The sequence below is a fragment of the Cavia porcellus genome, unplaced genomic scaffold (assembly GCF_034190915.1).
Source record: "Cavia porcellus strain 051 isolate PalLab524CR breed Dunkin Hartley unplaced genomic scaffold, mCavPor4.1 scaffold_31, whole genome shotgun sequence".
In the NCBI taxonomy this organism is placed as follows: domain Eukaryota; kingdom Metazoa; phylum Chordata; class Mammalia; order Rodentia; family Caviidae; genus Cavia; species Cavia porcellus.
Genome location: NW_026947514.1, coordinates 25,417,433 through 25,487,639, shown reverse-complemented (window position 1 = coordinate 25,487,639; position 70,207 = coordinate 25,417,433). Strand labels below are relative to the sequence as shown.

Sequence of the window (70,207 nt, the reverse complement as noted above, 5' to 3'; positions counted from 1 at the left end):
GTAATGGTGTTACCCCAAGATTCATCTGTTGAAGCAAGAACCAAAGCGTAGTTGTATATAGAAGCAGAGCTTTTGGGAGGCCATTTAGGTTGGATGAGTTCATAAGGATGGGGCCCTAATGTAAAAGAATTGGTGACCTTTTAAGAATAGAAAGAGGAAATAAAAAAAGAATAGAAAGAGCGGGGCTGGGGATTTAGCTCAATGGCTTAAGTGCTTCCCTGGGGCTGGGGATTTAGCTCAGTGGCATAAGTGCCTGCCTGGCAAGCACGAGGTTATGAGTTCGATCCTCGGTACTGCCAAAAAAAAAAAAAAAGAAGAAGTGCGCTTCCCTGGTAAGCGCAAGGTCATGAGTTTGATACCCGGTACCAAAAAAAGAAAAGAAAAGGAAAAAAAAAAAAAAAAAAACTAGAAAGAGGAAGGCCCAGGATGCAGCTCAGTGATATAAGTACTGGCCTGGCAAATGACCCTGTCTTGGGTTCTCTAGCTCATGAGTTTGATCCCTGGAACCAAAAAAAAAAAAAAAAAAAAAAAGAAAGAGCCAGGGATATAGCTCAATGGCACAGTGCCTACCTGGCAAGCACGAGGTCATGAGTTCAATTCCCGGTACCCCCCCCCCCAAAAAAAGAATAGCCGGGTATGGAGGCACATGCCTGTAATGCTAGCACTTGGGAGGCTGAAGCAGGAGAACTGTTGAGAGATAAAGAGTTCAGGACAAAGTGAGCTCAAGGCCAGACTGAACTGCATAGCAAGATCCTGTATCAAAAAGATGGAAAAAAAAAAAATAGAAAGAGGTTATACTTGGTCTCCTTCCCACCCGGAGGAAGGTGGCCACCTACAAGCCAGGAAAGGGAGCCCTCACCTGAGCCCAGCCATGCTGCCATCCTGACCCTGCACTTCCTGTCACCAGGACTGTGAGGAAGTAAATGCCTGTTGTCAAGCTACCTAGACTACATTTTTCTATGGCAGACCAAGGTAAGACACCCCCCATCCTCCCTTCTGTGGGGGAGGGAAATAATTCACAGTCGGCAGTGACCTTTGTTCTAAGCACTTTCCCTGTCTAAGCTCCCTGAATCCTCACAGCGCCCTCGTGACATAAGCAGCATGGTAGCCTTTATCCAGACAGGAAACTGAAGCATGGACAGGCTAAACAACCAAGGTCACATGGTGAAGCTGCAGAACTGGACACGCTGGCAGCCTGAATGAGCAACTCCACACTCTGACACCAAGAAAAGGTGGCCTGAAGACCCAGAGGGGATGCACATGGGCATTTGGCATCTGGCAGTGCGCTGCTGTGGGAAGACCTTGGGCTCTCTAGCTCAGCACGGTCCACAGGAAGTGACCTGTCATCTGCTCGCCAGGGAGATGCTTCTTATCTTTGGCAGCCAGGTGGCCTTGCCCCAGATCATATCATGGAGACTAGTGGACAGTTGATAAGGCTGCTCAGGCCCTTCCTCTGGGCTCTGTGGCTCTGACGACAGTTGGGCACATGCCTCGGTGCTGTTGTAAGGAGGGCACTGTGCCAAATCTGTGACCCAGAGTGGCCCCTGGCTTGGTGCTGTAGGGTGGGAAGATGAAGTGTTAATCCAGGCTCAGGGCCCCACATGGATTCCACTTTGGCCCTGAGAAGGACAGCAGATCTGTTTTGTGCTGAAACAGAGGATAATGCCCAAGCCCAACCAACACTAGTGGCCAAACACCAGTGACCCCATGACCTAACAGGTCCTCAAAAGTCCTTGTCTGATGGAGTCATTTCAAGCCTCATTTCCTTGCTCTTGTGTGGGTTTCTAGCTCCTCAGAGGAAAAAGGTGGGTCTTAGCCTCCTGGGGAAATGGACTGATCTAGCTTGCCAGGGACCTCGGGGAGGCTCAGATGCTAGAACCAAGGGCTTAGCCCATGAGGGCTTCTAAGGTCTTCTTGCAGTGGTGATTACTATCCACCAGGTGGCGCTGTGTGGCCAGCGGGACGAAAGCTGACGGCAGGATTTTCTCCAGCGCCAACCCCCAAGACAGCTCCAAAACAGGAGCTGCAGATCAGTGGCCCTGGCGCGACAGCTTCAGGCCAGAAGAAGGTGCATGTCGTCGTCCACAAGGCTGCTAACAGCAGAAGTGTTCATCAAAGACCTGAAATGAGATGAGGGTGGCCCAACATGGTAGAATAATGTCCCACCTGTCTTCGGAACCCGCACCTTCCCATCCCAGCAAGTCACCCTTTCCCAGCTTCCTGGCCCCTGTATGGGGATTACACCAAACTCTCACCACACAGAAGGTGTCACTGCCACCCAAGGGACTTCTGCATCCCATCATCTCTGGGCAGCAAAGTCCCAGTGCTCACCCTCTGCCAAAGCTGATTCAACTCTAGCCAGGCCTGGCAGGCTCAGACAGGCCATTCTGGCCCTACCTGAAGGTGCATCACCCCTCCACATACTGGCTTCCTGCTCTCCATGCTCAGCCCAGACTAGGTAAACATAAGAAAAGGCCACTTGTAACATTTGTTACAGTGAGGACAACAAAGGGAGGAGCTAGCTATGTAGCAGGTTCTGGGACTGGTCCAGACAGTGGTGTCTAATGGTATCCTACAGAGTCTCATCTAACCAAAAAAAAAAAGCTACATGAGCATCAATCACATACTCTCCTATCCATCAATGCATGAAAACAAAATGCTTATCTAATAGAGGCTGCACTGTGTAGTGTCTCTGGGGGAGACACTGTAATATAACAGTGCCTTCAAAGGGGTTCCAGCCTAGGTCTAGGTAGGGAGATAAGACTCATGAATGAGAAAATACACACACTTGTACCGCAGACAACATGGGCTGAGAAATGCCTTTGATGACTCTACTGGTTTGTGAGACCCTGTGGAATAGTTCCTACCATGAAAAAAGAAACAAAACACAAGACTCTGCCCAGTTTCCACGGCACATCTGTGTGATTCTGTTCAAGGCCTTGCACAGTGCACTGTGCATGCGCATGACCAAGTACACCCACAGCATCTGTAGCCTATGTTAGGAGTTTTGGGGACAAGCTGTTTCTTACAGTGACTGCATCGGAGCAGCGAAAGAACTGAGGACTCCAGGGCCCTGGCTGTGCAGAAGGGGAGAAGTTAAGGACCAGGGGTAGGACCTTAAGCCTCTGTTCACTCTGAGAAAGAAAATTTTCCACGAGGTTTGTCTTGGCTTAGAGCTGAGGTTTCTAGAGGTCAGAGGCAAAAACACTAGTAGAAATGGAGTATCAATGTGTTTTTTTTCTCTGGTGCCAACCCTGAGCGTGACAATCAGTAGGAGGAAATAAGAAAAAGGGGTCACAGGCTGGGCTCTGCAGACAAGCTACCCTGGCTGGAATCCTGGCCCTATTACTAGCTGCTTCCTAATGTCTCTGCCCCTCCATTTTCCCATTTGGGCAATGTTATTTCCTCCCCCAATTATCTGTTGTAATCATGAGACAGATAAATGCAACAATTTTATCAAATCTCAATAAAAATACATCATTTGCCAGGTGTGGTGGCTCACAACTGTAATCCCAGCACTCGGGTGGCTGAGGCAGGAGGATCGTTGCGAGTTCGAGACCAGCCTAGGCTACAAAGTGAGCTCAAGGCCTACCCAAACTGCATAGAGACCCTGTCTCAAAAAAAAGCATCATTTTGGCAGGAATGCAGTACACTCCTGCAATCCCAGCACCTGGGAGGTTGAGGCAGGAGGATTGCCATGAGTTCAAGACCAGCCTGGGCTACATAGTGACACTGTCTGCAAAAGAGGAAAAATAGAAAGCAGTCTTTCATCAGTAGTACATGCCTGTAATCCTAGCACTCTGTGAGGCTGAGGCAGAAGGGTCACAAGTTGAAGCCCATCCTGGGCAGCTCATTGACTCAGCAAGATCAAAATGAAAGATAAGAGAGCTGGGAATATAGCCAAGTAGGCTCAATCTCGAGAAGGGGAGAAGGAGGCATCTTTTTGGTCACCCCCTGCGTGCATCCTCACCAGGGAACTCCAGCAACCTTGACTGGAGCTCTCACCACCTCCTGGTGGAAGTGAGGACTGCAGCAGGTTGCTTGGTGCCTGGCTTTGTCCTGTGGGCTAGAACAAGAGGTGGGTGGGCCTGGAGCTTTGAACAACAGGCTGTGTCCCAAGAAGGACCCAATAGTGTATATTCCCTGCCTTGAGACTATCCACTACCTGCTCGATTCTGTGGCACTATTGAAAAATATGCATCCAGTAGAGATTTCTAGTCATGAGGCCACTACGTGTGGCTGCTGACATGAGTACAAAGACCTCTTTGTGATACTTGTTATTTTTGTCACTTGCTTTGCTCTTAGTTTCTGGGTCCCTTGCCTATATCATTGCATGTAAGAACAGCAGGAATGGTGGGACCAGCCTTGTTTTCATTTAGGACTCAGGCTCTGAGTACAGACAGGTATTTTTCTTACGTCTGATGTGAGCCTTGCTGAGCCTGCTGACTCCGGGCTGGCCACCAATCAGCCCTTGAGGCCAGGTACTACAGGGCCTTCCCTAGCAACAGCCTCGGGATCACAGTGGAGATCCAGCCCCTGGGGTGGGTCCATTTAAAGAAGTCATACTTGAGCCTGAGCCTAGCAGAGCTGGCAAAAGAGGAGCGTGGGCACTGTGCTGGCTCGGAGCCTGGCTGTCCCTCCACCCCTTCAAGAACCCGTGACAAACAACCTTGCCTAGTGCCCAAACGCCTGCCAAACCCAGTCACATTAAAACCCTGGAAGACTCAGCAAGGAGTCCAATTTCAGCGGGTAGGGAAATCAAGGCAACAAGAACCCAATGTGACCAAGGACACAGTGCTGGCAAGCAGGCCTAGAGGCTGGGCGGCCAGGGCTGTAAGCTTGAGGCCTGGGCTCGCCTCCAGCCAAAGCCCGGGGCCCAGCTCAGAAGAGGAACAAACACTCCCCCACAGTGATGCCAGCAGCAGGGCCAAAGAAAAGCCCAGCACCTTCCATTCCTCAGTCTTCATGGCGATCCCCTCTCTCCAGGAGAAACAGAGGCACTGAGGCCTTGGACAGGCTAGATCCAAGCCAAGCAAGTGGCTTCAGGCAGCTCAGTTCCCGGCCCAAGGTCTGAAACACCAGACCAGACATCAAAAACCTGGCAGGCACTGGGAGAAGGAAGATTAGATCATTGCAGCAGAATGAAGGAAACCAAGGAACCAGGGAGCGGAGGAGGGACAGAGCCAAGAATGTTTCAAGGCAACTTGAAAACTCCTTCCGATTAAACCAAGCCCATGCACCAGCAGCCGCCCGCCCGCCCCGCTGCCAGGAAGGCCCCCAGGCCTCAGCCCCTGGGCAGGGGGGTGGGGTAAGGAGGCTCCATCCACACACAGAACGCACACACACCCAGTGTCACCATGCCAGTCAGCGTGTCCTGGCACTCTGTGCACACACATGAATTCGGGCACTCCCACATGTGTGTGCAGGTGTCCAGGCCTGGCGTGCAAGCCCATGGGAGTGCATGTGTGTGTTTGCGTGCAGTCTACAAACATGTTTTCACAAAGCTCCGGGAGAAGCAATCAGTCATCTCAGAGGAATCTTAGCAACAGCCATCCCCAGAAAAGGCTTCTGCCAGCTGGAGCAGGGATGAGTCAGCAGAGGGGCAGTGGGGGAGGTGGCTGGGCCGCTGGAGAGGCCACTCCTCTCCTCTCCTCTCCTCTGCTCTCCTGCCCCCCCCCTCCCCTCCCCTCCTCTCCTCAGACGGTCTCCAGGCCCGCCTGGCTGCCTTGCCTGGGTCACTGCCTTGGCACAGGTGTCCGAGAACACATTCCTGGAACTGGCCAGCTCAGGCAGCCGGAGGGTTTTCCCTCCTCCTTCCTCTCCCTCTCCCGTCTTGTCCCGCCCCACCCCACACCCGTCCTTTTATTTTTTCCTTCTTGCTGCAAAACCAAAACACCATATTCACAAGTTCAGCAGCTTCGGCCAAATGGCAGGAGCCGGTGGCTGAAGAGCTGGACACTGGAGCTGCCCGGGGCCAGGCAGGCCAGGGAATGAGGACAACTCCAGCCAGCCGCAGAGAGCCCTGCTAGGGGAGCAGGCTTGAGTCCCACAGGGCAAAGCGTCATTGCCCTGGACTCCCGGGGACTGCGCTGTCCCTCTCCTCTCCACTCCACTCCGCTCCACCCCCTCGGAGAGCAGAACGTAGGTTGCTGACACATGGTTGGGGGAGGGTGTGACCAAAGGAGCAGAGGGGCACAAAGATTTGTGAGGACTTCTTTGCCTAAAAAGGAAACATAGGTCACCTGCCAAGCACAGCCCAAGCAGGGGGAGAACTGTTTTACCGTGGTAGACAGGTGAAGGGATTGAGCCCAAGGTCAATCCCTTGGGCTGTTAGCTAGAGAGCAGGATGGAATTAAACCAGGTTAGAGCTGAGTCCCCCGGGTGGCATGGGAGGCTTTCACTGAGGGGTCATGCTTGGCTTCTGGCCGGGCAGCACTACACTGTGTACCTGCGCACCAGGATCCCAGCACCTACAAGAAAAACCAAATAAAAGCAACAATGACCATGGGCTGGTGCCGTCCTGGACCCCTCTCCTTGTGCACCTGGGGAGCAAACAAATCTGGGGGAAGAGCCATCTGTGATCTCAGCAGCCTTGGTGACAGACCACAGTGACAGGCGACAGGCCATGGGCAGGGGCAGTAATAGCCCGGTCCTGTATGATTCCCTGGCTCTTTACTGGAGGCAGGAAATGAATAAAAGCTAAATGAGTTTGGAAATGCCAGGAGGCAGTGTTTATCCCCTTCCCCCTCCCCTCCCCCTGGCAAAGACCTTGTATAGTTACAGTTTAATCTTGGAAATGCCAGACAGCTGTTCCCCGGTTGCTAAGAGACTGGCCCACATTATGCAGATGTCAGGGACCTCAAATGTCTGCCGGAAATTACAGATCATGTTGGAGGAGCAGAGGGGCCTTCTCTCGGCTAGGGAAGCGCAGCAGGAGACCCCCTGGGGGGATGACAGAAATGAGGGGCCCACCCTCCCGTGTCTCTTCCTCCAGCATCTCAGGATCCTGGGCTTCTCGGCTTTCTCTGCCAGGCCCTGCCTGCCGGCTCCCTCCTCCCTTCTGCTCCTATCCTTCCTTGGCCTCAGGGACAGAGCCTTCCACCCCCACCTCCAGTTTTCCTTCTGGGACAGCGTTCCTCAGTCCCATGTCCCTCTGTCTGTTTTCCAGTCTTCCCTGCCGCTGGGTGCCACGGTCAGGATGGTGCTGGAGGCGGAGCAGGGGCTCCCACACCCAGAGTCCTCCTCACCTGAGCTGGAAATGGACACACACACACACACACACACACACACACATCTTCCCCGCCCCCCAGGAATCCAAAGGAGGGCCGTCACCATGGCAACTGCCGGCTACCAGAGCTGCTGCATCACTGGTCCTTGGGGAAGGGGAGCTGCCATGGGGTTGGGAGCCGGGAGGACCAGAGAGAAGCCCTTTCCCAAACTGGAACTCTAAGCTGAGCCCTAACTGAGGGCCCTGGGGTGAGAGGGGAGCAGGCTGAAAGAGGTACAGAAGGGCCGCAGGGCATCTTCAAGGAGAGCCACGGTGTCTCGGCACGGTGGGTATCAGGGAGGGGGAGGCTGAGGCCACGGTGCATCCACTGTTTTCCCAAGCGCCCACAAGTTGTCTTGAGGTCAGAGACATTACCTTCCTGCCCTTGCATCCAGGTTGGGGTATCCGCTCTCCCCATGGCCAGCTCTGTGACCTTGGCCTTTCCCTAGCCCATAAAATAAAGCCAGACAGACTTTATGTGTTATGGAAGAGCTTTGAACACAAAAATGGGAAGCTGGTTATTATCGTGGGTCACACTTGTAATGTCCGAATTCTGGGAGGCCGAGGCTAGAGGCTTGAAAGTTAGAGCCCTGCATGGGCAGCTCAGTGTGAATGCATCTTAAAATGAAAAATAAAAAAAAGAAAGAAGCGGGGGCAGGAAAGAAGGGGGAAGGAGGGAAGAGCAGAGGAAGGGGGGAGAGGAAAGGATGGAAAAGGGAAGGGAGGGGAGGGAGGGGAGGGAGGGAAGGATGAGGATAGAGCAGAGGTCCTGGGTTCAATCTGCAATACTACCAACAGGCTGAGGCATGGTGTGACCCACACAGGAAAGTCTCTGGAGAGAGGGTGTCAGAAGCAGGCCTTGTTACACCTCCATCTGGCCTTTCAGAAGACCCTGCTGGTGCAGCTGGGAGGGACACCATTGAGCCCTTTCTTCTCAGGACCCAGGATCCTCCTCTATAGATGGACACTATACTGACCTTGTACCCTGGCCTTCGTGGTTTGGCTCCTTTGCAGCCACTGTCGCTAGACAGGGAAATGAAGGCACAGGGAGTGCTAAAACCTGCCCCAGCCACCACAGAGCACTGGCCAATGCAGTACTCTCAAGCTCCAGTCCCAGCCTGGGTTCAGATCTTCTCTCCACCAGCACCCTGGGCCTGGAAGTAGAGGTTGGACTCGGCTCCTCCTCTTAGCATTGTGAATTTGGGCAAATAACAGGACTCCTTAGCTCTCAGCAGATGAAATACGTCAGGCATCTTAGGGTTGCTGGGAGGATTAAATGAGATAAAACATAACGTGCCTCGCTTCTGCTAAGCTCTCAAATCTTTTGAACCATTTTGTGAAGGTTCAGCAGGTCCCCAAAGGTGCCAGGCTGCGGCAGTGGGAGGACAGGCAGTCCTCAGGCTACACGAGGACCCAGTCCCTCTGCTCCTCAGCATAAGGATTGGCCTCTGTCTCTCTAGAAGTTTCTAGAAGGGCGGTCCAGGGCAGTGTCCCTGGGAGAACTCCGAGGGCAGGGAGAGACCAAGGAAGCTGGGATGAGGGGGTCATGGGGCTGCAGGTCAGATCTCCACTAGTTAAGGGGTGGTGGATGGTGCCCCCAGTCGCTGAACAAACTGCCAAGCAGAAAAAACTTGGTGGGGCAGACTCCTGGCTTTGCTGGCCCCTTACGCCGTCCTTCAGCCTCCACCGGCAGCAGGGAGGAAGGAAGCCCAGGAGCTGGGTCTCTGCCTTTGTTCCTCTCTTCCCCTCAGCCTCTCCCCATCTTTCATCTCCCTGCCCCCAGCCAAGGGCTCTCTCCAGCTCCCCCCTTCTCTCACCCTCCTCCTCTCTCTCAGCTCCCCTTCAAACTAGTGGCCCCCCTTCTCTGGAAGCTGATTTCTTGCTTTCTCATCCTTTCTTCTCATAGCTCACAATCACACTTGGCCGGCTTCCCTCCCTGTCCCTCCCCTGCTCCGTGTCCTCCCCCATCAGGCTCTCTCTCCCACCCCTTCTCCATTTCCTCCCTCCTCCTCCTTCCCTCCTGTTTCTCCTTTTTCTCTCCAGCCTCTCCTCCATCTCCTGATTCTCCTTCAGTCTCTCTTCTCTTCTCCTAAACGAGACATTTCGAATCCCTGAGCGCACAAAACCAGGTGGAAAGCATCCATCAAGCCCTCACCAGCCCTGGGCTGGGAGGTTGGGGTCTGGAGACCAAGGTCAACACTAAGCAGAAAACCAGAGCCCAGCCAGCACCTGCTACACAGTCCAGTCCCCCAGGAATCTCAGCACCAGGTCACCTGCTTCCTGCTCCCAGTAAACCAGGGCAAATCTGAGTCTTGGACCTTCCCTGCTTAGAGCTGCTCACCTCCCTCCTCTCTGCCGTGGTGCTGGGAAGCAGAGGGAGAAGAAAGAAAGTAGCAAGCAATCAGAATCAGCAAGAACCTGCTTTAAATGGGAAGGGAAACGGCTGGAAAGGGGCTGTTCCCTATATGAGATGCACATTGTGGCAGGAAAGAAAAATCAAAAACATGGCTTTGCAACCAGACAGGCTGAGTTTGAAAAATTGAGCCCTCAATGTATCAGGCAATGACCTTGAGCAAGATGCTCTCTGGCCCTCAGTGACCAGCTCTGTACAATGGACTGCTGTGAACATAGGTAAGAAAATGCATGGGTCATACAGCTCAGCAGCACAGTGCCTGCCTGGCAAGCTTGAGGTCCTGAGTTCAGTTCCTGGTATAGAAAGAAAAGAAAGTGCAGAAGAAGCTCCTGACTCTGACTCCGCCTTGGGAGAAAGGGAGGCTTCCTGGAGAAGATGGGCTTGTTCTGAGCCTTGACAGAAGGATAATAATAGTAATCATACTTCTATTTTTGTTGACACCAGGCGCTATGCTCAGCAGTTTGAATGCATTCTCACTGAGTCCCTCAGCAGCGCGAAGAAGCAGTTTTTCCTTATTCCTGTTTAATGGAAAAGCAGCTGAGGCCCAGAAAGGCTAAGCCCTAAATCACACAACAAAGCGGAGACGCAAAATCCTTAACTGTTCTACAGTCACTTGGGATGGGAGTGGGGCACGCCCGAGAGCAAGAACTGTTGGGTCCCAGTTGTAGAACTACAGAGGAAGGGAAGATGGTGGGGGCTGGGGGCTCCTCCTTCCCACACCCCACCTCCCAGTCCGGATAATCCCGGAGGATTCCTGCAGCCCCTTGTTCTGCCTCTGGTTTTTGCCACTCTGTGTTATGTAATGGACAGTGGCTCCTTTGGTGGCTAGAACAGGGCCTGTGAGGTTACTGTCTCGGTTCCAGAGCAGCGAGAATGCGGGACTTGGCAAGCAGGTTTCTGGTGGCACAGGGAGGTGCTGAGGCCCCCACGTAGTTTCTGATCAAAAGAGGTGAGCCAGGACGACTTCTACCAAACAGGTGGAGGAACCCCACCCTGAACCCCAGCCCAGCACCCCCCCACACACACACAGCCAGCTCAGTTTACACCAAGCACTGCTTCCCAATGGAACTCTGCAGTTTCCATGGCAACATGCCCACGTGGTTGCTGCCTTAGAGACTGGGGGTGGGGTGCAGAGAGGGCAGCCAGGGAAAGGCTGAGGTGTTCTTGGGGGTGAGGGCAGAGTGAAGCCCACCCAGCCTTTCCTGTCATGCCCTGCTACCCTTCTCTCTAGCCTCCAGGGCTCCCACAGAGGGCCCCACGAATCCCCAAGGGAAAACGGAGATGGCTGGCACTCCAGGACAAACAGGCAGCTAGATCTCCACCCCTAGATGTGCCCTTGACCTATGCCAATCTGTGCCACTGTCTCGAGGCCCTGCACAGGGTCTCCCCAGGCCTCTACTGTTCCAGGGAGATCCCAAGGAGGAGACATGCATTAAACTGTGACCCCTCTTCCTTCCTTGGAAAGAGAGTGGGGGCAGGGAGTTGAGAGTCTCCTTGGCTGCTTTCCAGCTCTGTGACCTCCTGCAAGGCTCCTGACCTTCATCATCACAGGTTTGCAGCAGGGTCAGGCACATCTCACGTCATGGCTGTGGGGAGAAGCAAATGCGGTAACACGAGGGAACATGCTTTGTAGAAGAAAGAAACAGGTGCAGGAGATGGGAGCAGAGATGCCTGGGTGCCCACGGAGGACGCCCAGCTCCCCCTCTTCCTCCCATCTGGCTCAGGCCCTGGCGTACCGTGCTGCCCAGAACCCTACAACTCACATACCCATGTGTCAAAAAGATAAATAATAAAGGAATGTTTGAATTCTTACTTTCTAGTCCTAACTGGTCTTGATGGATCTTCCCCAACTTGACCCTGCCCTAGAGCCTCTCCTGGCCCCATCTCTAAAGCTGGTGCCTCAGAGATGCCCCCTGCTGTCCCTGCTCTGCTGAGGTTTTAGTCATGCTTTACCTTGGTTATTGACCACACACTGCCCTGCAAAGCCCTTGTCCCTTCACCTCTCTGGAGTGAGCCACTGGCCCCTCCCCAGCTCTGTCCCCACCAGCAAGAGGGGTAACCTCCGCCCCCCCAACACTGACTCGGCAATTCTTTGCAGTGACAGAAGCTCCTGGCCCCGCAGCCTCCTCCCAGCCCAGCCCCTTCCTCTTTTGTCACCTTGCTCGGCAGTGCCCCTGAATCCCAGAGAGGGTGGCTTTCATTATTTTTTCTTTATTTTTATCAAAGCATTTTTTTTTTGTCAAAAATTGTGCTTCCCCTGAGACACTGCAGCCTTTGAGCAGTGCCCCCCCAGTTTCCATGGTGACAGCAGCTGGCTCTCAAGTGTGGTTGCTATGGAAACAAAACTGGTTCTCCCCTCCTCCTCCTCTGCTCCTCTCCTCTCACTTTCTCTTCCTTCCTCAGTCACCTCACCGCCCCCTTCTTCCTCACAACACTTAGTCTGGAAGAAAAGACTACCAGAGGCCCCAGGTACCCTGGGAGCAAAGCAGGTCCTGGCTCCTTGCTGGGCAATTTTTGCCACATGGTTAGATGTTTCTGTCAGTCCAGAGGATGCATCTGTGGGGTCTCTTCCTTCCAGGTACTAGGTTGAAGCCTTAGTAACTTAATGATAAGGAGTGTGGGCACAACAAGCTTGAGTTTCGAGGATATCCTGCCTGTGCTAGGTCCTGAGCCTGGCCCCAGCATGAAGCTGAGGACTCCGAGGGTCCCGGTTCCTTTCCCATCCCATCATACACTGTGCCTTTCCTGCCCAAGCCAAGAGGTACAAAAGTGAAGGCTGGATTCTTGGGAGGAAGAAGTCAATGACAACAGAGATGGAGATGCAGGGGTGAAGGTGTGCATGCACCCCGGCAGCTCTAGCTTGCTTGTCTAGAGACCGAGGCACTGACGTGAGAACACGAAAAACGTAGGAGCCCTGCCTGCTTGTCACAGATGGATCCTTAGAGTCTTCCACAGGAGTCAATAGGAGCAGAGAAAAAAATAAAAGACACTGAAACAAAATGTGAATAGTGACTGGTTTTAGGTGGTGATTCTCATTATAGTCTTTTGGCTTCTCTTCAGTGAACGTGTACTACACACATGGGAAGAATAAGCAGTGCAGCCATTTGTTTGATCTTAGAGGAGGGCTGGGGATTTAGCTCAGTGGCATAAGCACCTGCCTTGCAAGCAGGCAGTCGTGAGTTCGATCCCTGGTACAGATTAAAAAAAAACAAAAAAACATGAATGATCTTAGAGGAAAAAGGGAAGCAAACTTAGCAGAGGCCAGAGGCCAGCAAACCATTGTCTCTTTTCATTAAATGGTGGAACAGAACCACGGGCAGGACTGACAGAGAAGTGAAATGACTCTCCAACTATCACACAGCAATCAGAGTGAAAGCGAGCCAGGGACCTTAAGTCAGAAGGTAAGAACCGTGGCTGACCCAGGTTAGGGCAGGCTAAGAGTGCCGCCTGACTATGAGGGTTGGGGGCTGAGGACTTAGACCAGAAGCCCAGGCAGGCCTCCGTCCTCACACCTCCACGCAATCCCCCAGAGGTGTGCCCTGGCTGGCATCCTTTCCCTATTGCCCATCTCACCCTAATTCCCAGACCTCAGGTGAGTTAGACTGAATTGTGAGAAAATGCAGCCATCCCTGGAGACCAGCTAAAGCTGCGCTCAGGCCTGCAGTGCCCGAGGGGAAAGTTCCAGCTCAGCTCCTTGGAGACAAGGCAGGCAGGCTTTCTCAAGGTCAAAGAAAACGTCATGCAGATCCTTGTCCTCGGCCAAGGGCACGCATCTCATCTCGGTTTCCTTCCCCACCTGCAACCAATACCCAGGTACCTGGGGAATCAGAGCCTCGGGCAGCTGCAAGGATTCAGTGTCCTGGGTTTGGGAGCAAAGGGCCTGGGTGGTGCCCTGATGCTCCCCCACCCCTCCATCTGATAGACAGATAGACAGACAGACAGCAGGGGAGGCAAGGGCTGACCCTGGCTCACCCCCAGCCGGTGAATCTTGCCAACTGTAAGGCAGAGAGAGAAACACAGAGAACAAAGAGGGGAGGCCCAGGAGGCAGCAGAGGGGGAAAAAGGAGAGTTTCACTCCACTCTGGGCCACCAGCAAGAGGGACCTGCCTTGCTCCTCAGCCCAGAGGCCACCTGAATAGACAAGGATGAGCCCAGGGTCGGGGTTGAGGGAAGCCGAAGATGGGAAGGGAAACCTCAGAGATTTGTCGGTGGGGTGTTACATTCAATGCTTGGCAACAAAAATAAACCAAAAACATCCAAGGTCTTGCGCATGTTAGGCAAGCCACCTGTGTCTGAGCCACATCCCCAGCCCAGGTTTGTGTGTTTAAGGTCACAGAACACACAGTAAGGAAACCACCACATCAAGGTTCTGATTTCGCCAGTATTATGGTCCGAGCTGAGGAAGGCCTTGCAGCTAGGCAGTCTTTCTATCATCACCTCACTAAAGCAAGAGAAACTACCTCTAGGAGCTGGGCACGGTGGCACACATTTATAATCCCAGCACTCACTTGGGAGCTCAAGGCCAGCCGGGACTGCATAGCAAGTTTAACGCCAGTTTTGACCACAAAGATCTTATCTCAGTAAATAAGTAAATAAATAAATAAATAAAAAGTAAAACCTTTAGGCAACCACCCAGTTTCTCTCTTGCATTGTAGAGCACAAGTGCGGCTCAGACAGCCTGGCAATGAGTAATGGTTGTGTCCACTATACAGTTATGAGACCTTCATCTACAATGACTCTGATGAAAGGAGACCCCTCCAGCCTCTGTCTGAATGTCTCTGATGACAGAACTCACCACTTTCCAGGTGTCTTTCCACTCCAGTGCTTGGGTCTCAAATCCTTCCTGTTAATGTTTATGCTGCTTTGTGTGTGTGTGCATGTGTATGTACAGTTTTTTATTGAATTAAAAACATGTGCTGCCTTATCTCTAAAAGAAGATCAATGACAAGTAGCATCTGTGTCTACCTGACATCCACCAGCACTTAAATGAGCCCTAACCCCCAAGCAGCTCTTCCTGATTCCAGCAAAACTTTTAAAACTCACTACCTTCCCGTCCCCCACCTTCAAATAAATGGTTTGCTCTTGGCCCTCCTGTAAGCCTCGGCTTGGTGTGACACGCAGCAGGCACCTCTATTCCTGCTGTCTGGGTTGCTCCTTTTTTCTGACCCTTGCTTCTGCGCCCTTCCTTCAGTTTCAAACAGGCTCTGCCACATGAGCTCAGCTGCCATCTCTCAGCCTCCCCTTGGGGGCTCCTCCCTTCTCCTTCTGTCAGGAGCTCCCATGATCACACCTTCAGAGCTGCATTCCCAGGGGGCTGCCATATGGGCCTGACCCCTTCTTTCCGGCCCATCCGTGGGGCTGTGCCTGCCTCTCCCCTCCTGTTCTGAGTGTTCCCTGGCTAAGTTAGAACTGCGACCGCCTCTTCTCTGGCTCTGGTTCTCTGAAGTGGAGAGAGCGCATTTCTTTCCTAGGACTGCCCTAACTAATCATGATACTGTCACAATCCCGGTGGCTCAGAACACACAGGGCCTCTGATGGTCCTGGAGGCCACAAGTCTGAGATGAAGGTGTTGGCAGGGCCTGGGGGGGTCCCTCCTCGCCTCCTCCCAGCACGGGTATCTGTCTGTTTGCCAGCAGCCCTTGGCGTTGTCTGGCGTGCAGCAGCTCCAGCCTCTGCCTCCACCTTCCCACGGCCTCCCTTCTCCTGTGTCTGTCTGCGCCTGTGGCCAAGTTTCCCTCTTATAAGGACACCGGGCTTTGGATTTGGGGCCCACCCTCAGCCAGAATGACCTCAACTTAATTTCATCTGCAAGACCCTGTTTCCAAATAAGGTCACATCCGAAGGCTCCAAGAAGATACGCATTTGAGTGGGGTGCATGGTTTCACCCAGGAAACTCCCCTCCCCTCATCTTTGATTTCTCCTTCTCCTTTACTCTCTCCACCTAAAACATCAAGTTAGCCCTTGATCCTGCCATCTGGCATCGTCCCCAAGGCCTTTCCATCCAGCACAGGCTGAGTCCTGGCTTCGCTGCTTAGACAGAAGAGAATGTCATTTCCCTTTCTGGGCCTCAGTTTTCTGACCTGCAAAGTGGAGATAACTGTGTCTACTTTAGAGTTGTGGTGGTGAAAACAGGAAGTACTCTGTAAAGCAGTCAAAAAATAATGCCTAAGCCAGGCACGGTGGCACACACCTGTGATCACAGCACTCTGGGAGGCTGAGGCAAGATAATCAATAGTTCAAACCCCCCCCCAAAAAAAATAGTTCAAACCCAGCCAATGCAACTTAAGGTTTTAGTGAGACTTTGCTTCAAAAAAAATAAGTAAATAAATAATTTTAAAGAGCTGGTGATATAGCCTAGTGTGAAGGCTCTGGGTTCAATCCTCAGTTCAAAAAAACAAAAAACAAATCCTGGAGCCGGGGATTTAGCTCAGTGGCATAAGCGCCCGACAGGCAAGCACAAGGTCATAAGGTTGATCCCTGGTCCAAAAAAAAAAATCCTGACCTACTAATATGGACATTATCAGCATCACTGCAGGCTTTCATCATCTGGCATGAATGCCTGCAGTGTCCCTAAACCCCACTCTATCTTACAAGCACACACCCACCCGGTCTGCAAACGTCCCACTGCAAAGGCCATGACCTTCAGCAAGGCTGCCCCTACCTGCCTGCCTCTGGCCTGGTCTCGCCATGTGCTGCTGTACGCACTTTCACCATGCCCACACCCGCTGAACCAAAAGCAGCCCTCAGGAGGCTCTCCACTGCCCGAGGCCTTTGCACAACTGCTCTCCTCTCAGGGACTCTCCATCCCGACTCTACCTGGATGTCTGCTGCTTCTCTCTCCAATCAATTCGGCGGGGTCTCACCTTCTTCAGGTAACGACCACAGCCCCAACTCCCTTCTACCAGTCAGGGCTCACACATTGGGGTCCCAGCTCCTCCCAGCAGAGCTACTTTGGCAGAACTGAGTCCCTTCTCAGTATCTCAGGAAATCCCCGGATCACCACAACCAGGGGAAGGAACCAAGCGTGCCTCAGTGAGACTTATCTTCTAGACGCTACAGGCACTCCTTTGGTCCCATCTTCTATTTCTTGTTGGAGCTGACATCTCTCTCTCACCTGGTCACTGAGATCCTCTCTCTCACTGACACCCCCACTCTTCTGAGCCTTTTCCTGCCCTCCTGGTCTCTGGAACTGCCTCTCCCAATCTGGCCCCAGGCTCTGCTTGATTTGCTTCTTCCCCAGCTTTGGCAGCTCACGGGCTGTCTTTCTTCCAGACTGCTGTTTGCTTCTGTGATCAGCTTATGTGCACACACATGCTGTTTTGGGGGTGCATCTATGTGAAATCTTCTCAGTGTACAGCGGAGCGGAGTCGGATACTACAGGAACATCCCCCAGCCTGGAGGCAGCAAAAAGCAGTAAGCTTTTTGACACACACCCTTAAGAGCTTACACTCAACCTGGGTAACACCCCTGGCTGCTGGGGGTCCCACACCTCAGGACACCTTACTGGCAAAAGAAGAGGGAGTGGAGGAAGGGATCTCTCCGGGAATGTTGCCATGGAACAGTCTCCTGTCCAACCCGGAAGCACACTATGGGTGTAGGGAGGAAAGGCCTCAGGGTGCCCTGGGTTTAGGTCCAAGGAACAAAGGCTAAGAGTCTCCTCCTGGCAGAGAGGCCACAGCGTGGGACAGGATTGCCCATAGCCAAGGCCCCAGCTGAAAGAGCCTTCTAGAATTCACATCCCTCACATGGCCCCTGCTTCCCTGTGGGCTGAGGAAGGCAGGTCCCCAGGTCCCCCCATCCCAGCACACAGAGCCCACTCATACCAGAAACCTGAGGGGCTGCTTCAAAGCCCCCTTTCTTTTTTTATTTTTATTTATTTATTTTTTGTCTTTTTCCTTTTTTATCGGTAGCGGGGATCGAACTCACGACTGCCTGCTTGCAAGGCAGGCGCTTATGCCGCTGAGCTAAATCCCCAGCCCCAATGCCCCCTTTCTTGCTACCCTTGAAATCTCATCACTCCTACCTTCTGAAGGTCTCCTGCACCTTCTGCCCCTGACAGCCTCTTTTTTTTTTTTTTTATCGGTACCGGGAATCGAACTCACGACCGCCTGCTTGCAAGGCAGGCACTTATGCAGCTGAGCTAAATCCCCAGTCCCCCCTGACAGCCTCTTAATTGCCCTGAACCCCCTCTCTTCAAATGGCCATGGGACTGCCAAGCCTGGAAGCAGAGGCCAAGTGTGCTGGTCACCCCCAAAATACGATCCACGCTTTGCTCACACTCAGGTCAGTTCCTGCCCCTGTGAAATCCCTCCATGGATTCCTATGGAACTTGGGGACACATGTAGGCAGGTAACTTTGAGCCTTCTTGTCACCCTCTTCCCTCCTGGGGCAAAACAGCTCTGCCTGTGATGCAGAGGAGTGCTTTTTCAACCAGGTCTAACCAAAGCACTCCTTGAAGGACTTACATGCTTTCTTCCAACTCCCCAGTGGTCCGCTACCCCTAGATCCCCCCAATTCCCAGCTCCCTGGATGCTGACTGCCCCCCCCACACACACACACATCAAATCTCTGGTTTCCCTGAGGAAGTCATCCCTCATCTCTCTCGCCCCTGTCATGCCAGCACTTCTGAGTGTCCTGGGAGGGCACTGCTGTTACTGCCTTGGCTCATGGGTGGCCCCGTGGAGGGCAAGGCCCCTAATGCTGACCCACTGCAGCACCACTCAGAGCGGGGCCCAGACTGGGCCTGGCAGAGACAGCGAGTCCCTCGGCCCAGCACCTCAAGGGCAGCTCAGAGCATTCTCCGCGGCTGCAGCCCCAGCCTGCCTCCATTTCGTATTCAAGACTCGTTCCCTGCTCGGGTAAAACAGTAACCATTTTCTAGCTGTCTGTGCTGCTCCCTGCATTACGCGTGGGCTTCTCTCCCTGCTGCCGACAGGAACGGGCCCATCTTATGCCCACTCAGACAGCGATGAGTAGAGGCCCTGGTGAAACAGTGCCCCCCACCAGCCCTCCTTCTCTGCCCTTTTATTAAATCAGGAGGTTACAAAGCAGGTCTGGGACAGCCCCAATGCCTCTTGGGATTGCTGGGACATTTTCATCCTTGGCTGCCTCTTGTCCAAGGGCCTGGCACTGGTCAGGGGTTTTGGAAGGTAAGAGGTGATCTTGGAAGAGTCCAGAGCAGAGTCAGGATTCAACCTTTCTCTTCCAGCAAGGCAGGTCTCACGAGACCACCAGTCCTGGGCATACAGAAAAGGATGTCCTCCAGGTCACATCCCCAGTTCCCTGGCCTGCGTCAGTTGGTGACAGACAACCTTGTATCTTCCTCTGACGCCTTTGGCTTCTCCTTTGGCCATGGCCGGGACATGGCTGGTGGCTGGATGCCAAGTGCACTCCATTTGCTCCTCAGGTGTTATCTTGCCAACTCATTCCAGGTGTGATCCCCACACCCCACAGGGAGGTCCAGCCTTCCCCTACCCCACCCTGAGTGAGGAAGTAAGGTCCACCAGCATGCCGCCTCAGCTTCCCTGTCAGATCCATGGAAGGTTCTAGAAAGGCTCCACCTGTGCTTGGTGGGACAGGGCGGTTATGACCACTGAGCCACTGTGCAGTCATCTAATCATACTCTGAACAGTTCTTTGAGTTGGGGGTGATTTATTGTCCTCTTCATGAAAAGAGAGACACTCAAGAGAAGGTCACTGAGGTCACATGGCCAGCAGAGAAACTTGAGGCTCAGATTATCCAGCTGCAAAGCACCCTCTGGATACAACTCCTGGCAAATAGGATGGGGGATGCCTGCTTCACAAGCACATCTGGGCCCCAGCTCCACTGCCACCTTCCCAAGGGCCAGCTCAGGTTGGCGCTGGGAGCATAGGGATGCCACACCCAGCTGGCTGGGATGCACAGCTCTGCTGTCCCTGAAGGAACCAACTGCTAATCACCGGCTGGTATCCAGGCAACCAGCCTTCCCGGCTTCAGATAAGGAGAAACAGCTGGGGCTGCTGAGGCTGGGAAGCCACAGAGAGAGGATGAAGGAGACAGCCAGTGGCAGTGTGCTATTTTGAGCCTGTTGTTCTCAACAGCCCTAGCCGGTCCTCCACCTTATCCTGACCACTGCCTGGAGAAGGGGTTTCAGGCTCTGCCCAGCTGTGAACCTCGCACTTAGGGGAAGCCAGGAGATAACCCCGAACCCCTTCCTATACAAGGGAGGCAGGAAAGGCTGTCACCGACTACAAGTTCTAGGCCCCTGGGGTCACTTGATAAACAGCAATGGTAGAAGCTGGCCTTGCTAAGGCTCCAGGCCTCTATGAACAGGTCAGGCTGGCCGCCAGGTCAGGCTCCCCTCTTCCCTACACCCTAGGCTGGCAGGGGTCACTGAGCAGGTGGTGGAGCTTCAGCCAACTGTCAAAGTGCACGCTCAGACTGGCTGGGTTCAGTTCTACCCCAGTGCTGCTCTTACAGGCTTGGCTGTGCTTCTGAGCCTGTTTCCTAATCTGTAAAATGGACACAATGTCCACTCTGCAAACTGGAGGTGGGAAAAAGGGAAAAAGAGTCCAGCATGGTGCCTGGCACTGCTGGTGCTGATGCGACTCCCTCTCTTCCTCATGTCTGGACCTGCCTAGCCCAGCCTGGGCATCTCTGCCACACAGGACCATGTCCTGTGTAGGGCTATTTCTGTCTTCTGTTCTAAAGGTCAGGTCCTTCCCCAGATATGCCAGCTACCACCTAAGTGCCATTGGTCCATGCCCAGGGGTGTGGTATCCCAGGTGGTTTCTCCATCCACATTTTTACCCAGGACATGCCCACCCAAGCACAGGGTCACCTCTGGACTCAAAACATAACTGTCTTTCAACTGGCACATTGACACAGGCCAGAGTAGCCTGCCGCCCCATCAGCACCTGGGTGCGCAAGGCTCACTAGGCTGATGGTCCCAGACCTTTCCTTGGTTCTAAGCCAAGTGATGCCAGGCTCTCAGGAGGGCACGCAGGCTTCTCCTGTAAGCAGGCTAAAGGAAAGGACAGGAAGGGACAGTGAGGCTGCTGGCAGGAAGTCATCACAGAGATCCAGAATTGTACTTGCCCCCTCCAGCTCTCTGGGTTCATCCCCTGCGCTGGTCTGGCAGCCCTTGGACAGATGGGGTGATGTTGCAAACTGGTGAGCTGATCACCTTACACCAAAGGGTACCTGGTCCCCCTTCGCCCCCACAGCTGGGGAGGGCGGGGTAAAAAGAAGCCAGTGAGTAACCTTCACCTGTAACCAGATCCCAGAATGCAGCCTTGGCATAGCAGTGACTAGGGCAGGCCTTGGAGGAGTGTGGTGTCCTCCAAATACCCCTAAAAAGAAAACAGAAGATTCATGTCCAAAAGCAGAGGACCGTCTCAGAAGTGATCAACCCTCATGACTGCCCTGGCCTCGAATTCAGAACTCAGAACAACCTTCCTGCCTCGCCCTCTGGAGAGCTGGGCGTATAGGTGTGCACCACTGCGTGGCCTGCCCTGGCTGGTTCTCTTCACCATGGCCTGGCAGCACCCCCAGTAGCTCCCTCAGAAAGGAGGAACTGGCTTGGCCCCATTTTTCAGAGGAAGCAACCGAGGCAGAGAGATGTGCAATCAACCTCCAGAGTAGACACTGGTCCTCTGTCCCCAGGGCAGCTGCTCCTGTTGTTCATTTGCACACAATTGCTCCTTTATGGGACCCATAGTGTGTGCAATCCAGGGGCAAGCTTTGGAGTGCTGATCTGTTCAGCCCAGCCTGCGCTTGGAAGCACAGCCTGGTTGAAATGGGTACCCAAGGCGAAGGGCTGTGGTCTGTGGTGGTGGACAGAGAAATAACCTAGGAAGAGCCAGACGGCCTCCACTGCCCCACATGACATGCAGACAGCGGGAGAAGGCAGCCGCTGGACAGCGTGGCGAGGGAAAGTTCTCCCTGGCACCCTCCAAGCCTCTTCCTGCTCTATGCAGAATCGCCAGAGAGGAACAGGACTATCAAAAACAAGATAAACACAAGTGCAGGGGACTTGGAGGAGCATTCCAGAGCTAAAAATACCAGAGCTTGCTAGCCGGGAGTCTGCAGCCTCCGGCCTTTCCGCATCCCTCCCCCTGGGCACCCCACAGCTCCCTGGCCTCCCGTAGCTCTCAGCTACAGCCCCCCCCATTTCTAAGTCTGGGATGCCAGTCTATTGGCGTCATGCCAGCAGCCTCTCCCAACCCAGCCCACAGCCAGGAAAGGTGGGCAACCACCCGGCTGGCCCTCTGCTCGATGGCACCTGCGAGAAAGTCTGAGCAGCTCCAGGAGGTCCACAGCTCAGCGGCACATCCTCTCCTCTGCCTTCTCCTCTGCTGTTTTTTCAAATGGTCCTATCAGCAAAAGCAAGAGCCTTGAGATCAAGGAGGATGTTGGTCTCCCTACAAATACCCTCGGCACTCACGCACACGCACACACCATTGGGAAGCAATTCTGCTCCCGTAGAATGGCAGGTGAGAACGTGGAGGGGAAAGTCCCAGGAGAACAGTCACTAGCAAGCACCCACTCTGTGCTAAGCTGTGCGAGGCTGGTCCTGTCCGTCTTTCACTTCATCTCACAAAAGGTTGTTTTATCCCCTTTTTCCAGATGTTGAAACTGAGGCTCAGAGATGCAAAGAAGCAGAGACACCAGAGGCAGTCCAGGCAGGAGCAGAGCCCCACAGTTTGGGGCTGAGAGAAGTAGCGGTGTGCCTCACGCTGGCAGCTATGACCAGGAGACTGTGACCTGGCCTCAGGGGACTGTCCCAGGCAGGGCTCTCTCCACCTCCAGCCAGCTGCTGCTGGGAGGGGGCATGGGGTACTAGTCATGCCCATGGCACACTGGGATGTCCCTTTTGGAGTCCAACCAGTGAGCAGAGGAGTTTCAAGGGACCATGACAGCTTCAGTAGCCCAAGAGACAGGAGGACATTGTTTCTAGAAAAGCTGGAGGTCTTGAAACCCTGGGGTGGTTATACCCAGAGCAAGCAGGTCAGAATTGAAACTTGGTGGCTTTCTCAGGCTGAGGGGTTTTTGTCCAAGGGAGGAGCAGATTTGTCCCCCCGAGCTGCAGAAAAACAAGAAGAAAGGGTGTTCAGAAGGACAGGGGCTTGTCTCTGGTCCTCTGGTTCCCTCGTTCAGGATGCCCTAGTACCACACTGACTCCAGCGTGAAGACCCAAGGTGATGCAGCTCATCTCCTGAGCAGCTCTATTATTAAGAGCAATCCTTCCCTTGTGGTGTGGAGCTGGGCCCTCCATCCCCTTGCCTTCCACTGTCTGGCTCTGCCCCCTGGACCACAGAGCTGCCCTTTTTTCTGCAGAAAAGCCTTTCAAAAGTAGGGCACTTTCTCAGGCGAGTGGGTCAGGGCAGGCTCTCAAGCACTAGAATTATGGACAGTCATGGAAAGAACAAGGCGATTCAAACTGGCTGGGTAATCACTGCCACCTAAACTCTGTTTCCCAGCAGTGGGAAATTTTTCTGACTGACCCTCATAGACTCTGGGGGAAGGTGGTCACAGGTCCAATAAACACAGGTCTTTCTTTGACCGGGTAGACACTGCATTGTTTTTGAGGTTTCCTGGATTCCTCAAGCCAAACACCTGGGAGACCCAAGACTTCCTGTTCTCACCATACCCCAGCCTATGACATTGTTGCAGGCAGCTGAGATAGTCAGAAATATTATAGGCAGTGAGGTAGGGCTAGGTCCTCAATGGAGCCAGGGCAGACACCTGGCAGCTACAGGAGAAGCTGATGTCTCCTGCTGCAGGCCAGGCCTCAAGACAAAAGACCACACAATTGCACCTGTATCCTGGGATTGCTACCCTAAATAGTTCCCATCCTCCTAGGAAAGAGTCACAGCTCTGTAAGAATGCCTGCTTTCCGTGTGACTCACTTCCCTTTGTTCCTAACATAATCAATTTACCTGAACTATTGATCTCATTGGCTAACCATAGTTAAGTCCCACCATAAACCCATGGTTTTACTCTATAAAAGTCCCCAGAAAAGAGAAGTCCTTGGCAACCCGCTCCAGACCCCTTCTGTCTCTCTCAGAAGCTTCCTTTCTCTCAATAAATATATTCTGCTCTTACCTCTGTTGTTTCTAAAATTCATTCTTTGATTTTAGAGAACACGAACTTGCAGACATAGTAAGTTGGGAGTTTCATTCTCCTATATACATGGCCTCAATCCCACCCTAATAGGTCTCATTTCTGTTCACTTTTCTCCATCCACCCTAACCTGTCTAAATCCCCCTACCTGTCATCTCCTAATGTATGCTGCTGCCCTCCTAACCCCCAATTCTTCCCCACCTAGAAGCCAGAGTCACATTATATCACTCACCTCTGCAAAACTCCCAACATTTGTCCAATGCACTTTAAATAAAAATGAAACTCCACATTATGAACTCTAAGGTCCTTTAACACCTGGTCCTGCCCACCTTCCTGACCACTGGCCTTCCAAGATCATGCCTGGCTCTTTCCTGCCTCAGGGCCTTTGCACTTGCTGTACCATTTCTATTGAGCATCATTCCATTAGCTCTGCAGTCATCTAGCATTTTTTTTTCTTTTTGAGACAGGGTCTTGCTATGCAGTTCAGGCTGGCCTTGGGCTCACTTTGTAGGTCAGGCTGGTCTCAAACTTGCAATGATCCTCTTATCTCAGCCTACTGAGTACTGGGATTGCAACAGTACACCACCATGCCGGGTTCTAGCTCATTTTTAACTTTTAGGTCTCAGCTAGAGTGTCAACTTCCCTAACTACTGTATTTCAATTTCCTTATATCTCTGTCATAGGACTTTTTATTTCATCAGTATGCTTTCCAATGTATTTATGCTCTCACTCATTCATGTTACTGTCAGTCCACCTCATTAACATGTGAGCCACATGTGATCAGGGACTCTGTTGTCTTCCTTACTGCTGGGGGTGCTGTCTCTCACACACGGCCTGACACCTGTAGGTATGCAGGAAGGGTTGACTGGGTGACAGACACCCTCACCCTTGTCCAGGCTCCAAGGGTATTTAGAATCCAGCCCTTCTTGTAAACAGAAATAAAAATGCCTGGCTGGAGATTTAGCTCAGTGGCTTAAGCACCTGCCTGGCAAGCTTGAAGTCGTGAGTTTGATCCCCTAGTACCCTACATAAATAAATAAATATGTCTGAACCTCATCAGAATAGAAATCCATTAAAAAAGAAAAATTGTTCAGTTCTCCTGATTAATCCACTCACTCATGTTTTATTAATTTCTTCAGCAAAAACTTCCTGATAATCAAAAACTTCAGTGGCAAGCATTGTTCACAAAGTTCCTGTTTTGTAATCTTATACTCAAGTAATCAACATTTACAATTACAAGCCAGGTATGCTGCTATGTACCTATAATCCCAGCACTCTGGGAGGCTGAGGCAGGAGGATTGCAAATTTGAGCCTGGCCTGGACAATTCAGCATCTTAGGGCCACTCTATCTCAAAATTTAAAAAACAAAACAACAACAAATAATCCAGGGCTAGGGATATAACTCAGTGGCTTTCTGCCTAGCATAAAAGACATCCTGGGTTCAATCTTCAGTACTAAAAACAAAAGTCTTGAGAAGCATAACTACCAAATGAAATGTGTATACCTGAAGGGGCATTAACAATCAAAAGAAATCCTTGAGAGGGAAGGCAGGAAGAAGAAGTAAAAAGCATTAAGATGTATTATATACAGGTGCCAATTCCCCAGGACAAACGTGGTCATTAGGTAAGACAGACATGTACTAAAAATTTTGAAAGGAATGGCTGGGGATGTAGCTCAGTGCGAAGGCCCTGGGCTCAATTCCCCAGGACGGCCAAAAAAAAACCAAGAATAAACAAACCCAGAAAATATTACAGATGGCATCTGGATGCCACAAAAGTACAAACAAGCTTTGGAGGTAGAGTTGGAGTGTAAGGGCACTAGAGAAGGGAACCTGGGGGGCCTGGACTCACACAGACCCCACCCACCTATCCCACCTAGCATGGCCTGGGGCAGGTGTGGGGGACAGAAGCAGGTGGGAGGAACCTTATAAAGCCACCTTCACCAGCCAGTATCTTAGTCAGAATGACACGGAGCCACGTCAGCTTACAGCTAAGTTCTCTGTGAGCTCCGGGGCTGCCACACACAGGGAGGTGCTCCACTAACGGGCTCACTGTGTTAAGTAAGCACCTGCCGTGAACGTAGCACGGGCCCTGCAAACCCACACACTCACAGGCAGGCAGGCAGGCCCACTTTGAGGCCCAGGAGGAAAAAGGGCTGCACCCTGACCTGGCTCAGCAAAGGAGCTCGGCATGGAGATAGAACAAAACAGAGCTGCAATCAGTTGGTGAAAAACCAACTTGAATGCTAAGATGCCTGCTGAAAGCAAAAATCACAAGGTAGGTGACAAAATGCAGTGCCAGTGTGGGCACATAGAGGCTGGCAGTCTTTGTCTCAGCGGCAATGGCCTGGAGGGTAGAATCTGTATGCGCTGCACCGTATCTGGGTCAAGCACATCTCTATCCTCTGCTGGTTTTCCATCCTCCTTAGCTCTCCTGATTTCCCTGGTTCAGTCAACAACCTTGATACCCCACCAAGATCCAAGTCTCTGTCAGAGGTGGGGGAGAACTGGGAGAAGAACTACACAAGAACGGAAGGTAGGAGCTGTCACCCCCTCTTCCAATGCAGCACCAAGACCCACCAAATCGGGTGGCTTGTACCTTCTAGCAGTTTTGCCCTGCCCCACCCTCTCATTTTCCGTGGCATCCCGTCCCTCCCTCTGAACATACAAGGTGCTGATCCAGAGGCCCTGTTAGTACTCCCTGAGCCTTCTCCCAGGAGGACACAGTGGCACTGCCTGGTGACACCCTGGGCCAAGACAACCCGTGGGATTCTTCTTCCCTTCAGAGCTAGGTAACCATGTGGTGGCGGCCGAGGACCTGAGACAGAGCCAGCCAGGGCCAGAACCCGGGCAGCCGCTGGGGTCGCCATGGAAACGCTCACAGCCCTCACCGGGCCTGGCCTTTTCACTCTGCCTTTTTGGCAGGCTTCCTCAGCCACCCCGAAACCCATTCAGCGGGCACGCCAGGCCCTCGCCCTGCCCCCTCCCTGCCCTCGGGCTCCCTCGGGCCACCTCTTCCTCACCTCTGCCTCCCCCTCTGCTGCAGCCTTTGCCGAAGCGCAGGGAGGGGAGTGTTGAGCCGAGGAAAGACTAGATTTTCCATTCTAAGCCGATTTCCCCTCGGCGGGCAACAAGCCCTTTCAAGCATTTTCCCCTATTATAAATGCAGGAACTTGCATTAGGATGAATGAGCAGAAACTCCTGTCTTTGTCAGTGCCTTGGCAGAGCGCCAGGCATAGAATGACCTAAAACACTCAGAATTAAATAGAGCTGGAGAAGGGGTGGAGATCCCCCGTCGGGTGAGAAACAGGAAGGGGGGTGGGGTGGCCCTTGGCCTCTAATTATAATAATAGAGATTCGCAGTGTGCCCAGGCCCAGTGCTAAGCCCTTTGCACAGATGCTCATTAAATCCTCGCAAAACTCCTGCAGCCTACTTAACCTGCCCCCCTACACACACACACCTTTTAACCTATCATAACACAGAGAATCAAGAGATGTCAAGGAACCGGCCCCAGATCAGCCAGCAACTAGGTGACGGAGTGGAATTTGAATCTTTCAAAGTCTGGATCCTCAACTACAACTTCAAGGTCACTTCCTGAGGGCTGATTCACAGCTCCCCAGCCAGTCCCCATCACTCGGCCCCCCACCTCCTTCTCTTCCCCTCCCCCTCGAGCTGCTTCCTTTCAATGGCCCCCTCATTCCGATGTCAGTGTAACTTTGTAAATTGGATTTGCGGCCACAAAGTGGATAGAGACGGGAGAGCCCCAGACACAGGAAGAGAGGCCTCCTCCACACCCAGCCTAAAGCGCAGGGGCCTTGCCTGACAAAGCTTCAGGTCACGTGACTGTCTGCAGCCCACACACCCAGGCCCGGGACAGTGCTCACAATGTTTATCAAGTGCTGAACTGCCCAAGCACATCCTCATCCTGATCACTGTCCACCTCTCCTACCCTTTCTGTCCCCCAGCAGCCTGACCGCTAAGGTCTCAGAGGCCTCTGGTCTTCGGCTTTCAGTGGGATCCAGTAAGGAGAGGGTGAGGCAATCAGAGACACAGGAGGTGAATGCAGTCTGGAAACTGGCTCCCCCTCACCTCCCAGCTGGGGCACGGGTGGGCAGCGGCTGCTTCCTTCCTTTGCCAAAGGCTCCTGCCCCTGGCCTGCTGGGCCATGCAGGTCCAGAGTTGCCAGCCTGCAACTCAAGGCGTCCCTTAAGTTCTCCATTCCTGCTGGTTCTCTTAACTGTCTTCAGCTTTAGATACGACACTTTTGCTGGTCGCCGGGCGTGATGGCTCATGCCTGTAATCCCAGCCTTCTGGAGGCTGAGGCAGGAGGATCATTGTGAGTTCGAGACCAGCCTGGGCTACAAAGTGAGCTCAAGGTCAGCCTGAACTGCACAGCGAGACCCTGTCTAAAAAAGACAAAAAAAAAAAAAAAAAAAGAAATGACACTTTCATTGAAGCCCCCCCATATCACCCTGTTAGAATGTGCAATCTTTATTTCCATCTAAGACACAGACACAAGCTTCTTTTGTCCTTTTTTTTTTTTTTTTTGTAGGGTGCAGGGATATGGCAGTGAAGAAAGCAAGTAAAATCTCTTGCCTTCTGGGAGCTAGAATAAGGCAGACAGTAAACAAACAAAAATATACTATGTCAGGAAGTGATAAGTGCTTCGTTTGAATGAACCAGAAAAACAGATCAATGAATGCAATCGTTTAGAGGTCATGATTAGACTTCAGAGATCAACACCCCTCACTTTACAAATGAAGGCAAGGAGGCCCAGAGAGGATACTTTAAGGTCATATGGTGAATTATTGGTAAAAGCTGGGCTGGATTCCAGTTCTCCTTGGCTGTGCCATGGCCATGGCCAGAGGGATGAACTTATAACTCAGCCTGGGAGGGAGGGGCAGGCAAAAGCCTTTGAAGTCCTTTTGTGTTCTCTTTTTTTTTTTTTTTTTTTGTCTTTTTCATTTTTATCGGTACCGGGGATCGAACTCATAACTGCTTGCTTGCAAGGCAGGCACTTATGCCGCTGAGCTAAATCCCCAGCCCCTGTGTTCTCCTTTTCTGCTTTGCATACAGTCTTCAGAAGCAACAGAGGAGCAGCAGTGGGGTTTACCAGAAGGCTCAGGCAGCTGGGCGGAAAATAAGGAGCCACCCCTGAGAATTATCTACCTCCTAAGGCCCCTTGGCTGCTCACTGGCATAGAGAGCTTTAGAGCTGCCCAGGAGACCTGAAGGGGACATGGGTGGCAGGCCTGGACCCAGAGCCCTGAGGCTGCAGAGGGTAGGAGAGAGGGAGGGAAGGCTGGCACTGCTGCCCTGGGTCTGCCAAGGGTATTGTTCTTTTGTTGCTGACGAAGGCCCAGCCCACATGCAAGGCTTGGCTGGGAACCTGCCACTGCCCTGGGTGACCAGGTCATGTGTTTCCCAAGCCCTATCATCTCTTCTGTCCCTCCCAGCTCTCTGTCTTGGCTGGCCCCCTCCACGCCCTGTCAGGTAGAAGGAAACTGAAAAATCATACAGAGTTTGCAATATGCCAAACACAGTTCCTGCCTCATCACAGAGCATGAAAATCTTTGCAACTGTTCCATGAGGTGAGCTGCTTGCCCCACTGCACAGACACACAAACAAGCTCCCAGGAGCCGTGTGGCTTACCCAGACCTAGAGCAGGAATGATTCAAACCCAAGCTTGGCTAACGGGAAAGCCTGGTTCTTTCCTCACATTGCCTGAAGACTACTGCCAGGGGGCTTCCTGGAAACTGCCAGACCACCCTCTTGATTGATTGGCCCAGATGTGGGCCACACCCACCCCTCGCCCTTTCCCAAGGCTCCTCCTGCTGGTTGCTTAGTGACTCGTGCTGCCCTGTGGCCCACAGCATCTCGGGGCCCATGCCCAGTGGCTCAGCCATGTGGCTCTGCACCAGGCTCTTGGCCCAGTGGCCAGGCAGAGGTTGCTATGGCAATGCCCTACCCTTGGACTGCCTCATGAGGCCCACAAGCCACTGGAATGTCTCAGAAGTACCAGTCTGCAGGCCAGCATCCAAACCGCCTCTCCCAGACAGCCACTCTCACTGCGAGCAATAGGAAAACCCTTTCGGATCATGTCCTGATTTTCAGTTTGGAAAACAGATGGTCACCACTGCAAGGCTCACCATACTGCCTCTTTATCCCTTGTCCTTTCTCTCTCTCTCTCTCTCTCTCTCTCTCTCTCTCTCTCTCTCTCTCTGTCTCCCTCTCTCTCTCTCTCTCTCTCTCTCCCATATCATGCTGTGGTTACAAAGCACAGACAACTTAAGCTCAAATTTCACTTGTCCTCAGCCTTCTGAACTTAGACTCAGCACTTGGGCCCCAGCTTCCTCATCCTTAATAAGAATGATAATAATCTTACCTGCATCCTTGGCTTTTTGTGCTGATGAATGATTTTTCATGAATCAGAATCAAAGCCACCTTCTCAGTGAGCTGTCCCCCGTCTTTCTACTTACACTGAGAGCCATCCCTGCTCCAGGAGCCTCCAACTCCTTCCCCTCCTTATTTTTCTCTGTAGCACCTATCACTAGCTGACACACCAAATATTTCTCTTATTTTAGTTATTTATTTAGAAGCTTTTGTTTTTAGTCTTTTTTTTGTATCAGGATTTGAACTCAGGGCCTCCCACTTGCTAGGCAGGCACTGTTACAGCTGTGCTACATCCTCAGCCCTTATTTTGACTACTGACTGTCTTCCCTCCACTAAACTGTAAATTCTACTGACATGGGAATCTGTTTCCATGGCTGCATTCCTGATGTTTCCAGCAGGGCTGGCTGTACCCAAGGGCTTAGGAAATATTTGTTGACTGAAAGTGAATGGGGCCGGCCATTGTCAAAGGCTTGTGATTCCATCTTCCCAGGAGGCTTCGGCCTGGCCCCAGGACAGTGCTAGAGACTGACACCTTGTCTTGCTCCTTTTGCTTTCCTCTGCCCATACCCACATTGTGGGCTTCCAGTGCTGCCACTGGGAAGCCCTGCAGGAGCCGCAGAGGGCCAGGCGGTTTGGGGGGGAGGGTGCTCTGGCTTCTGACCCACCCCATGGGACCACTGCTGGCTGCCAGGCACTCCTCCCCAGTTCTCATTCACACTCTCTCACAGGGAAGCTGAGTCAGAAGAGAAGTCTGGGAACAGTGGCCTCAGGCCACCCTTTCACTGTCCAGTCAGCCTGTTCTACCCAGGGCTGTGGCAGGAAGGGGCCCCTGGCAAAGGGCAGGCCAAGGCTGGCAGCAGCTCACAGTTGTGACTGTAGGTAAGGAGGGTTCCTTGCAGGCAGCAGCAGGCTGCGCGCCCCAGGACTGCCTCCTCCTTGGGGCCTCTTCCTGTCTGTTTTCTCCACTGGAACAGGACCAGCCAGGCCAGGGGCTGCAGCCCATGTGCCCACCTTGCTGTCCACGTGAGCAAATCTCAGCAGAGATGGCAATGAAGATAACCCTTTTATTTCTCCAGCCAAGGACATTCCACAACACCCTCACGATTATTATCTTACAGGCGGGAGAGAGAAAGGACAGGAATTAAGAAACAAAAACAAAGAAAAAAAAAAAAAAAAAAGGTTCCGGGCTCTGAGTCCAGTAAAGCCCGAAAACTGACACAATTACTTTGCTGCTTTGCCAGATTCCGTCAGTGTTCCCAGAGACCGACCTTGGAGAAGCAGAGCCCAAGAAAGAAACTGAGGCACAGGACCTGAAGCGGAAACACAGTGGACATCTCCATCATGGTACCTCCAGCGATCCAAGATGCTTGCTCCTGAGGAAAGATACCCTCTCCCCCGGACTCCCTGGCAGGGCCAAGCATGTCTTAGGGGGAGGCCTGGAGAGGAAGCCTCTGACAGAAGCATTCTTTCTCCAGATAGTAAACACCTTGCTGTATGTGTGGGTTAGCCAAGTGTGTTTTTAGCTGCAGCCCACAGGACCTGCACGCAAGTACCCTCTACACACACAGCCTGGCCCTCTCCTTACACGTGTGGCCCCGAGGCTGTGTTCTCTCACCTCATTCATGCACATGTATTAATGTGGCTTGGCACCCATTACGTCCCAGATGCAATTGTAGGCTCTGGCTACACTGCAGGCCAAACAAAATAACAAAAGGCTTTGCTGTCAAGAGCTTTTATTGAGGGACAGGAGTGGAAAGACAAGAAAGAAGCAAACAAAAAAATTCCGAGAGGGGGCAACTGCTATGGAAGTAAACAGAACATGGCCTGGAGGTGGCACCTTCCCTCTGGGAAGGTCTCTCTGAGGAGGTGACGCTGATGCTGGGGTTTGAGCCAGGCACACAAACACGGTGGGCACCTGCGACAGCACGTATTTTGGTGGGAACAAGCTAGCAGCAGGGCTTGTTGCTGGGACAGTCCCTGTTGGTAAATGTTGTTCCAGTGTCACATTTACAGCCTTTTCTTTCCAAGTCAGCAGTGGCCAAGGGTAGGTGACCACTTTGGGGGGCTGAATTTGTCCTAAGGACAACTTGAAGCCATAGGAGGAGAAGGCATGGCTGTGATTGATGCTTGCTGCTCCATGGGGAATAAACTAGTGGGCAGGAGGCAGATGCACAGGCCAGGCAGGCTCTCAGGTGCCCGCCTAACCAGATGCCAGGGTGGCAGCCTCCAGTTAGGGCCACAAGGATACCCAGCCCCACTCAGACTCAGTGTCTGCGTGAGGAGCAGGCCTTCAGCACCCAGGCCCCCTCCTCACAGTCTCACTGCCCTTCCGCTGGAACCTGCCACCCCAGGAGGGCCACCTGCCGCTCACCCCCCCACACACACCCGACCTACCTAGGCCCCTCCTAGGCCTGGCCAGCTGCAGCCCAGCCCGGAGCCATCCAGCACCCACCCCGCCTCCCTGCAGGAAGCCGGCTGGCCGTGCCTGCCGCGTGACCTTGGGCTGCAAAGTCCGACGTTTGCAAAGTCAAAGCAAGTCACTTCCTCCCGCGGGCCTCCCCGGGGCGGGGGCGGGGGCGGGGCGGCCGCTGGCCGGGAGTTGGCGCTGTCGCGCAGGCGCTCTGCATGCAAAGGGTCGCGCTGGTGCCCGGCGCCGCCCAAGGCTCATTTGTCACCCGCTGCTGACTCAGCACTTCTGGGGAAGGTTTTTCCCTCAGCTTTAGAGGCGGAGGCCCGGAAATGAGGCAGCCGCTCTTCCTTCCCTTTCGTGCAAGGGGTGCGTGTGTGTATGTATGGTGGGGAGTGTCTGTGTGTCTCTGGGGCTGCCTATATGTGGGATAAGTGTCAATCACGGGCGAGTGTTTTCCTATGTGTCCTTTGTGTACAGCTGAGGCTGTATGTCTTTTATTGTGTATTCACCTATGTGCCTGTCCCTTGGGTCTTTGTGTTTGTGGATGCCTGCTGGCCTATGCTTGTGTGGTCTGTGTGTGGCACTGTGTGTGTGTGTGTGTGTGTGTGTGCGCTGCTCCTCCCACACTCCAGACTTCCTCCTCTCTCTCACTCCCAACATGCTCTGCACTGTGACCTGAGATTCCCTGAGGCCACTAGGTACAGCCCTCCCCTGGCCTCCCAGCTCCCACTGTGGGCTCTGCTGCCAGACCTCTGGAACACATGGCCTCTGGCTAAAGGCACAGGTTCTCCATTTCGGCTCTGGCTCTGCACTTGCAGACAGTGCCCTTGAATGAGGTGCTTACCTTCCCTGAGCCTCAGTTTCCTCTCTCAGAAAAGAGGTGATTGGATCTCTAGAAGAGGTTTTCTCAGGAGGGGTCTGGCAGAGCGCACAGGGCCTGTTACTTCCTCTCAAAGCACTGGTCCAGCACCAGGCACACAGCCAGGCCTAATGAACAGTACTTGCTGGAGAACAAAGGCACCGAGCAGCCGAGATGCCTTGGCTGCTGGGGCCCAGAGTGGGTGGGAGATGGTGGCCTGGGTTGGGAGCTGGGCTGGAGCTGTTTGCGTTGACAGTTCCTGCAAGCAGCCAAGAGTGTTGACCTGATTTAGTGCTGCCTTAGGCAGCCAGGGAAGTGAGGAAGTCGCAGGCAGGGAGCTGGGAACTAGCCCTCTCCTACCCCCAGACCCAGTGCTACCTGTACCCTCAGCGCCCTTAGCCCCGGGGAGCAGCACAGCCCACCCCCTCCCATCCACCTCCAAGCTGTGGGCTGTGTCCCTGAAGGGCCGTCAGGTTGATTGGCTCATTCTTCTCCTCCTTGTTTTTCTTTTCCAGTATTGGGAAGCATCCAGAGCTACATCCCAAGCCCTTTTCTTCCAATTCTTTTTTTTTTTTTAATTAGTACCAGGGATCGAATTCATGACTGCGCACTTGCAAGAAGGCGCTTATGACGCTGAGCTAAATCCCCAGCCCCTCCAAGTCCATTTTATATATTAATTTGAGACAAGGTCTTGCTGTGAACCTCCTGCCTCCAGAGTGGTTGGCCCTTTTTTTTTTTTTTTTTTTTTTTTTGGTCTTTTTCTTTTTTATCGGTACCTGGGATCGAACTCGCGACTGCCTGCTTGCAAGGCAGGCTCTTATGCCGCTGAGCTAAGTCCCCAGCCCCCCTAGTTGGCTCTTTTTAACAAACCTGTGACTGAAATTCTTAGCCTTTCCCTTTGGCAGTTTGGGAAACAGGCTTTAGTAAGTACATCCCAAGTTCACATGGGGTGATAACGTGGCCGCGGGAACCTGGACAGTTCGGTCCTCAGTGAGGGGAATGATCTGCATGTCCACACCACTCACTGTCTTCCTAGGTGCGCACAGAGACACATCTCAATCTGATGCACCCTCCTGGTACCCCCACGCAGGCTAATACCCTTCCTGAGGGCAGCAAGCTCTTTCCTGGATCAGGCAGGCCCTGCTCTCCCTGGTATAGGTGATATCTTAAGCAGGATTAGTGTGTCTGCTTCAGGGTCTGCAGAGTGGATTCTCACACCCATCCTTGTGCAGGAAGGATATTAACCAGCTTGGGCTAGGGACACATGCAGCTCTCACTGGCAGGTTGCCCTGGAGCTCCAGTCCCACACTTCAGAGTTACTCCCTGAGCTTAGTAACACGGTGCCACTCTCATCAGGGTCACTGATGGGGACTTCTAGAACCCATGAGGGCATAACCCGGGATCCAGCAAGGAGAAACATGGACAGAGTGCAGGTTTGAAGCCCACGAAACCACAGTTCATACTTTTGATGCTACAAGCTCTGTGGCCTCGGGCAAGTCACTAACCCTCTCTGGGCCTGGATTTCCACATCTGCAAAATGAGGGTAGTTGTCCTGGGGCTCCTTTCAATTCACACACTCTCCCCTATGCTAGTAGGCCTAGATCATGGCTAGCTGTGGCCTGTGGCCACAGATGTGACCATAGACCTAAACCCTAGGACTGACTTGCCACCATCACTACATGGCTGGAAGGAACCAGCATGAGACCTGGTCTTTCGGAGATGGATTTTAGAAGGATCCTAAGTGAACGGTAGAACCAAAGAGCTTCATCTCCACCTTTGTCCCTTTCTGCTCCCAGGAATCCCATGTGCAGCCCAGCAAGACACAGTTTCCACAGTGCAGTGCTGGCCTGGATTCATGGTTGAGGCCTGAGGTCATTTTCAGTTTCAGGGCCTGTGACTGGTAGAGAGAAAGGGGTGTGGCACCTCTGGCCTCCCTGACTCAGGGTTGTCCCAGCATGGGTGGGGCTGCTGCAGGGCAGACATGCCCATTTCTGTCCAGACTCACTTAGGGCAGCAGTGGGTGGCTACAGCCTTACCTTTACATGGGACAAAGGGACCAGCCACTCAGTGACTCACCCGCATACCCAGATGGGTGAATCCCTGGCCCACCCGCCCTCTCCTGCTACCCACAAAGCCCCTTGGCATAGCACTCTGATCACATGGACACTAAGGCATGAAAAGACTTTCACAGACGTTGAGAGTGGGGATGGGTGGTCACTTCACTCACCGACTCCGCAGCCTCCTACGTCTGGCCTTCCAGTTTTTGGTTCCATTTACCCTTCATTGTTCTGGTTTAGTTCTGCCATCTTGGGACAGAACCAGGGCCTTGTGATGCTAGGCAAGTGCTCTACCACTGAGTTGCATCCCTTGCTCCCGTCTTATTAAGTTTCTTGTGTTTTCTTCTTGTAGCCCAAGTACCCATGAGACATGAACGGATTTGAGTATGGTGGCTTCTAGGGGCCATCACCTAAGCTTAGCCTGCCAAAAACAGACTCCAGAAACTCCCAGGAGGTCCTAAAGGGTCCAAGAAAAATAGATGAGGTCTGCTGGGAACAAGTGAGGTGGCTTGAAGCAGGCAGTGGTGACTTTGAGGACACAGCTGTGTTGTCATGAGTCCTAGGGAGGAGAGCACAGAGGGAGGGGCCCACCAGGAATATTGTGGCCCCCAGATCCAGCTGTGTGCAGTCCAGGTCTCTGGAGCAGTGTTGTATTCAACTGTGGATTAAGATCCATGTGTGGGTCAGGAAATCACCTTAGGGGATTGCACCCCAATTTTAAATAGGGGCCGAGGGACTGATACAGGTGCATGCCCTTGGTTCTCTCCCCTGCACGAAGAAAGTGAACTGGAACAGAGTGAAAAAGTATAAGTGTTAGTTACATGGGGTAAAAAGGAACTATGGTTTTGCAGTTTGCTTTCATATGCGAAAACACAGGTGCTGGGCTGAGCAATGGGCTGAGATGTGAAACGCTTTTTGTGGTGTGAGTCATGCTTTTAAAAGCTCGAAAGCCACTGACTGGAAAAATAGAGGACTGAAGACCAAACTGTGCCCTTGGTGTGTATGGGGGTGAGGAGGGGTGCTCTTTGTTTTAACACTGGATTCCAGGGCCCCCAGGAATGTCAGGTTTGTAGGGGAGCGGCTGACCTGTGACATCCACTTTTCCCACTCTTTCACACCTTAAAGTACACTGTCCCCTTTTGCCTCTTTCATTAGCAGTGAGGGATGTTAGCTTTCCCCAGATTCTCCATCTCTGGAACGTTTTCCAGAACCTGCATGGAGTGAATTGCTTAAAATTGTCAGGCTGAAACTTCCGGGTGGCAAATGCCACTCTGTCACCATCCCTGGCCATTGTGAGACCCGTGGAGAGATGGAGGACATGAACAGATGCCAGAAAAGCCAGCTAGGCTTTCCCCTCCCAGGTCCTGTTACATGGAGGAACCTTGAATTAGTGGGACCAGACAGAAAAAACTAGAAAGCTCGACTTCTGCCACCAAGGCCGGAAGCCCCGCTGTGCCAGCCCGTGGTTAGCCCCTGTAGTTGATTTGCAAATCTGTTCAACCCACCTCCGGTGAAAACTCCCAGCCTCACCCCAGGGGGCAATGACTAATTGCAAAACACATTTTCGTTCTTTTCTGCCAGGCTCGATTCCCCGCCCACGACGCTGCCGCCTATCCCAGCAGCCACCCGCAGCGCTCAGGAGCCTGCTAGACGGGGTTGAATGAACTCTTGGCCCAGCCCTCCTCCTCCTCCGCAGACCTCACTCCGGGGTTCTTTCCTCCCCGTCTCAGACTTACTTTCACTTTCTAGTCACTCTCGATGCTCTACCGACTCTCGCCCAGACCCTGGAGCTCAGAGCTGTGGCTTCTGCTCAAGGTAGGGCCGTTGGCGAAGCCCTGGGCTGCACCTCATCATCAGGTCTAGATTCAATGATAGTCACCAAACGGCACTAAGCACCTTCTGTTCTAGGCTCTAGCTACGCCATAGTAGCAAGATAGGCTGGCTTCCTGCACATGCAGGAAGCTAGTAGCAGAGCTAAAATCCTGGGCCACAGAGATTCCACGAGCAATTCAACAGGGTGACGTCATCTTTGTAGTTTAAAGCCCAGTGCTAGAGAAGCACATGCCAGGGCTGCCTGGTGCATGGTGCCTGGCCACCTTGACCAGCCTTGGGGCACCAGGTAGAGTTCCCCAGAGGGAGAGAAGGCTGGAGGGAGGCCTGAAAGATGACTTGGAAACAGCCCTTAGCTGAACAAAGAAAGTGCTATCTAGACCAAGGGAACAGCCTGTGAGTGGTGCCATTTTGGTGAGGCCCACAGTGGGAGTGGGTGGCACAAGGGGTCCCTAAAGGTAAGGTAGGAAGAAACCAAGCCAAAAAGAGCTGGAGCTTTCCACTACAGGCCGGCTCAGTGCTGTCAAAATGGGCAAGTTCATAAGGTCAGGGAAAGTGGTGCTGGTCCTGACTGGATGCTAATCCAGATGCATGTTGCAAACTCTGAAAATCGTGAAGAGCAGCGATGAGGGCACCTCAGACCACACCTGCAGCTTGCAAAGTGACATCACCATGATCAAGAAGAAAATAGTTTATAACTACAGTCACCTCATACCCACAAGGTGCTCACTCTGTGGACATCTCCTTGAACAGAACTGTGGTCTTAAAAAACCCTCTTTCAAGTGTAAGCCACCTGGGAGGCTAAGGTCCTGCCTCTGGTGGTCTGGGCCCGACAGTGGCCCAGAGCAGAGTTCTAGCCCTGTGGCCATCCTCATCCAGGGCAGGGGGACCCAAGGCCAAGTGCAGTGAGCCATGAAGATGACAGAACATAAGCCAGGGGGGCTGGGGATTTAGCTCAGTGGCATAAGTACCTGCCTTGATAGCAGGCGGTCGTGAGTTCGATCCCCGGTACCGATAAAAATGAAAAAGACAAAAAAAAGAACATAAGCCAGGGAGACTTAGACCAGAAGGCAAAGGTATGGATGGATAAGGCGGGGCCAGGGTGGGCCCTGGGGCTTTGGGAAGAGGGGAGAAGGGTGGTGGCAGGCAGGTGAGGACAGGAAAGTTTCCTGAAGATGAGCAAAAGGAAGGCAGAGGCCAGAGCAGTTCCAGTGGCCGTGGAGGAGAGAGAAGCAGTTTGGTGTTGAGGCTGGGAGGGGCTGGCAGGGGCACAGCCTAGGGCTGGGCCAGCTCTCAGGGGCTCTGCACCCCGACACCTGCTGCCTTCCCCAAGGGTACTGCTGAAGTGTATTTAATATTTCTAGGGGACTCTGTCTTGTTTTGTCCCCACCTGCTAACCTGTTCATTTCACTTCCTGTTCTCCCATTGCTCCTAGGGCCACACTGAACAGATCTGGTCCCCCACCCTGCCCTGTGGGAGAGCCGGTCCAGAGGCAACCAGCAGAGCTCCTCCCCTTCCTCCGACCGGCCCTGTCTTGAGACAGGTTTTGCTAAGTTGCCCAGTCTGGCTGGCCTCAAACTTGAGATCTTCCTGCCTCAGCCTCCCGAATAGCTGGGATTACAGTTATGTACGATAGCACCCAGCTCCTTTCTAGTCTGCTTTTTCCATTCTCGTGCCCTTTTCTGCCTCAGTTGTCCCCTGATCACAGTCTAGTTAGTTGGGCCTTAGATATCTGCCCAGGTCTGAACACCTCCCACCTCATGTATTGTGTCAGAGCGCAGGAGGGCTAACCCTCCCTGTTTCTACATGCCATTGGCTGCTAATGCTGCCTCTTCTGGGGCCACACTGCCCTCAGCTATAGAGTCAACTTGAAGATTGGGGAAAAATATGAAACCACTGAGATCTTCTAGTTCAATGTCCTCATTTTACAAAGAAGCAGAGTACAGCCAAGACCATAGAACTATCCACTGACGGATGAACAGTGAGAGCCACAGAACCTTCCAAGCTACAGAGGATTCTTTCTTTCCTTGAGATAACATGATATGAGAATAGAAGTCTAGAACAGTGGCAGCCCTTTTGTTCCATGAGGAAAGAGCTTAAGCTGAAGGAGAAAGCTGCAAACATCGTGTAGAATGCAAGGAAAAAGCACACACATCACAAGACAGAGAAGAGGCGAAGATCAGGTTTCTGGGGATGTTGAGTGGCTGGGTCAGGATAATTCAGATTGGCATTATAGCAAGACTTATGTGGTCACTGGGCCTTCAAATTCCATTTTAAGGTAGGTTTTAGCTGTTGTGTCAAGAAACTGCATGCACACACAAATCTGTGTGTTTAGGTGGTTCCAAAAGTCTAGACTAGTGCACACTCATCTCTGGAAGAGTGTGTGGGTCTTTTCTCCTGGTGGAGGTGGTTCAGGCTGGCCTTGAACTCCTGGAGATGCCTCAGCCTGCTGAGTGCTGGAATTATGGACGTGTGTTACCAAGCTCATCAGCAGGAATCAGTTCATTTCATCCTTAGCCTGGGAGCTGAGGAAGATCACTTCTAGTACCCCAGGTAGGAGTGGAGGGACAGAGGCACTCGGGGTCTCACAACCTGCTCAGCGTCACGCAGCTAGCAAGTGCTGGGCTGCTGTGCACACTGAGGCTGCCCAGTTTCAACCATGCCATTGTCCCCCCTCTCTGGCTCCCTGCCTGAGCTGGGGTGCATTTGGGTAAACCTTTTCAGGTCCCTACCAGAGGTCCCCTCCCCCAAGGCACACACCCTTTTATCTCTGTTTGCTCATTGACAGCCAGAAATTGCTCCTCGGTTTGTGTCCTCTGGGAAAACAGGAAGCTAGAGGATTAGAGACCCAGGAACACCCCACCCCCTAGAATTGCATTTTGTTTAAGCACTGTTTACACTTTCTTTAAACTCAGTTTACACTCCACAGGCATTAGCTATGGGAAAGCTTAAAGGGTCAGGGATACCTGCTGAGAAGGAGGTCCCGAGGTCCAAGGTACAGGGTCAAAGACAAGCATCTGGGGGCACACTGGGGTGAAACCCTTCCCACTGAAGAACCATCCGATTTTAGGAAAGTGACCTGCAGAAGCAGCAGGGCCAGTACAATGACTTAGGCTCACCTATGAATGGGATTCTGTCACTATCACAAGAAATGAGTAGCTCTGACTTACGCTCATGGTGGTGGGCAGACAGGCTTGTTCGGCTTATTTTATTTTTGCATCCGTGAGCATTCATTCCAGGGCCTCATGCAGCCTTAGCAAGTGCTCTTACCACTGAGCTATGCCTGTGTGCTAAGACTCTACTTTTTTTTTTTAGACAGGGTCTTGTATAGTTCAGTCTGGCCTTGAACTCAGTTATGTAGCTCAGGTTAGCTTCAAACTCACAGCGACCCTCCTGCCTAAGCCTCCAAAAGTGCTAGGCGTATGTGTCACCAATTCTGGCAAGCCAAGATTTTTTTTTTTTTTTTTTTTTTTTTTGTGCTGGGGATCAAACTGCACGGTTGCCAGGCAGGCGCTTGTGCCGCTGAGCTCAATCCCCAGCCCAAGCCAAGATTTTTAAAACAAAAGAACAATGTATACAACATATGTACACAGAAAACCAAAATGCTATGCTAATGAGAAGTAGAATTAAAGAAGAAATAGGAAGAGAGAATATTTCATTTTTCATCTCTAAACTTGAATATTGTCTACAATCTTACTACAAGATACATTTTAGGGGCGGGGCACGACAGTATAGCATAAACTTTGAATTGGGGGGGGGGAGTAAGTACCAGAATTTGAACTGAGGACCTTGTGTTCACCAAGCCCATACTTATGCCACTGAGGTATATCCCAAGCCCATCATATGCTTTGTATGTTCAGGCCTCTAGGGTTAATCCTACACACACACACACACACACACACACACACACACACACACAGGCAAACAAGAAAGAAAAAGAGAAAGGAGCATACCTTTTAAAGTAAATTTGAAGGCCAGGATGTAGCTCAGTAACGGTGCCAGCCTGGCAGGTACAATGTCCTGAGTTCAATTCCTGGTACCAAAAAAAAAAAAGACCAGTTGTGGTGATGCATTCCTGTAATCCCAATACGGAGGAGGCTGAGGCAGAAGGGTTACTGCAAATTCAAAACTGGGCTAAACTATACAGTGAGTTCAAAATCAGCATAAACCATATTGTGAGACTCTAAAAAGACAAAAATAGAAAAAAGAAAAACTAACGCAAAACAAAAAACATAAACTTTTAAGAAATTAGTAGTAAGCTAGGTGCAGTGTCACATACCTATAATCCCTTCACTCAGGAGGCTGAGGCAGGAGGATCATTAAGAGTTCGAGACCAGCCTCCGCTACAAAGTGAGCTCAAGGCCAGCCTGAACTGCGTGGTGAGACCCTGTCTCAAAAAGACCAAAAAAATTTAGTAATTACTAAATGAACTTCATAGGACCTGAGTATCGTGCTGCCCACTGTCTCTTGTACTCAGATGTCCCCCACTCTCCATTCTATCCACTCTTGCCTACGCTTTCCTTCCTTTGGTATGTTTGGGCCTCAGTCTCAGGAGTTGGCTGCAAAAGTCCAGAGCCCTCCAAACCACACGCTCTAGTCCCTCCCTAATCCTGCTCCCCGACTCACGGGCTGCTGTCTGTTCCTGGGAGGAGGCTGCGGGCGGAGGAGCCCTTCCTTGCGCCCATCCTAAAACAGAAGCAGCTGCGGCCACTCAGCCACTCGCAGCTCCAAGTGCAGGGCAGCCTCTAGAGCCAGCTGGCCTTCCTGCATGAGCTCAGTCACTGCACTGAGAGCTTTTTCGGAGTCCGGTGAGGCTGTAGGGCTGGTCTTGTGCAATGAGAGCCTGCATCCAGGTGTCACCTATCCCTTTCACAGCTTCTGTGTTTGAGTCCTGCTCTTGTTATCTGCTCCATAAAGCATTCCCTCAGGAAAGCTGCCATGTCTATCAGTGGTTCTCAAGCTGGAGGGCGCATTGGAATTAGCTGGAGACACGCCCCCCATACCAAACACTGCCAGCGGGTTGTGTCCTCGGGCTTTGGGTTTATGTTAAGCAGGGTTTATATGAACTGAGGGCTGGGGTTCTGTGTGCAGCCCTGGGGACACCCACTGGGTAGTCTGGGCTGTGTGCTGAGTGCTCACACAGGCAGAGCGGGGCTCCCCAGTACACAGAGGAATGGGCTGCTGGCATCGCCAGCAAAGCAGGACACCAAAAAAGAAGTTCATCCTGGGGAAACTCAGAATTACCACTGGGCTTGCTTTTGGATGTGGTCTTTCTTGTACTGCATACGGGAGGAAGGGGCCCCACAGCCCTTCTCAGGCTGAGCCCGACGGGTCCTGCACATCCACAAAGAGGGCTATTTGCCCAGCATCTTACTGCGGGGCTTCTGGTTGGACGTTCTGACAGCAGGTAGGAGAATCATTCCCTGGCTCCTCTAGGTGGAAACCCTCAGCGGTCAGGGCTCTGGCACACCTGGGGTTCAGAGGGTCTCTGTGTCCCCTCATCCTCTAGGAACCTCAGGTCACCTGCAGGTGTTCCCCAGCTGTGGGACTCTGGCCTGAGGCTGAGGTGTGCAGACGCAGGCTGTGTAGATGGAGGCTTGCTTGCAGCAGAATGAGTCAGCCAACTTCAAGGTCATTTCCAATCTAGGTTTGATGAGTCAGGCCGCAGTGGGAATCGAAAGGAAGCGCTGTGGAAGCCCTGGGAGGAACTGACGATTTGGTTCTGGTTTGGGCAATCAGGGAAGCCCCGGACCTATTTCCCTCACCTTTTCTTCCTGGGACTCAGCTTTCAGGTGGGTAAGGCTCTGGGAGAGGCCTGGAAAGGGACAGGGTGGGTCCCTGAGTGTCAGCCTAATGGCTGAGCAGCCCCATCCCATCTCCTCTAACGGGGCTTGGGGCTTCCAAGCCCCCAGTCTTCCTCAGAAGCACCCGGCCCACCTCTCCATACATCAGCTCTGGACACAGCACAAGCAAATGGCCGTAGGCCTTTCCCTGAGGCCCGCAGGGCCAAGCTGTCTACCTAGCATTGGCACAGGGAAGCCTGGAGAGCCTTAAACATAACCAGACTCCCTCCAGGAGGCGACCTGCTCCCTCCAGGTCAGCCCATCATGGCCCCTGTGTTGAGTGAATTCTCTCAGGGGTGTGGGCGCTGGTCAGGATGGGTGCTGCTGGCCAGGGCGAGGCAGAGGAGAAGGCTGGCATGAGGAAAGGATAGTAAATGACAGCCGAGGGGCAGGCTGGGGTGGGAAGAGACACTGTAGAGAGCGAATGTTCAATGGTAGCAGCCGAATTCTGCTCTGCCCTGCAGGTTCCCAGGCACTGATCTGGATAACTGTTCCCCACCAGCCGTGGCAGGAAGACACACGAGGTCCCCACAAAGAATGTCCTGTGTTCTATAGTTGAGGCCTCCGTGACAGCAAACACTTGTCACCTGTGTACACTGTTGTCTCCCCAGCACCTGGCACATAGTAGGTGCTCAGTAAATTCCTGTCGCATGAAAGGACTAGATGAGCTTTCAGAGCCAGCCCCTTTCTCACTCGCTGTGGTTATGATTTCTCAGCTTGTGGGGTTCTCATACTGAACAGGGTAAAAGAGGCTGGGTGGTTTGCACTCCCTTTGCCACCTACTCTGCCTCTTTGGGATTTTGGAATCTGAATATCGGAGGTTAGGGTTGCAGCTGGCTGCCCATGGCTGCCCTTCCAAATTCCAAGGCTGGCAGAGGTCAAGGAGCTCCAGGAGCAGGATGGGAAGAGGAGCCTGCGGGGAAGATCGGGGTGCAGGTGCGCTGGGAGCACGTGGAGGCCACCTGCAGGCTGATGGTGTGTGGTCTGTCCAGGAGAAAAGGCACCCACATAGTTGTGAAGCAGCCTCCTTTCTTTCTCCAGAGGCCAGAGTCTGTGATTTTTGCTAGCATCACAGCTGAAAAACTGTTTCCCTGCTTTCCCGGAGGATCCTAATGCAGAATCCTGGGGCAGGGAAGGGGCGGTCTGGGCTATAGTGGCTCAATTGTGTACAGGCATCTCTTGTCATGGACCACAGCTTTTGTAAATTCCTTAAAGAGGTCCCCACCCAAATGCCCCAAAAAACACAAGGAGTCTTGGGTTTCGAGCATCATTAGGAGAGGACAGATAGAACTGGGGGCCTGGGTTCAAATGTGACCTTACCCACTGGTGCCTCCACCATCCTGCAAGAGTCTGAGTCTGAGTAACCCCACTGGTATGGGGTTGAGCTTTCCCCCACAGCCCAGTGGAGCCCTCCTTGTCCCCTCCCAACTACCTCCTCCACCAGGTCCCCTCCTTCCCTGTCCCTTCCCTCCCACCCCCATTCCTTGGGATGCAGCCATACAGGGATGAGTTGTACCCACCCCCAGAATCACTTTCTGGAGGAAGCTTGCCAAGGCAACCTCACAACCAGTGTCACAGCTTTGAGCTTTGTCCTGGGTGGTCCAGCTGCCTGGGCAAGGGAGAGGCCAGTTACAGGCCAAGCGTGGCAGGCTCTGGCTTGGGAATTCAGACCCCACTTGTTAGTCCTTAAGAGCCAGCCTCTGCCCTGATACCTATCACCTCTGCAGGTCACGTGTCTCACAGGAGACTTCAGGGACGCTTCAGGGATGATGTGGGGGCAGAAGTAAAGAGGGGTTTCCCTGGGAGTAGCGCAAGCCAATTTTTCTGTTGGGGTCTGCGCCCCAGTGGGAGATTCTGGGTGATAATGACCTGTCTCGGTCCATTTGGACTGCTCCGGCCAAGCTTCATGAGTGGCATGGCTTATAAGTGACAGAAATTGATCACGGTTTTGGAGCCTGGGAAGCCTAAAATCAGAATCCTGCACATGCAGTAAGGACTCTCCAGTTCAGAGATGGTGCTGATTTGCTGCATCCCCAGACAGTGGGAATGGATAAAGCTCTGTATTTATTTCCTCATTTACTTAATTTTTGTGGCACTGAGGATTGGACCCAAGACTATTGCAGTTTGGAGACAGGGTCTCACTAAATTGCTGAGTGACCCAAGCTGAATCTGTGATCCTCCATCCTCAGTCTCCCAGAGTGCTAGAATTATAAGCTTGTGTCACCATGCCCAGCTGTTTATTTTTTGAGACAGAGCCTCATTGTGTGGTTTAAACCAGCCTTGGACTCCCTGTGTAGCCCAGGCTGGCCCTGAATTTTCCATCTTGCCTGAGCCTACAGAGTGCTGGGATTCTTAGGTTTCCTTTATAAGGGCACAAATCCCATTCACTGAGGCTGCATCTCCATGACCATCACCTGCCAAAGGCCCCAGCTCCTCATAGCATCCCCTTGGAGGTAGAATTTCAACACGTGAATGTGAGGGAACATAAATATTTGGACCACAGTGTGTGCTTCCTATCAGCTGCTTGGTGATGGACTCTGTGTGCTTATGTGTGCGTGGCTGTGTACATGCATGTGCGTGTACACACGAGGGTACAGGTGTAGTTAGGACCATGGGTTGGGGACCCCACTGGGAAAGGGGCAGAGCAGAAGGCAGTAGTCACCTGCAGATACATCGGGGTACAGGAGAGTGTGGGGTATGATTTGTGATGTTCTGGTCTCAGCCTCACAGAGTGCTGGGATTACAGGCGTGGCTTTTTGGAGTAGGATGGGTAATCAGGAATCAAACTCAGGATGTTGCAAACTGCTGAGTTACAGCCCCAGCCCCAGGCATGGCTTTTAAAACAGTCTTTGACAAGCACTCCCACTCCTGGATAATTGAGCCCTCTCCCCAATATAACTGAAGCAAGGCCCTTGGCCCCAAGGGAGAGCAGGTAGCGCACTGCCCCAGCCATTCCATCTCCCCTGGGGCACCAGGTGTGTCTAAGTTCCGGAGGGTTTCTGGAGGTTCCTGCAGGCCCACTCACCTGCAAGGATCGCTGTCCCGGAGCAGTGAGGATCCTCCCAGAGCCAGGTTCTGTGCCCCCACCTTCTCTCCAGTGAGCTGCCACACCTCCTCCCAGGAGCGGATGTAGGCCTGTGGACAGCTGAAGGGCTGTAATGAAAACACCCCTCTGTGCCTAGTCTCAGCCTTTCCCAACCCTTGCTTATCACAGGGCCAGCCTCCAACCACAGCTCTCAGAGAACGGACTCCAGGTACACCCCAGAGATAAGTAAGGCCCAGACTGAGCACCATTTCCAAGTGGGTATGGTCACTGCCTCCTGGCAGTGTGGCCTGCACCACCCCACTTAGCCTGATCTGTCCACAGGAGGGTTCCAGCCCCAGACCCCATGTTCCTAGCACAGAACCACACAGCAGGGCGATGTGAGAAGAGAAAGATTTTTTTTTACCCCTTTTTGTTAGATTTTCTGGCTAGAGAAAAAGAAGGATGAAAGGAGAGAGAAAGGGAGGGACTGAGGGAAGCAAGGAAGGAAAGAAGGAAGGAAGGAAGGAAGGAAGGAAGGAAGGAAGGAAGGAAGGAAGGAAGGAAGGAAGGAAGGAAACGAACATGGGTCATCCTAAAGCAAGAATTTGAAGCAGTATAGAGCAGTGGTTAGGAACTTGCTCTGGGGCAGGAGATTTAGCTCAGCGGCATAAGCACCTGCCTTGCAAGCAGGCAGTCGTGAGTTCTATCCCTGGTACCAATAAAAATGAAAGAGACAAAAAAAAAAAAGGAACTTGTTCTCAAGTTCCCATCCCAGAGCTTGACCCTGTGTCTCTGTGTTGTCATCTATAAAATGCAAAAACAAAAACACTCACCTCCCAGGCTGCTGTGGCCCTTACTTGTGCATGGAATGCAAATGGGAAGAGTACAGGGATTAAACTTGCAACTGCCTGCTTGCAAGGCAGGCGCTTATGCCGCTGAGCTAAATCCTCGGCCCCTGGGAGCAGATGATCTTAGCTCCTCTCACGTCACCACTAAAGGAGCTTTCTTCATCTCACCAAAGGCCAATAATCTCCTGCCGGGCTCAGAGTGGACCTGCACAGACCAGGTGAACAGCCTGTCTGCCGGCACTGGGTGACAGGACCGGGCCGTTGGAATGGGCAGCACTTAGAAGTGCCCTGGGAAGCCCCAAGGCTGAGGGAAGGCAGCCACGAGGCACCCAAAGAGGGCAGAGAAATCCGCACCGCCAGTGCTTCCGGTCCTCCTTTTGGCCGGATGAGAAAAGGGTGTTGTCTTCCGGTGAGCATTTAAGCCCTCTCAGACTCAGTTTCCCTATCTACCAAGCAGAAGTGGGGGACATTAGAGCAGGCAGGAAGGATTGGAGGCAGAAGCCCTAGAAGAAGTGTGACCTTGCTATAGAAGGAACCATTCCAGGGCCCAGGGCCTGGCAGGCAGAGCTAGGGAGGCCAAGCCTGGGGCCAGCAGGACTCAGGCCAGGCCTCTTGCCCTAACCCCTGCCTGGCTTCTGCCTCATCCTGGGACATGGGGCAGGGCAGTGCAGGCTGTGCCCCTCACCCCAGGGTAGCAAAGAATGAGCTGAGCGACTGCCACACCTGAAGGCTGGTTTTGCAGCATTGGCTGTGTTCCGCGCCCTCAAGAAACACCTCTCACAGATGTTGGAATCCAGCACATCTGAATTCAGAGCTACAGTCCATCTCTTACTGATGGAGCCATGTTGAAACTCCACATGGCTTATGGAGCCTCAGTTTCCCTACCTGTAAAGCAAGGACAGTCATCTCTGCTTGTGGGCTGGTTGTGAAGACTGAGTCAATTATTCAGTCATTTATTACACTGTTTTTTTCTTAGTACCGGGAATTGAACTCAGGACCTTCCGCTTGCCAGGCAGGCACCGTGCCACTGAGCTACATCCCTGGCCCCTACTGTACTACCTTTATGAAGCACTTCCTGTGCCAGGCATGGAGGACACAGCTAGTATTTAAGATGGGGAGACAGGGCAGTGTGTTCTCAGGTGTTCAGGCAGACAGGAACCAACAGTAACCCCAAGTGTTTAAAAAAATAAAAAATAAAAAACTAATTGTGTTTACTATAACAAAGGAAGAGTCCTCATGAGGTAGTGGTGTGAACTCAGTCTGTTTGTTTTATTTATTTAATCATTTGTGTAGTGCTGAGTATTGAACCCAATACACATACTAGTCACGGGCTATACCACTGAGCCCCAGCCAGCCCCAGCCCCAAGGAGCTCTGTTTTGTTTTCTTCTTCTTCTTCTTCTTCTTCTTCCTCTTCTTCTTCTTCTTCTTCTTCTTCTTCTTCTTCTTCTTCTTCTTCTTCTTCTTCTTCTTCTTCTTCTTCTCCTCCTCCTCCTTCTCCTTCTCCTCCTCCTCCCCTCCTCCTCCTCCATTCCTCCTCCATTCTTCCTCCTCCTCCTCCATTCGTCCTCCATTCCTCCTCCTCCTCCTCCTCCTCCTCCTCCTCCTCCTCCCTTCCTCCTCCTCCTCCTCCTCCCCTCCTCCTCCTCCTCCTCCTCTTCTTCCATTCCTCCTCCTCCTCCTCCTCCTCCTCCTTCTTCTTTTTCTTTTCTTTTTTTTTTTGGTATTGAGGATTGAACCCATACCTCACAATTGCCAAGCAGGCACTTGTGCCACTGAGTTAAACCTTGGCCCACGAGTTCAGTTTTCAAGGACAACTAGGTGTAATCTGTTTCATGGAATCTAAAATGTTAGGTTGTCCGCACTATTATTTTATATAACACTGAGAAAGAAAAACTCAGTCCATTAACGGTGTTAACTGTGAGATGCAGCTTCTTACTTGTTGAAATGTTATTCTGTGCTTACCAAAAGAGCTCTTTTATACTTTCTTTAGCCCCAGAGGAGTTTCCTTCTTAAAACAAAGAAAGACCTGTAATTATAGAGATGAGAATAGAGTAAAATCCAAGAGAAAAGGCTGGGGATATAGCTTAGGAGTTGGGTGCTTGTCTAGCCTCTCCATAGACAACAACAACAACAACACACACACACACACACACACACACACACACACACACACACACATACACAATTGATGAGAAAAAAATACCACCATTCCTTAGTGCGGAATACTAAAGAAAAAATGCAGAAGTGATCATGGAATTTTATTTATTTGTTTATTTATTTTTGGTACCAGGGATTGAACTCACAACCTTGTGTTTACCAGTGCAAGCACTTGAGCCACTGAGCTAAATCCCCAGGAATTTTAAAAACCATTTGACAGGTGCTGGGGATTTAGCTCAGTGGCATAAGCGCCTGCCTTGCAAGTGGGCGGTCATGAGTTCTACCCCTAATACTGATAAAAAAGAAAAAGACCAAAAAAAAAAAAAAAAAAAAAAAAACCCCAAAACATTTGACAACCACCATAATATGAATTGTCTCACAAAAATTCATAAATAAATGCTGTATCTACCAACTAAGCATCCACAATCTGAAAATCAAAATCTGAAACACTCTATCCAAGACCTGGTCAGTTTCCAGTGTCATGTCAGTGTTCAAAACGTTTCAGAGTGGGGCTGGGGATTTAGCTCAGCGGCATAAGTGCCTTCCTTGCAAGTGTGCGGTTGTGAGTTTGATAAAAACGAAAAAGACAAAAAAAAAAAAAAAAAAGTTTCGGAGTTTAGCCTGGTGTGGTGGGGTACATCTATCATCCCAGAGCTCTGGGAGACTGAAGTAGGGGGGCTGCAAGTCCAAGCCTAGTCTGGGCAGTTTAGTGAGACCTAGTCTCAAAATATAACTTATTTTATTTTATTTTATTTTATTATTATTGTCTTTTTCCTTTTTATCGGTACCAGGGATCGAACTCACGACTGCCTGCTTGCAAGGCAGGCACTTACGCTGCTGAGCTAAATCCCTAGCCCTTCAAAATAAAACTTTAAAAAAATAATAAGAGGGCTGTGGTTATAGCTCCATGAGCAGGGTCTGAGTTCAACATAATACACCATGCTTAAAAAAAAGGGGGAAGTTTTAGATTTTGGAGCACTTCAGATATTTTATTTTCAGTTTAGGGTTACTCAATTGATAAAGTCTACACAAACATTCCAAAATCCTAAGAACCATAAAATAGAAAACACTTCTGGTCCCAAGCATTTAAATAAGGGCTATCAACCTACAGTTGGTCTCAGGAAACACAAGATATTTTCATAGTCTCAAAGTACATACACACAGGTTGCTAGTTACAAAGTACGGAAAACCAAATCTAGCTAGCAGATTTGAAGAATTATTCCAAAACCAATTAGGTGACAAACCAACATGGAGCACCTCCTGATCGGACACGATAGCAGCACCGTGGAGCCAAGCCTCCTCCTGAAATAGCACAACCTGAACCTGCTCGTGAGGGAGCACTGGACAGAGGTCATTACACAGAATCGGTGGTCTGCCTCTGCAAAAATGTCAAGGTCTTGGGAGACAAAGAAAGACTGAGCAGTGCTAGATGAAAGGAGACCAAGGCGACATGGCAACTAACACAATGGGTAATATTGGTTGAATCCTAGATCAGAAAACTCTGATTTCTCCATAAAAGACACTATGGGGGAATTGGAGACATTTTAATAAGGTCTATACATCAGACAGTAGAACTTGAAGCCATTCTAATTCTGATTTTGATGAATATACGGTAGTTACTATATAACAGAATGTCATTTTTTGTTGTTTTTTGTGGCCCTGCGGATGAAACCCAGGGCTTCATGCATGCTAGGCACGTGCATTACTATATCCCAAGCTAAAGAATAGCATTGTTTTTGAGAAATCTACAGAGATTACTTAGGGGTAAAGGGGTATATTTGTCACCTACTCTCAAATAGTTGAAGAAAAAAAAACTTAAAGTATATACTCACCTTGACACATATAGAGATGTTGATTTAAAAGATTGTGGGCCAGGCATATAGCTCAGTGGCACATTGCCTGCCTGTTAAGCACGAGGTCCTGAATTCAATTCCCGGTACCAAAAAATAAAAAATAAACAAAAGATAGATAAAATTGTGGTATGCCATTTTAGCTTTAGCCACCAACTCTCCAGGGAAAATGTCCTGATACCAATGTCTGTGGTGTAAATACTCTCATCCGCAGCTAATTTCAAGTGAACACCATGTATTTTCTGAAGAGGTGGTTAGGAAGAAATGCAGGCAGATAGCTCTAGGATCCAGCACACCAGTACAAATGCAGGCATGGTCAAAAGTTAACATTTAGGAAAACTTGAGTGAAGGGAATGTGGAGATTCTCTGCAGTTTTTTGGGAGAAGGTTGGAACTTTTTATGTAGTTTGGAATTATTTCAAATTCAAAGTTTTGCATAACAGGCATGCACTGTGTTGCATACCAACATCCTGTTCCTCCTCTGAAACATTAACCCAGGCTCAAATTTCAATTTTTTTTTTTTTTTTTTTTTTTTTGTACCAAGAATCGAACTCACATCAGGCAGGCACTTACAGCAGTGAACTAAATCCCCGGCCCCCAAGTTTCAATGTAAGTGTACATCTTACAACCAATGCGCTATAGCAACAGCTATCCAAGAGAGGATGAATATTTCAGGTAGAGGCACCTGTCTTGTGTGTACTTTGGGATGGAAGAAGAGCAGGTCATTTGAGAAACAACAAGAAAGTGTATGGCAGGGACACACAAGTGCAAAGTGAGCTGAAAGGTGGCAGAGAACACGGGAGGCTGAAGCCACCAAAGCTTCTGAAGCCATGATGGGGGCATGAGGCCTTCTTTGTGGCCTTCAGCAAAAAGGAGCCATTAATCCTGCCTTGTCCGGTTGGCTCTTCGGTCACTTTACCCAAGGCCCTTTTGCTTGGTTGGATTGCCAGTGACTGGAGATGACAGAGGCAGCCCCCTGTCAGCTGCCAGGTGACTCCAGATAACCCAGGCCCGGTGCCACCTTCACCCTCTTCCCTACTTGGACCCATTTGCATTTGCCCACTCCTTCCTCCTGCTGTCTTGGGTTCTGGTCACACTTCTCACTTTGGGAGTCCAGAACCTGACGGGGCTAGAGAGGATGGGGCTCTCCAGGAGTACAGCCTGAGTGGCTGTAGGCTTCCTTTCTACCAGATGAATCATAGCTCTGTGTCTGTGGCTGGCGGGTCCTCCTTTGACGTGCCCGGGGTTCTGAAGAACAGGAGTAGACTGGATCTGTATACACAACGCGTCACCCAGGTCCTCCTCTGCGACATCATGAGCCCAATCCCAAGTGACTGTGCTAGCTGTGTGCCGCATGTTTTCTAGCTGTCATCAGGCATTCCCTAGCTCATCTTAGCAGCACTACGTGTGGGCACACGATTATGTCTATTTGCAGGAGAGCAAACTGAGGCTTAAAAGATTTCCTGGAGTAGCCAACTTTGCACAGCTGACCCAAGGATTCATCCAAGACCTTTGTTTGTTTATCTCGGTGTGTTTGTTTGTTTTGAGACAGGGTCTCACTGTGTATCCCAGTTCAGACTCATGGCGATTGTCCTAACCTCAGCCTCCTGGGATTATAGGTGTGGACCACCAAGCCCAGCTTCAACCCTGACCTTTGACCTCCACAGCCTGAGCTGCTTCTCACCATGCGACTCTGCTTCTCTCAGATGACCTCTCGGCCACTGTCTCTTGGATCTCTGGGTGCTCAGAGGGTTGAGGCTCAGGCCACGGTGTGGACAGACATTCTGAGGGCCCTGCTGTGCAGGAAGGGGTTAATTGAGATGCCCTCAGCCAAGCTCTGGTTTGGCAGGAGGCCGGTTGCTGTAGCAACAGCAAGGTTTGGGGACAGGGAAGCCAGCGCAGCAGGATCTTCTGAATCAGTGGATAGATGCACAGCCCATATGTTTATTCTGTGGTGAAAGCCTCCTAGCTTCTGGGGCTGCACACGGCCTTCAGGAGTAGCTATGCTGCTCAGGGGTGTGGGCAGCGTTTCCTGAATGGGCCGAGGCCAGGAGGCCTTCGCTCTGCCTCTTACCCAAGGGCCCCCACAAGCTCCGTTCAGGAACCTTTTCTACCAGGAAGGCCCAGGGCTCTTGTTTTCAGCCGGCAGTAACCCAGACTGGGCAAAAACCAGGAGAGTGGAGATCTGAGGCCAAAACCAATCAATCCATCATCATTGCCTCACCAGAGAGGCATTGCTTACTGACAGCACAGTCACTGGGCCAGATGCTGCGATCTCGGTTACAGCTGGGAGCCAGACAGGCTCTGCACTCATGGTGCTTTACTGCTAGGGAGCTCGGAAGTCCCTACGGTGTTCCTGCCTTGGGCAAATCCCTTTGCCTTTCAGAGTGTTTCTGTAAGATGGGGTCAAAAATGTCCATACCTCCCAAGGATGCTGTACGGATGAGATGACATGTTTGAAGCATTTACCTGACACCCAGTAGGACTAACTATGTAGCTGTGACATCAATGCTGATAGCCCCCAGGACCAGTGGCACTCCTGTTCCACACCTGGGCTACTCCAAGATCAGAAGAGCCCAGGGCCACCAGAAGACAAGACTTAGTGTTAGTCAGTCACTCCAGCCAACTTGTGTTTTACTTACAACATGGTATTTATTTCACTCAAGTCTTATGTTGCAAACTGAATTACACTTGCTAAGGCCCTTTCCCAAAAGCCAGGGAAGGCTATGTCCTTCAAACTCCCTTTCATCTGATCTCTGATCAAGCGGTTCCCTGTAGTAGGAAACAAGCCCACCACACTTGGTGAGAAAGAACTTGACTCTGACCCTGTTTTCATGGAAAGGTCCTGTTGGTCCTCAGGGTTAGCCTTGGGACACCCTTCGAGAGCCCCAACACAGGGCAGGAAGCCAGGTTGGCGGTGAAAGCTGGGTACAGAGAAAAGCTGGGTGCAGACCAAACTCATACAAAGATCATCAGCAAAGAAGGAGAAAATCATCTCAGAATTTTATATTGGATATTTGAGAAAATAAAATACTTCAAAGTGATCACTCATGGAATAATTCAAAGCACTGAAGGACTTCTTCACCCTCCTGGCTTAGTATTGATTTTCTTTTGCATCACTGGTGGGGCTGGAGATACCCAATCTATTTAGAGCTTAATGCCTCTAAAAGTCTTAATCAAGGCCTGGGAGATGGAAGAGGGGTGCACAGTCGGCGGGCGCCCCTCAAGTCTGTTCTACATGACAGCTTTGCTCCTAGAGTGTGTGTGGGGAGGGAGGGAGATGTTTTTCCTTGGCTTCTGTCTAACTCCAAAGGAGGCCAGATTAAGCCTGGTCGGAGGTAGTGTTAATGAGTTATCCAGGATTTTCTTTTCTCTCCAATCTTGAATTTCTTTTTCCTCTGTTGGGTATCAGGGTACATATTTATACCAAGACAGGGTTGCAGAACAGATTGTAGCTGTTGTTTGCTTGTGAGATTCTTTCCAGAAGACCAGGGGCTGGCAGGAAGCTGAGCTGGGTGGAGGGGTTACAAGTTTGGAAAAGGAACCACAGAGACCCTGAAGCTTCCAGCCAGGCTGGCCCCTAAACTGGAAAATCTTTAACAAAGTATCCAGCAAACCAAGAAGAAAAGACAGGCAGGCAGACAGGCCAGTGAACACATGCCCCTGCTGGGAAACCAGACCCCCTGGGCTGCACAGGGGAAGAAGGAGGGTGGGGAAAGAGGGCCAGAGAACCTAGGCAGAATACCCAAAGCCCCCTCCCTCCCCTCCCCTGCCCTCCCCTCCCCACCCCTCTCTCCCCTTCCCTTCTCCTTTTTACTTTTTTTCTAAGTGAATTTCAAGCAGTTTAGGTTCACAGCAAAATGGCACAGAAGGTACAGAGATTTCCCACACCACACCACACCTCCATCCCCACACAACCTCCCATCCCAAAGTGGCACCTGTACTACAATCAGTAGACTTACACGGATACATTGTAAGCACTCAAAGTTCACAGTGTAAGTGAGGATTGAGGATTAGCTCTTAGTATTGTCTGTTCTGCATTTGGACAAATGCATAATGACAAATATCCACCACTATAGTATCCTCAGAATTGTTTCATTTCCCTAAAAATCCTCGGTGTGTCCAGCAACCAGGGATTATGTTATGGTTTTCATAGTTTTACCTTTTTCAGAATATTATATAGTCGAAATTATACATATGGAACCTTTTCATTTGACTTCTTCCACTTCCTACTATGCATTTAAGTTTCCTGCATGTCTTTCCATAACTTGATAGCTCATTTCTTTTTGGCACTGGGTAATATTCCATTGCTGCTGTATATAGCACAGCTTATTTGTCCATTCACTTACTGAGAACGTTTTGATTGCTCCCCAGTTATGTCAATTATGAATAAAGCTGCTATAAACATCTATGTACAAGTTTTTGCAGGGACTTAAGTTTTCAGTTTGGGCAAATACTAAGGAGAGCATTTTAGTTGTGGAAGACCACCAAACTGTCTCTGAGAGAGGCTGTACCATCTGCATTCCCACCAGCAATGAATGAGCATTTCTGTTGCTCCACATCCTCATCAACATTTGGTGTTGTCAGGGCTCTGCTCTCAGCCATTCTCATAGATGTGTGGTTGGATTTCAATACTGTTGTTGTTTGGCAGGATTGGGTTTAATTGTTTAGTGTTAGGGTCTCACACAGGCCGAACAAGTGCTCCAGCTTCCATTGCCATTGTTACTATTTTATGGCATTGAGAACAGGATCCAGAACTTTGCTCGTAGTAGGCAAATTCCCTAGCACTGACCTAGGACTTCCCAGTCCTTCAATGATATTTTGTTTTTGTTGTTGTTGTTGGTATCAAGAATCAAACCCAGAATGCCAAACAGGTGTGCTTGCCAAACAGGTGCTGTGCTCAGTGCTGTTTAATTTGCAATCCCATGGTGACATGATGTTGAACATCTTTTCAGATACTTGCTATCTACAAGAATATATCTCCTTTGGTGGTTTGTCTGTTTGGGTCTTTTGCTCATTATTTAATCTGGTTGGTCATTTTTTTTCCTTTTTTGTTTTATTGTTGTTGTTGTTTGTTTGCTTGCTTGTTTGAGACATGGTCTCACTATATAGTTCAGGCTGGCCTTGAACTCACTCTGTGGCCCACGCTGGCCTCGAACTTGCAGTGATCCTCCTGCCTAAGCTGCCTGAGTGCTGAGATTACAGGGGTATGCCACTATGCCCAGCTTTCATTTTCTTGCTGAATTTTAAGAGTTCTTTGCATATTTGGAATAATGATTTGTTTTTTGTTTTAATCAGATGTGTCTTTTTACAAATCTTTTCGCTCAGTGTGTGGCTTGTCTGTTCAGTCTCTTGAACTCAGCCTTTGAGATGATAATTGTAATCTTTAACCAAGCCAGGATGTGGCAGAGTCCAGCCACTTCCATTTGACTCAAGACTTTAGTATGTTTTTTCAGGACTTTTTTTCATGGTCAGTCTTTACTTGTGATACCCTACAGACTGGCAAAGACCTTGTGTGATGTTTACCATGGTCTACTGGTTCACCCACTCAACCAGGACTCCTTGATATTCTTTTCCCTGCCAAACCCCATTCAAACCTAACTGTTTGGCATCTGCTTCTGACCAGCTGATCCAGCGCTTGGGGAGCCGGGTTGCAGGAACGGCTTGGAGTTGGGCTGAGGAGACCCCACTGAGAAAGTCATCACACTTGGAGTCAAAACAACACATGGCAGCAAAGAGGATCAAGAGAAAGGATGTGGCTTGAAGGCTGTTGGCTATCTGGCTGAGACAGGGTGTGTCCAAGAAGGGAGACAGTGAGGCCACAAAGTCTGAAAGATTGGAGTGGGGCCACATGCTGTAGGTCATAGTCACAAGCTATTACTCTGAATGCAATGGGAAGCTACAGAGGATTTCTAGCCTAGGAGTGACATGATGTGATTTGCATTTCTAAAAGCTCACATTGGTTACTGGAGGGAGAATGGATTAAAAAGAAGCAAGAGGAGAGGCACTAGGACCTATTCAATGCTTTACTGCTTCAATGACTATAAAAGTTTTTTTTGGCATTGGGAATTGAACTCCGGACCTCACATTTGCCAGGCAGGCACTGTGCCACTGAGCTATATCCCCAGCCTAATGCATATAAATATTCACAAAGCTGGAGCTGCAGAGTTGGATGCACATCGGCATTACACATTACACACACACTCACACTCACACCCGTGCTTCTCATACCCTCTGCACACTTAAACACCTCCACACCTTCCTGCACATCTGTGATCCTCAGGCAGCCACAAAGGTCTCAAGCACATTTGCTCCTGCACACTGCACAGCGGAGCTGTTTCCATGCACACGTAAGGACCCACACTCCCTTTCACAGACTCCTCACATGCACGTGAGATGATTTCATGCACGCACACAGAGCTACACACAAACACACAGAGCCATGCTTCTCCAGAGACATTATTTGCCTGTTCCCAAGCAGATCTGAGCAAGAGATCAGCTGGGACAAATAGGGCAGGAGGTAGTTGCAAGCCTACTTAGTCACGGGAGAAAGAAAATTCCACAAAGTCTGTTTTACCATCAATTGCACCTGAAGCTTGGACAGCCCGCTCCCAGGGAGGCTGCACTGAAGCCTTCATTCGGCTGGTTGGTTAGGGCTGGGGCTCTGCAGTCTTCCTCCTTCAGCCTCTGCTGCCTACCTACCACTAGCACCTGCAACTCAGTCCTCCTAGGACGCCAGGCCAGGGGGTGGGGTGCAGAGGGTGTAGGGCAACTGCCTGGAGCCCACGCAGCTCAAGGAGGGCCCCATGGGAAAGGTTCCTTCAGGACCTCACTTGCTGCAGCAGGCAGAGAATGGGCTGGGAATAGGCTCAAAAAACTTCAAGCCCTCAAAAAGGCCTTTGCAAGGCCCTGTAGGATCTCAACTGCTCTGCCCCAATCAGCTCCCCTTGTGACCCCACCCTCCAGCTCTGAGCTCTAATCACAGTGACCCGCAGGGCACTAGCAGCTATCTAAACATTGCTTCAGATCTGTGCATATGCCAATCTCGCCACCTACTTGAGGAAGTCTTCCAAGATGGTCCCACTGTGCCACCCTAATGCAAAGGCTCCCCTGTAGTCACTTCATTGCACTGCTCAGGCTCGCTGGGCTCTGTGTGTCTGCCACCCTTTGGTGCAGCAGGCAGGGCACACCCTGCAGCTGGGCACATAGCAAATGCTCAATAGAAGTGAATGCTGCTGTTCTGGGCAAGTGAATATAGAAAGATAACTTTCGGGCAGGATCCCTTGTTCTCTCTCATTTTCGTTGTCATCCCAGGAACCAGCTGGAGATCACCAAGCTTGCATCACCCTTCACAGTATGCCTGTGACATGATTTTTTTTTCTACCTCTTGTACTTCAACCAGCTGAAGAATGTCAGAACCCCTAGCCGGGATGGTAGGAATGGTGGAGATGGAGGTTGGGGTAACGTGGAATGGAGAAGTTCAGGTTAGTGTGTATACTTCCCTAGCACTGACTCTGGTGAGAGGGCAATGAAGCAGAGTGTGAGTGTGTGTGTGTGTGTGTGTGTGTGTGTGTGTGTGTTGTACATGTGTTGCATGTGTCCATGTTGCATGTGGGAAGCATGAGGCTGGCTTTTTAGGGGTTGAAAGAGCCAGAGAAAGCCCTGGAAGAGCAAGGAGACCTTAAATATCCTTGCCAGGGCTGCAGTAGCTTGCAGATTAAAGGCAAGGGCTGGCCGGACATTTGCATTGCTGAGAGGACTGGGTTGACCCAATGACTCAGGACCCAGACAGTGCTGGTGGCAATGGATGCTAGATAAACAGAAGCCTGGCCCTTGTGACTCCTGCAGAATCTGACTTCCCTTCTCCTGAGGCAAAGAATATGCAAACCGATGGCTATGGTTTCCTAGGCCACATCAGGACAGGTGTCACCACCATGTCAGAAGTGCACCCTCCTCCTCCAGACCAGGAGAGGTGTCAGAATTGTGCTCTAAACCGTGCTCCAAGAGCTGCTCCTGACAAATGGCCCAGGCTGTCACTGGTCTTCATGTGCCAAGTGCTTAATTAATAGATCGATCTCCCCTCACACCAGATCTGGGAGATAACTATTCATCTTTATTTCTCAGCGTTAAGCTTTGGCTAAGGAACCTGACCAGATTCCCACAGCTGAACGTGAGACCCGTGAAAGCTTGGCTCCAAGTCTTTCTCTTGCTATTTTCCCCTGCTGCCTGCTCCCGATGGGCACCTGTCCTGCCATGCTGTGGCATTTCCTGGGGATCTATTGCCTCCCAATTTTCAATCCTCCTCTATCATCTGGGTTCCAGCAGAAAGTGGGTATCCCTACTACGGGCACAATGGAGGAGCCTTTAAGAAGGCACTAGAGGCTGGGGATTTAGCTCAGCGGCATAAGCGCCTGCCTTGCAAGCAGGCAGTTGTGAGTTTGATCCCCGGTACCAATAAAAACGAAAAAGACAAAAAAAAAAATTTTTTTTTTAGGAAGGCACTAGAAGAGAGTCTGCAAAGGGTGGTAGAAGCTTGATGGGACAGGGAGGAGGTGACAGGAAGCTAGAGAGCCACAGCAAGGGGAAAAGTTTCCATTCTCCTCCGGTAAATGGTAAATAAACCAGCAGCCAGAAGGCACTAAGTTTACGTAGTGGACCTCAGAGAAGGGACAGGATAGAAGGCTGGGAGGCTGAGGAACTGATGAAGACCATCCAGAATGCTCTACTGCTGTTGTGCAGGGAGTGTGGGGGCTCCCTGTCCTGGGAGGTGTTTATGGAAATTAATCCTGCTTTTCATTACAGAAATCAATCAAAGCTGAGCACCTGGTGTGGTGGTTGTGGTGCACGTCTATAATCCCAGCTACTCAGGAGGGTGATGTAGAGGATCCCAAGTTCAAGACCAGCCTGGGAAATTTAGGAAGACTGTCTCAAAATGAGAAAGTACAGCAGGGCATGGTGGTGTGCTCTGGGAGGCTATGCCAGGAGGGTCACCAGCTGTAGCTCAGCCTTGGCATCTTAATGACAAGAAAGAAAGAAAAGAAAAGAGAGAAAAAGGAGTGAGAGAAGAGAGGGCGAGAAAGAAACAACAAAAATAAGAAGGGCTGGGAAATCCACCTCCTCCTACCTGCTGGCCACCAAGATGGCTCCTCAATCCAGCCAGACAGAAATTCCCACTGGGCCTCAGAGTGGTAGGGAGTGACACTCAGGGTCAGTTTGGGAATTACTCCTGGCAGAGATCTGGGTTGTGGCAGAGACTCTTGTTGGGGGGACCCATGGGTGGCAGCAGTGGGGCCAGCAGAGCTGTCTTAATCTGACTGCCCTGGCAGTGCTGCCCACTGTTTTCCAAGCCGGGTCTCCAGCTGCCCTGTCAACACCCTGAGCACCCTCAAGTCTTCCAGGGTATCTTCTGGAGCATCAGGTTGCATTTCTCCTGATTCCAGTAGGAACCCTGGCTGGTGTAACCACCCAGGAGCAAGAGAGGAAGCACGTGGTGGTGAGTGGCTCCCTGGCAGGGAAGCAGCAGGCAGGGTCCCAGAGATCTACAGCCCCGGTGGGCAGGCTGGGGACTGGCAGGACCCAGGCAGCCCTGCCCTCCCTCCACACACAGCACAGAGGGCATGGGCTCTGCTGAAATGAGCGCAGGGTGACTGACTCTGGCAGAGGGTGACAGTCACCTGGGTTGCAATGAATGCAAAGCCTGTGTGTGCCCTGCCCTCAGGAGCCCAGGGCTCTGAGGGACGGAGGTGGAAAGTGCCTAGGCAGGGAAATGTGGGAGTCACAGGTGCACCACCGGCTGCAGACACTGGGCAACTCTCAGAGACGCCTCACAGCACCCACAGATTCCAAGGAGAAACCCAGGTCTGAGCTCCCAAATGTTACTCCTCCCCTTCAGCCCCCCTTCTGTCCTCACAGACCTGAGGACAGCTCCTGGGAGGTGACCTGGGGAGACCCTGATTCCACTCCCCATCCCAGGAGAAAGACACATGCACTTTCCTGGGGTGCAGGATGCCCTGATCCCATAGTCTAGTGTTGCGCTGCTTTGCTGGTCCTGGGGATTGAACTCAGGGTCTTTACACTGAGCTATGTCCTGCAGCACCCCCCACCCTTTTTTTTTAAACAAGGGCTTGCTATGTAGTCAGGATGATGGCCTTGAACCCACTATGTAACCCAGGCTGGCCCTAAACTCACAGCAATCCTCTTGCCTCAGCCTCCCAAGTACTGAGATTACAGGTATGTGCCACCACAACCCATTTATTTTGTTTTTATGAAACAGGGTCTCCATATGTAGTTCAGACTTCCTGTGAACTCACTATGTAGCCCAGGCTGGTGTTGAGCTTTTAGTGAGCTGTCTGGCTCAGCCTTTGTTATGTAAACTACCCAGAGTGGGCTCCAGCTCATGATGTTCCCACCTCAGCCTCCCATAGGGCTGAGATCACAGGTGTGCACTGCCACTTCCGGCAGACATAGTTTTGCATGGAGGTGAACATGACGGTCTTTGCTAGGGAGGCACAGGCCAATGTCTCAGGCCATAGGAAGAACAGCAATAGGGCTGTCATTGTCTTGTGCTCCAGGAACCTCATCAGCCTGAGTCTGCCTCTCTCTGGGCCATCTGTGGCGTCACCAGGCACAGCTGGGCCTGGCCCTCAACTAAGACACCTTCTGCCCACCCCACTTCTTCTGCCCTGGACTCCCCTACACAGACCCCACCTGCCCCACTGCACGGCTCAGGTTGCCCAAGACAGGTGGGGTGGGGTCTGGGTATCACTGAGCTCCCCCTGGGTGCCTGGGTGCCGGGGTCAGGAGGGAGACCTGGTTGGGCAGCTGGGGCTGGAGTCCACCCTGGGGGAGGCAGCTTTCATCTGGGCTTTGCAGAACAAAGCTCCCCCACCCCACCCTGCCTGAGTGAGCGCTGGCATCAGCGTGCACATCCATCTCCAGGACGCCGCAGCTGTGACTGGATTATTTATAGCTCCAGTCTTACATTTCTAACACGAAAATATCACACAAAGGGAAAGGTAATGAAATCTCACCGCTCCAGCGCGGCCCTCACTCCACACAAGGAAGCCCTCGTGGCTGAGGTGGGGACAAAAGAGAGAGACCGGTGCCCCTTGGCCCCTCGCTGCAGCCCCCTTCCTAGCCGTCACTCACACGCTCGTCCCCTGGGCCACACGCGCGTCCTCGCGGACACCGTCGCGTGCTCGCTCGCTCACGTGCGGCGCCTCTGATGCAGACTGTTCTGAGCCTCCGCCGTGCGCAGTCCCAGCCCACCCCGCCTGGCCCACGGACAGTCGCACCCCTGCCGGCTCTCTCCCCCGCTCCTGCCTGACTCACTCACTCCCTGCCCTGAGCCTGCTTTTCTGCTTTGTCAATGCAGCCCCTGGCACATTAATTACCAGGCCTGTCCTCAGATGCTGAGGAGCCGGAGGAGGACCATGGCTGCCTGTCAGGGGTGGGGAAGTGTCAGCTTTCATTCATCCCCCTCTGCCTTCAAGCATCCCTGGGCATCGCCTCCCTGGGGACCCATTGTGTGGCACGTGGCAGGGAAGACCCGTATCCCGGGGCTGATATCCCCAGACACAGGAGACACAGGAGACACAGAAGACACAGGCCACGGGGTCCGCCTCTCACCCGCAGGCAGGGGTATCTGAGGGTATGCAGAGCTGAGGTCCCCTGTCCTCTACCTAACTGTCTCACAGTGTCACAGGCTGCGGGGCCTCCAAGCCCCTCTGAGCCCACAAGGAAAGCCAAGACCTCCTAGCCTGGCCCTGGAGCCCAAGCTGTCATCAGAAAGGGGCACCTCCTCCCAGACACAGTGGTGCGTGCTGAGACCTCAGCCCTCGTGGAGCCGGGCGTCGGTGAGTAAGTGAAGAAAGAGTAATACAAGGAAAGAAAAAAATAATAAAAGGGCTGGGCGTGTAGCTCAGTGTGAGGCCGTGGTTTCAATCTGTAGTACTAAAAATATAAAAACAAACTAAAAATAAAAATAAATAAGCATAAAAAGGGCTGGATTGAGCCCTAAGTATTACAACAGGTGGCACTGCCAGGAGTGACATAGATCACAACCTCCTCCTGTCTGGACGGTCAGTGTGTGTGTGTGTGTGTGTGTGTGTGTGTGTGTGTGTGTGTACTTATGCTGGAATGAAGGGAACTCACAGACCAGGACAGCTTCTCTTGACCGTGGTGACATATACCTGTATTCCCAGCATTTCGGAGGCTGAGGCAGGAGGATTGCCACGTGTTGGAGCCCAAGCTGGTTTACACAGAGAATTCAAGGAAAGTCTGGACTCTGTCTCAAAAAACCAAATAAAAGGGTGGGGGTTTAATTAAAATATTAGAAAAATAAATAAAAATAAATAAACAAATTATAAGATAAATAAAGATTTCACCTTGGGGACCAGGATCTGGGGTCAGAATATAAGGAGAAGAATAAGAAAACAGGGATATTTGGGGTTTGCATCTTGGCTCTGCCATTTGCTAGCTGTGTGACCCTGGATGAATCACTTAACCTCTCTGTGCTTCACAATGCTGACCTATAAAATGAGGATGATAATAGCACTTGCTACACCACAGGTGTTTCTGAGGATTCCACACAGGAATACGTGCTTAGAACAGTGCCTGATCCAGCACAGAAATTGGCAATTGTTTTTCTTCAAAAGATTAAAAAAAAAAAAACCACCAAGGTTGACATAAAAAACTTCATTTAGAGTTCCATCCTTCCTTGCTCCCAGAAGGCTCTGTGCACCCATCTCAGGTCTCACTTCCAGCTCCAGGCCTCTCATCAGTCCTGTCTGTGCTACAGTCGACATACATTCGCCTCTGTCTCAGACTGCACTCCTGCTTGATGCTGTTTTGGAGGGGGAGACGAGACACGCTCAGCATGCAGACGGAGTTCAGGACTGAAGACCCACAGAGGTGTAAATACCATTGCTTCCTAAGAGCAGCTCCAGGCTGTGGCTGCGGGAAGCATCCCAGGCGGGTGATGGGGGAGGCAAGTGCCCTGCAGTGCGATGAGAACAAGTGCCCTGGTCTGCGTAGGTGGCTGAAAGAGATAGGACACCCATTTTCCCAGCAGGGCTTGGGGGGCTCAGAAGCAAGGTAGCCAGACCAGCCAGTCTGTCCCCCTGGTGTTCATCAGAAACTCCGGACCAGGCCTGCCTGAGGCCTTTGGCCTGGCAGGCACTGCTCTTCGGTCACCTATGTATCAGGCCTCTCTTCTGATACCATCTCACTGCAGGCCCGTCTGGGACCCCCCATATAAAGTAACAGCATCTCCTCCCACCGGTCGCTCCCCCGGCCCTGGGCCAGCCTCTGATACTGTCAGGAATGTCTGTGTTGTGTGTCTGCCTGCCAGATGGAAGCTCCCAGAAGGCAGGCCCTGTGTTTCACCTCCTGCTCAATCCCCACCCTGGAGTATTACCCAGAAGTCGTAGGTGCTGCATGGAGATCAATAGTAAGACCAATAGACAAGTCGCTCATAGGTGCCTTCAGTGTCCCTTTAGTGAAGCAATGGGCCAAGCTGTTCTCTCATCATGTGGGGAAGCTGGAGGAAAAGGGACATTGTGTCATACTTGGACATGCAATTAGCACTACCAGAGGTTCATGCAAAGCAATTTAGCTGAGACCAAATCCACCCAGGACTCTGCATTCCCTGGTGCTCAGGTGACCAAGCGCACCCCTCCTAGGCCTGCCTTGCAATGGGTCCACTCAGTCCTGGACAGCTTTGGGCACACAGCTGGTTCGTCCCTGGCCTGAGAATGCCCAAGACTGTGCAGTCACTTAGGCTGTTTGCATGATGTCAGGACCGTGGCCATGATAGAGTAGCCTCAGGGAGTTCAGGTACTGACCTCAGAGCCAGGTCACAGGTCCAGAAAAGGGCCAATCAAGGCTGGCACCAGGAGGGAGGTGAGGGTGCCCGGTACTGCGGTCAGGGCAGTGTGAGGCTGCAGTCTTGGAGGGCTGGCAATGCCAGGCATGGAGGAGGCAGCCTGTGAAGGGTCGGGGTCCAGTCGGTGTGCTGGCCCCAGTCCTCCCTCCACCATGGTGCTCCCAGCAGCTCTTGGTGCTGGGCGGCAATGTGGCTTGGCCAGGCACTCTTCCAGCCGAGCCTCAGGAAGAGCTGGAGGCTTGACTAGGGGAGCAGGAGCCAAAATTACTGTCAGGGAGATTTGCCATCAGGCTCAGAATGGTCTCATTCCTGAGTCATGCTCTCCTGTCACCTTATAGCACCTCTTCCTACTCATGAATTCTGTGCAGGGACACTTTCTTATCTTCAGCCAGTGGTAAGTGAAGCCTGAAATGTTCCTGTTCCTTCTCAGGGGACTCCTATTCACTTGTCAAAACCCAAATCATCCAAGCCCAAACAAATACCCTTCCATTATTACCAAGTTGTATGTTTCCGGACCTCCACCCCACAACAGACCTGGACTTTGGCTTATTTATGGCCTCATTCCCAACACTGGTTAAGTGATGAGATGGCTGATCAAATAACCCAACAGATCCAAAGACAGTGGATGCTTGCTGACTCTGAGAGCCAGATCCTATCTCCTCACCCCTCCCCATCACTCAGGTGTCTGCTGGCTGGGGGAGGGGTGGCAGGGACCTGTCATTCCAGGCTCTGATAACCTGCCAGGACCGAATTGGTATCTCCTCCAAGTCACTGTCAGTGCACCTCTGCTGAGGGTGAAGGGTTCGGATCTACACTGGGAAGAGGGGCTGGGGATATGACTTGCATGCACAAGGCCCTGGGTTCGATCTCCAGCACCGCAAAAAATAAGTAACAGAAGAGACTAACAGCCTAACGGCAGCCCCTCCTCCTGTGGCAAGGACACCTGGCTCCATTTTGGTGCAGGTTCTTTAGATCTTCCTCAGCCAAGCTCCCCAAGGGAGGGCTCCAATGCTTTGGAACCCCCAGTCTGCATTCCAGAAAGGTCAAGGATCCCCTTCTCTTTTGGGGACCCTAGGAAGAGAATGTCACTGCTCCTATTCAGCCACTGCCTTGTGGCTCTGAGGTCTTGAGGGCTAAGTGGTGCAGTGTGTGGCTCCTTGGCCTTGGGACCCTCACTCCCCAAACTCAGGGAACAGAGCTTGATAAACCACCCATTGACCCATCTGCAGGGCTCCTGCTGTGGCTCAGGGCTTGGAACAACATTCACATTGCCTGCAGCTTCCCTGACTCCCATCACTTAATCCTCCTGTGGCCTTTTTCCCATAAAAGATGACAGCCTCCCAGAGCATCACAGCTACCAGCAGTGGCTGCTTCCACGGTTCCCAGTACACTGCAGTCACACCCCTTTTCGGTGACTGGAGGGAACGTTTAGGCTCAGAGGGACTTGCTCAAGGTCATTAGAACACCCCAAAGCCAGAATTGACTCTCCAAACACCTCATCCGGTGCTGAACATCCCTGTCTTTCCTGGGAGCTCTTGCTTAACTAACTCAGAGCAATGGGGACAAAGCTAAGCAAGATAGGGGCGGCACGAACCTTAAACTCTGCTCTTCCCCTCCTTCTCTCCCTGCCTCCCTCCTTCCCTCTGAAGCCTTTCTTTACCTTGAACAGCTGTCAATCAGCAACTACTTGCTGAGCTTCACACCCCCACACGGCTCCCCAAGAACCTGCGGTTCCCATCCAGAGGTCCTGCCCATCTAAAAGGACCCAGGCCAGCTGGCCTAGCCCCACTGCCCAAGACTGCAAGGGGACAGCGACAGAGAAGACTGGGCAGGGGAGGTATCAAGATAGGACCCTGAGGTTCAGACTGTTTGGAGATTAAGAGGATGGGCCCTCCGCAGAAAGTACTGGGCTCAAGTTCCAGCTCCAGGGCTGGGGGTGTAACCCAGTGCATGGAGAGGTGGCTGGGGAGAAAAACAGGAGGAAAGAAGAGACTCCAGAGCCGCTTCCTCTTGTCTGGGAGCCAAAGTCCTTTAACTGACCCGTGCCTCAGTTCCTTCCCTGCAAAGGGCGAATACTAGGTTGCTGTGCAGGTGAAATGACATCAGCCCATGCCCAGGCCAAGCTCACTGCAGGCCTGCCAGATACTGAGCACTCCTGAGAGCAGGACTGGGCTGGAAGAGAGAGGTCCCCCAACCCAGCCCTGCTGCAAGGAGGCCATGCCAGCCTCCGAGGGCCCTTGGGCTCCAGGCTGGCATGAGGGACCGCAGAGCTCGAGGAGCTCCCAGCCTGGGGCTCTGCTCAGGCTTGGAGTCCTGCTGAAGACCAGCCAGCACAGGGAGAGCGCTCTGTGCCCGCCAGTTCCCTCCTCTTCTCTGAGATGTGATGCTTCCTTCTGAAAACATCCAAATTGTGGGCTTTGGTTTATTTTTCACTTGTGTGCAGGAGAGGGAGTTCTGAGGACTGAACTCAGGGCCTTCACACCAAGCTTCCTCCTAATCCTTTTTCAATCTTTTGTTTGAGACAGGTTCTCATTAAGTCACTAAGTTGCCCAGGCTGGGCATGAACTTATGATCCTCCTGCCTCAGCCTTCCAGAGTGCTAGAATAAGTGGGCGCCATTAGACTTGACTCAGGCTTTTGTTTATGATCAAGAGGTACAGATGCCCCAGATTTGATAGTGCACTCCTGTAACCCAAATTCCAGGTCAGTCACTTAAGGAAAACTTTGTTTCAAGATGAAATAAAAAGGGTTGAGGGATGAGCTCAGCACTAGAATGCTTGTCTAGTGTGTGTGAGGCCCTGGCCCTTAACCCCAGTGAAGTAGAAAAAAGGGAAACGGATACTTATTATGCATCGTGATAGACCCTCCACAGATCTCCACTCCCTTGGAGGGGTGCAAGAAGACCAGCTGGACAGGGCTGGGATGGACCATAAGCAATGGGGACAGTGGGTATGGGGCATCCTGACCAGATGGGAATAGGGAGCACTCCAGGGAAGTCAGGGATCCTGGAAGAAAAGGCAAGAGCCAGGCCCAGGGAGCTCCATCCGTGCTGGGGAAGTTGCCCTCCTCTCCCTGCGCTCCCCCAACCTGTCTCCTCCTTTAGGCACTCTGTGATCATGCCACGAAGCCCGTACTTCCTGCTTGTTTCTAGTCTCCTGCCCCCTTCCACATCCCCTACCTTGCCCTCTCCTCCAGAGACGTGGTTTTATTTTTAACCAGAGTTTATAAGCAGGATCTGGAAAAGCTAGTTTGCAGAGGAGGCTCCTTCCTGCCTGGCTCCTTCCCCATGGTAGAGGGTGAGTAGACTGGCCAGTCTGTGGCCAGGCAAGGGGACCTGCAAGACAGCTGTGGGTAAAGGGCAGCTGGCCTGGGGACCTACACACCCAGCTGTCATTGGCCAGCTGGAGGACTGGAAGGGGTCCCAGGCTGGCCCTGGCAGATCCAGTGGAGAAGAGAGCTCAGCTATGGTACGGTTGGCACAGTAGAACCTTCTGGGCTTTTCTGCTGTCCCCTCCCCTCAGAGGCTGATTGGTCCAGGGCTTTCCTCTCCCCTGGGAAGTCTCAGGGCAGAGTGGCCCAATGCCCTGATAGTGCAGGCCAGGCTTCTGTGCTCTCTGGCAGGGGCAGGCGAGGCCGGGTTACCCAACAGGCAGATTATGCACGGCCTTAGGGCATTGGCAGGAAAAGGGCACTAACCAAGTGTTTTGGTTTTACTTTTTTAAGGGCTAATACTTGGTTCTTCAAAAACAGCAAGGAAGTAGTCACTCTGAGAAAAATTGGAACTTTATTGGACTTCCTCACATTTATTTTAAGGTTCAGGAGTTTTCTGATATGAGTTTGTGTGTGGGGGAGGGAGAGTGCTGAAGGGTTTAATCCAGCTCGGGGTAAGACAAGGATCAGGAAGTGGGTGGGGACAAGGGTGTTGAGGAGGGAGCTCACAAGGTGGCTTCAGTGCACAGCTCTGTGCCCAGAGGACTGGGACTTTTGGAGAGAGGGGGTGCAACAGCGGGGAGCTGGCCTCGCCCTGCTGCAGGGTGGGTGTGCTGTATGAAGAGGAGGTCCCCCAACCCAGCCCTGCTGCAAGGAGGCCATGCCAGCCCCCGAGGGCCCTTGGGCTGCAGGCTGGCATGAGGGATGGCAGAGCTGTGGAGTTACTGTGGAGAGTTACTGTGGGGAGAACAAGGTCCAGCAGCCTGAAATCCCCACCGCTGAGTTTGGTCACTGTGGAAATGGCACAGTGGACAAAGACAGTGGTCACTTTGTAGAGAGAAGTGGCAGCTCATTTCCTGGAACTTGGTTCCAACAATGGTGATGGACCCCCTGCGTCCCCTGAAGGGCAGGGCAGGGCAGGGCAAGGCAGGGCAGGGCAGGGACTCCAAGTCTTCTCCCACAGTCTTGACACTGGCATGTGTTTCTCACTACCCCTCTGCCTTCAGCAGCAAGCATGCTCCGCGGCCACCCTGCTCTGGTGCTCTCATGCAGTACCTCCCCGCCAGGCATGGGCTGTGCTGGAGGCAGACAACTGCTGACAGGACAGGCCAGCCAGCAGCAGCCCCAGGATGCACAGCTGTCTGACTGCCGTGTTCTCAGATCCATTGTCATCCAGCTCTAGGCCCCCGGCAGGGACAAAGCCACCAGCCTTCCCCCTTCTTGGTCCTCTGGCCTGGCTGTGCACCACTCTCCCTCTACCTGGACAGGTGTAAGTATGGAGCCCCTGACATTTTCATCATGGGTGGGGAGAGAGACAAGCACCCTGGGCCTTAGAACTAGCAACACAATTTGGGGGATCCAAGGCAGAATGAAAAGTGCAGGACCTTTTGTTTTAAATTGTTATGAATTGCAAGATGGTGGCAGTAGAGCATCAAACCTTCCCTTTTGAATGTGAACCGCAGTGTGACCACAGAGGTACACACCCATGAAGCCAGACCTGCCTGGAACCTACAGTACCCCCAAAACAAACACTTACGTTGCCTGGGAAATCACACAGCCCAGACACAAGTTAAGTTCCTTCAGTGAAATGTAAAATAAACTATGATTAAAATATATGGATGAGCTGGACGTGGTGGTGCAGGCTTATAATCCCAGCACTCAGGAGGCTGAGGCAGGAAGATCATTGCGAGTTCGAGACCAGTCTGGGCTACGAAGTGAGCTCAAGGGAAGTGTGAACTACATAATGAGACCCTGTCTCAAAAATACAATATATATATATATGTAGATAGATATAGATATAGATAGATGAAAGTTTAAATTTTTAAAATATATTACAGGGG

General features: G+C 51.8%; 4 long non-coding RNA genes across 6 annotated transcripts in view; 1 reads left to right on the top strand and 3 right to left on the bottom strand.

Annotated features, from left to right (window-relative positions):
• Positions 1-19,311: 19,311 nt before the first annotated feature.
• On the bottom strand, positions 19,312-27,394 carry LOC111757560 (uncharacterized). The gene is made up of 2 exons (XR_002791884.2): positions 26,805-27,394; positions 19,312-22,743 (listed from the first exon to the last, which is right to left on the bottom strand). It is a non-coding gene; the product is annotated as an uncharacterized LOC111757560 (long non-coding RNA).
• A 1,311-nt stretch (positions 27,395-28,705) lies between these two features.
• Positions 28,706-35,534, bottom strand: LOC134474260 (uncharacterized). Its single transcript, XR_010044996.1, has 2 exons — positions 32,569-35,534; positions 28,706-32,151 (listed from the first exon to the last, which is right to left on the bottom strand). It is a non-coding gene; the product is annotated as an uncharacterized LOC134474260 (long non-coding RNA).
• Positions 35,535-54,852: 19,318 nt separating this feature from the next.
• On the bottom strand, positions 54,853-65,311 carry LOC106028219 (uncharacterized). Its single transcript, XR_010044926.1, has 3 exons — positions 64,898-65,311; positions 64,471-64,593; positions 54,853-64,092 (listed from the first exon to the last, which is right to left on the bottom strand). It is a non-coding gene; the product is annotated as an uncharacterized LOC106028219 (long non-coding RNA).
• Positions 65,312-68,154: 2,843 nt separating this feature from the next.
• The window catches only part of LOC134474222 (uncharacterized), an 8,287-nt gene continuing 6,234 nt past the window's right edge, over positions 68,155-70,207 (top strand). Inside the window, exons 1-2 of one of the 3 annotated variants that reach the window (XR_010044923.1) lie at positions 68,155-68,233; positions 69,374-69,636. This is a non-coding gene — a long non-coding RNA (uncharacterized LOC134474222). The other 2 variants (XR_010044924.1, XR_010044925.1) reach the window with 2 other exon arrangements.